This window comes from Eucalyptus grandis, chromosome 6 (assembly GCF_016545825.1).
Source record: "Eucalyptus grandis isolate ANBG69807.140 chromosome 6, ASM1654582v1, whole genome shotgun sequence".
In the NCBI taxonomy this organism is placed as follows: domain Eukaryota; kingdom Viridiplantae; phylum Streptophyta; class Magnoliopsida; order Myrtales; family Myrtaceae; genus Eucalyptus; species Eucalyptus grandis.
This window is the reverse complement of record NC_052617.1, coordinates 56,865,164-56,922,202: the sequence shown is the minus strand read 5'-3', so window position 1 is coordinate 56,922,202 and position 57,039 is coordinate 56,865,164. Positions and strand designations below refer to the sequence as shown.

Below are 57,039 nucleotides of genomic sequence, written 5' to 3'. Positions count from 1 at the left end.
AACCTTGATTGTCTTCCTCATTCGTTTTCAGTTACCAGATCAAGTAAAGCATCAATGAGATCTTGTCGAAGAGTGCTGGAGGAGAGATGCGCATGATGGTCCTCCTCAGCATTTTTCAACAAATCATCCTTATACAATTTGGCTCTCACTGCTAGCACATGTTATGAGCCTGGCTCAGCTTTCTCCTCTGGCCGACTTGCCTGCTAGCCGACTCTTAAGACATGCCTCGAGGCAACAAGGAGAAAGCACAAGAAATCCCGGTGATCACCTGATGAGCCTCCTACAGGCATTTTGGGCCTCTTCCTTCTCCTCTACCTCAGTGGTACCAACATTGTCACGGCTTACTCCTTGGAAGACAATGACCTATGGCTGAGCTTACCAGGTTGGTATCGCTGGTTACATGCTCTATCCGTCCTAAAAAGCCAATGCTCTTGCGTCTGCTTGCCTCCAGTGTTTAGAGCAAGACTTTTTAAGTAAGGAGAAAGGACATGGGTTCTCAAGTCCTCTAACTCAAGAAAATCTATGAGGGCCTCACTCTCGCTCTATGATCCATCCCGCCATTACAATAAATTCATCTAAGAAAGGACCCCAGGACAAATTGAATGTGGTGCTCATTTCAGTTCTGAGGCAAGCGACGTCCGTGAAGCTTATTACTTGTTCATGTTCACATACTTTTCAGCTGGTGGGAACGTGAACTTCTCAGAAATGCAAGATGGGTTCTCAATCATATGCAATAAGGTAGGGGCCGCAGCCATTAAGCCAGTTGAAACAGAGCTAGGCTTCTCGTGCATCCTCCAAACAGAAGCAACTTCAGTACACTCGATTAAAGGTTTCTTTCTCCATTTCGTTAGTTTCCTGTTCCCTGTTTTCGTTTTAGTTTCCTCGACATTCCTTGACGACAAGCTCAGTTACTCAAGTGTTGATAGAGGCATAACTCTCTCACTTCTAGTTGAGGCTATTGTTCTGGAGATCTATGGTGCAGTACTACTGACATTTTCTGATTCGACATTGTCTCAGTTGGCCGATCAATACCGTTCACGACCTAATATGATTACTCTAGCCATTTTTGTATCTTAGACCAGCATTTCCCGATAGTAATATACAGAGATGGTCAGGATCCATGTCACAGCTAGGTCTAGTAAGTCTCTGTCTCAAGGCAGGTGCAGGAAAGTCTCTAGATGTTGATCTCTTCAGTATAGCTGCATTGTCAAGAGAGAAGCGGTAAATGACTTGTGCTGAGGTGAACAATAGAGCGAAAGAGCTAATCGTTGTCCAGCTCTTGGACAAACACGGGGGACTTGTCTTAAGGGGAATATGACAATTTTAGCAAATGATGGATGGCCATGGCAATTATGCAGTCCGGACTAAAACTCCAAGGAAATGGCTTGAAGCATAAGGGATTATGAATGTGACGGAAGCATTTTCAGCAGCAACATGGCAACAGATTTGTGCTATCACAATGATTTAAACCTAAACAACAATCAAAAAGCCAGAAACCCAAGATCGCGTTGCCAAAATTAGCAAATGCCTCTCTGATTAGATGCTTCACCTTCTTATGATGTGACCGACTATGCTCCCAAGAGGTAGTGCGGAGAGCAGGTATCTAGTATTCATGGGACAAATTTCCCGTACCTCAGGGAATAATCCAGCTTGCAGGGAATTGCTTCAATTTTTTAGCTCCTCACGGGAGGCTCATGCTATCCTTAAGTCTCTGACGCATCTAAGCTTGTCAAATCATTACGATTCCGTGTATCAAAGAGGAGATAAAGCATGGAAAAATAAATAAATATGGGAGTCCACATGTTGTGTTTGGGTGTAGATATGGGGTTACGTTGCGGGGTGGAACATGTGGAAGCAGGACGCACAGCAGCTTGCTTGAGGACCAGGAGGAGAGTTGACAGCTTATATTTCGTTCCTTATTATGCATCTCAATTTGTATGAGCAATTCGAGATTCTGCGTAAATACCCACAAGAGCCTAAGAAGTCCTTTCTCACCAAGATGTGCCCTGCTCTGTCTGCTCGCCTAAGTAGAAACCTGGTCACCAGGGAATTGAAAATGGTCTGTGCACCTGAGGCTAGCAGATTCTACCTTTTTACACAATCTTTTACCTCTCTTTATGCCAAGGCTACAATGACTGCATTCTCTGTTCAGATAGCAGTTCAATACAACCAATGCTTCAAATGCTAGTTTGCTCGGTGAATCACCATAGGATCACAACATTTTGAACTGACTAAAAATGTATCAAACCTCAGCTGAATTGAGCTACTAGCTTTTCCTTTTTTTATGGGTCAAAATTGAGCTACTAGTTGAGCTGGTCCTGTTCCTTTGTTCATACAACTGACGAGGTACAGCATCAAATAAACTTTTTTCCAGGCAAAACAAAGCTACAATATTTCAATTGCATTATTAAACATGAACAAATGGCTTCCACATTAGCAACAACAAGAAAACACATCCACGACCACAAATGTCATTACACTAGAAAATCAGTCTGAAGCGGATCTTGGCTTTGTTTAGCCAGTTCCACCGAGCACAGCCTTGAGCTTCTTCACTTGGGCATCGTCCAGGAAAGTGGTCTTCTCCACCAATGGAGATGGAAAGTTGTTGGCAAACAATGCGAAATCGAGGATTTGGAGGCCAGGATTTGCGCTGCTGAAGCTGACCACAGCTATGGCCTTGGACCCGCCTGCATTTATTTGGAAATGAAGCAACCCCTGTGGGAAAACCATAATGTCCCCTCTCTTCAGGGTCATCAAGTAGACATCATTGGCTGAAGAAATGAACCCTGCCAATATTTTCCCATGAACCACAAACAGGAGCTCCGATGCACCTGGGTGGGTGTGCAATGGGACGACGCCCGCTGGTGCCAGGTCCAATCGGGCTGCTGAGATGCCGAGCCCATTGACGCCTGGGAATTGGCCTACGAATGCAGGGGTCACAGCTGCTTTGATGATATTGGTGGTGTTACCAGCTACTCCGAGTCCTGAAAAAACAAAGTCTTTGACAGTGACCTTTGCAGGGCTCTTGCAAGTGTAGCCTGCCGGGGTGTCTGGGCCTTTGAGGTTTGCGACGCAGAAGTCCTGGACCGAGGCATGAGAAGAGGAGAAGAGGAGGGAAAAAAGGAAGAGAATGTGAAGCATTTTGGTTGGTGCTTTTTACTTCAGGGCACAAGATATGGTACGTTCCCTAAGTCACATAAGGTTTATATAGGAGTTTTGCACGAATAGGATGCATGTTGCACCGAGAAGACTTGACCCAGCGGGACATAGTGATTATTCAACATTGAAAGAGAGCCACAAGTTTTTTGGACTGTGAAGAGCCAAGGCATCTTCATTGAACCCAAACGATAGGAGAGAGAGAGAGAGAGAGAGAGAGAGAGATGCACAAAGCTTATACCGTGTTGGAGAGATTGGTGGTCCATTGTAGCTAAAGGATAAAAACAGCAAGCCTCTTTTGGTGGTTAGGGATTATACCGTGTTGGAGAGATTGGTGGTCCATTGTAGCTACAGGATGAAAACAGCAAGCCTCTTTTGGTGGTTAGGGATTATACCGTGTTGGAGAGATTGGTGGTCCATTGTAGCTACAGGATGAAAACAGCAAGGCTCTTTTGGTAGTTAGGGATTGCAATGCATCGACGAGCCAATTGATTCTTGAAAGTCCCCTCTCATGTCAAACAAGGAAAAAGCATAATATTGAAGGATAATCATTTTGGTGGGTCTCATTGGATATCTTAGCTGAAATGATACTCCATTTAGGACCTAATGCCTTCCCTAATCTGATGTTGATCCTAGCATGAATGAAAATAAATGAGATGTGCACATAGAAGGAAGAGTACAATTTTGGCCAAAGATTGTGAGAGTTTGTAGAACCTTTGCCAACTTTTCTAAAACCTTAAACTATTCAAACTTCTAAAGGAGATTAACAAAAGAAAGATTGCACATGTCTACATTGGTGTTCATTTGCTAATATCTCCCATTAACAAGTAAAATGTCCGATTGTGCGACACTTTTGAGTCAAGCATAATGAGCTCTATAAGTGTTTGAACATGGCTCATGCCTTTTGTGATTCTTTGTAATTTAGGAGAATAAAATGATCAGAATATGTCGTGGTCAATTAATTGTTAACTAGTTGGGTTAAAGCACAGAGTAGGTTGGACCTTTCGTTGCTAATATATGCTGGGGAAAGAAAGATCAAATAAATCATGAGAAAAAGAGAAGGAATGATAACGATAAGGAGTGCCGCTAAGGGAGACGAACAAAGAACGAACTGGGAGGGGAATTGCATGGGTGGTCCAGTGGAGGCCCGTGAAGAGGGAATGCATGAGCTCGAAACAAGACAATTTGCCAGCTCAAGTCATATTAAAAGAGAGAAGCCAAACACCCCCCGCCCCCACCCCCTCCGGGTCTTCTTCTTCCTCAATGTAACTATCGTTGGAAGCATCTCTTGGCTGTCATTCCTCAATGTGAACCATGGAATTGATGTGTGGTCTTGAGTCATCCCCAATTCCCCTCCCAAGCTGTATCCCAAGAAACCAGATTTTACAGGTCACAGGATACTCTCGCTCTAACCAAACCACCCCAATCCCCCCGAGCCCACTAGACAGTCATGGGCTTATGCTGGCCCTATATATCTCGGCCCGCATTTCCCACTTGTCCAAGTTAAGAAATTAGTTGGACGTAGATGGCCCAATTCTATTATTTATTCTAACCCGCCTTGTCGAACAAAGTAAAGAGTTCGATTTAGGTGTGCTCACATATACTTTAATAGATTGAGAAAATATATACGCGACTATATGTGTTGTTCTATTCAAAAGGGTTCGGGCTTTTAATTAGGACTAGATGAATAGTTCATAGACTTATTTCTTGACCCATATTAGATATGCCGAGTTATTATGTGGGTTAGTTATGTTCAGCAAATGGGTCACAAATGGGTTTAGAATGGTAAAACCCAAAATTATACGAGGGTTAAATGGGTTTACAACTTATTAAGACCCAACTCACTTCTATGACTCTTTCTTCACTTTTTTTTTGCCCTCACTTGATCTTGTATTCATTCACTTTTCACTCTTCCTTAGTTCGAGTATGAGTTTTCTTAAATTGGGTTAAATATATAAGTATTTTAACAATATAAGTTGGGTTGGGTATGGATCACTAGATTTATAATACATACAAATGGGTCAAAATAAGTTAAATGAATTAATTTGAGTTATATCATTTTAGATTCGATTCACCTATTTAATAGGTATAATTAGGAGCACTATCACTATGGACATTTGGTCGAGCACACCATTAATCCTTCCGCTTAGCTAACTATTATTCTTTATTCGGCTTGTTAAGTGGATTGGTGATTGATGACAAAATTTAATGAATGTGGGCTTTAGACCGCAGAAATTCTTGGCAAAACAAAGCCGGCAATGTCATTTCAGATGGACTCCAATCAGACAATTAGGTGGGCCGAAAGCGTTGGCCGGCCCGAGATCAGCCCGTAACATGGGCTATTACACGCCCATGCGGGCTTTCAAGGGTTCGCTGAAGGGTGTGAAACTTGAATTCGTGGAACCAAAAATCTCACGAAAACTTGGTTTATGTAGCATGGGGAAGAAAAATGATTTCTTATCTGGACTTGGTTTATGCAACACAGAAGCATGAAGTGAGGAGAAAGCGGTAGTTTCTTTTTATTATCTAGAGCTACGAGCGCAAAGACTCGATGCTCTCTAAAGGCTCGAGAAACATTATACGAGTATTATCAACCGATTAAATTTATATCTTTTGCCTGTAACCGATGGCCCTGATTCAAAACATGTTGCATGCAATTTGTATCATTCGAACCGATAGACTTCTAATTTCCGAGCTAAAAATCATTCAATGCTTCAGCCGATTGCACTAACCTTGAATTAAGCATTTTTTTAAAAAATAAATCTTTGACCTTTTTAGTTGCATATTAAGCCTTTAAACTAATACAACTTTTGCTAAATCAAAATCCTAACTTCGAGCCTGTTGGAGCTGATCAGGATTTTGGTGTAGAAAGTTCGAGTGCTTGTTCATGTCGACAAATCTCATTATTCAAAATAAAATAAAGGTTTTTGTCTTCGAGATTTTTCGTCTTACGCACCCAAATATGTACCTTTCCAAAAATTGAATTCATCAGTTTTACTGTCCACGAGATCAATAGAACTAACAAAAATGTAGAAATAGTTATTTTCTGGAGGATTAGAAGCCGAGTTCATGCTACTTTTTGAAGAGTAATCAATTTGATTTGATGGCAGGAGCACTTAATCGATTTGTGAATTGCATGCGAGTATAACATGCGGTATCACTCTCTTTCCTTCTTCGTCATAATTAATTGTTAATTAAATGATACTTTTTAGAAAGGTATTTGTTTTTGTCTGCTATATAACTACGTAATTTATGAAATAAGTTTGTACCTACCTAATTCATAAGGTCGTGGCCTTTCTGCCATTTCTAGTCATCAAAGGGGAAAAAATTGAGAAGTTGTTATCTCATATTTCACCTCTTTTGGCTTCTTCTACTTTCAAGAAAAGAGCTTTCACTTGCGAACAAAAAGAAGAAAAGTATATCTAGAACTCTCTTCTAACACACTCCTATCATCTTATTTAGAAAAATGTATAATTTTGCCCGTGCTCAAATTAATGCAGAAAGCTTTAATTTTCAGGGGATTTATCTTTCTTATTGTAAGTGTAATTAATTTATCCTCGATTCTAAGTGATCGGCTTTAAGGGGATCGAATTGACTCGCCCGGTCTTGGAATTGGATGGGAGCCAAGCACAATGATGATATCTTCTTTCATTTTTCTTATTTCCTAGGAGATTGCAAATTTCGTTGCATGGTTTAAACTTTCATTTTTTTAGTATTTTGGATCTTGTTAGGGAAATCCACAAAAGCTTAAATAGATAAGTGGAGAAAAATTACATAAATATAAACAGTATTTAAAACCTGTTGTCAATGATGTGGGATAATATTTCAACGTTAATCACTAAAAATCTCGATGGAAATACGTTGAAGGTGTGGTAACATATGATCAAGTATCATTAACATGCTAATAAAAAAAAATAGTATCGGTTCGGTTTGAGTGGTTTGGTCCACACCTGAAATCGAAAACTGGATGGACAATCATTGATTCCAAATTTTAGAAATCGAAAACCGCCCAAAACCGACCAATTTGGTTTGGTTCCAATCTTTACCCTTGTACTTAACAAAAACTCTTAAAACATTGTAATAATATTAGCAACTCATTAAAAAAATGTGGATGAACATATCTGATACGCTAGATAGGCAATACTATTATAAATACGGTAACTAATATTAGCAATATTGTAATTCAACAGTGGCGAAACTAATTTTACCAGCACAAAGTACAATTATGAACATCCATTTGCTTTTATGATACAATACTTCAACAAGATCATGTTAGCAATTTACTAAGAGTAAGTATAATTAAGATCATCAAGGATTAGTACTTGCTTAATTTACCAATTACAAGGGAAATTACTACTTTAAAGTTGCATTACCTATCTTAAGAGATGTTACTATTTTGAAGCGAATAATTCATTCCACAACATGACATAATACTTGGTAATTCCATTATAATGCCGTGAATTATCCCAAATTATCACCAGCGACAAAAATATACTGTAACTAACTTAAAGCTTTGGTAAATTGCTAAATTCCTCATAATTTGATTGCGTTGATCCTTAGAATTTTTTTTTATAAAAAATAGCAACATGCCTTTACATTTAGTAAGTTAGAGATGTCCTTACAAGTAATTATCGAGTAATATTGTAGTTTTCTACAATTAATCGTGATTGGTAGTTCTATCAGTGTTAATACTCTTTCTATTGTTATTAGAAACTTTTCTTTAAAATTCGTAATTCGATGATAAAATTTTGTTATTACCAAGTAATTATCCTACCATAGCGTAATTTTCCTCGACATGTCATAATTCGGAGTCCATATATATTAGTAATTATACCTTCAACAATTGTAATCTGCTCAGGATTTTTGTGATCTCAATTGCACCTATATTTAGTACTTTCCGTTTTTTTTTTATGTAGCAATTTAGCAATACAATTCATAACAATAAATGCCTATCACCTGCTAATTAATTAATGTAATTTCTGACCAAAAAAATTAAACTTAATGAGTTAGTAAAGTACTTGAAATTGTCGCAAGAAGCACAACTTAAAATCAATAACCGAACTCTATAATCGTAAAATTTGAGGGTGGGTAGTAATCTTCCTTCGGAAATGACAATTTACCTCAAGTTATTAATATATATTGACTTTAAATCCAATCGGTTTATACACTAAAAAGCGCCCAACTTCTGCCGAATACCCAACCGCAACGGATTTATTTATTTTTGAAAATCGTAAATTTACCGTTGCAACCTCCAGCGTGCTATGCACTTTCCTAATTTACGAGGGGTATATTTGGAACGAGGGGGAAAGGGGCTAATTATCCGTTAGGAGGAATTTAGAAATAAAAACAAGAAATCCTCGCCCCACGGTCACATCATCATCTCTCTTCCTCTTCGTCTTCTCCGTCCGCTTATTTCCATTTTTCCCTCTCTCTCTCTCGCGATCGGAGCGGGCGGAAACCGCCGTCTGGCTCCGCGTGCGGCCGATGATCGGCGAACGGACGCCGCAGCGTCGGGGGCGCTTTGGTCGGGGCTCGGCGACGGGGTCGCCCATGGTGGCGGCGAAGGCGAGAGGCTGATCACCGGCGTGCGAGAGGGCTTGTTGGAGTTCGGAGGTGGATCGGTAAATCTTCTCGAATTTTTTCTCCTTCTGGCTAGTTGTGATTGGGTGCTGATGCCGTCGTTAGTGATAAATCCTGTCGTAAGAGCTTAAGAATCATATATACCTTCTGACTTCTGGGTAGCAGTTTTTCCTTGCATCGATTTAGACTGGAATTACTGTTTTTCATCTATCTTTCGGAATTTATGTAGTAAGATCCCGAAAGTTTGTCGAACCTCTCAGTCAATGTCTTGATGAGTAGTGACTAACGGGATTTAAAGTTTAGGTCAAAATCAATTTCAACTGTTGCAAATGATTGCGATTTTCTTTCTCACTCAGTTTTGTCCAGGGCCTGTAATTTTTCAAGCAACATTGCGTGGTTAATTTTGCTTTTAAAGAACGTCATGCATACGATGTTAGGTTATACAACAAGTTTGTTGAATCTGTTCCTCAATAGCTTTACGAGGATCTCTCTTTTGCCAAACAAAGTTAAACTTTCTATATTTCTCTGTTTTTCCAAAGTTCCTTGTTAAAGAGATTACATAATATTCCTCTCTGTTTTAAAGTGCTTTGAGACTTTTCGTTCGTCTTTTCTAAATGTTAACTATTGGGTTTTAAGTTTCTGTCAAAGAGTAACTGGATTTCTGTCAAAGTTGTCTTTTCTGAATGTTAACTACTTGGTTTTTGATTAAGGAGATTTTAATGTTTTGAATAATTGTGAGACTTCTGTTTTATCCTTTCTCAATGTTAGCTTCTTAAAATGCAATTGTTATCCACCTTTTGGTTGGAATTGGAGGGAGCTCAGTAGCTTTAAATGTTGAACCAATTAGAGCTATATTTATATGGTTCATTATTTCTGTCACAGGTGAATAGCTGTGGGGTGATGCCCATTGTATTTTCTACATCTTCATTGCCTCTCCCCAGCACTGTTGCACGCTTCATGGGTTTGGCTGCACTAAAGAAAGCTGCTGTCGCTCTGAACCCCAGGGGTATGTTTATGTTCATATTTAATGAAGATTGTGATTAGTAAGAGAAATAGCTAATAACTGATTTGCTTAAAACGCAAATAATGATATACTCTAAATATTATGAGAATTGTTCCTTCCTATGCTTTGATACATCACCTTCCTGATTTCAATCTTTTTTTGTCAAAGGGTAACTCTATTTATAGTATTCTGTCAAAGTCGTTTTAAATGGTGCGAATGATTGCAATTTTCTACCTTACTCTGATTTTTACAAGACCTAATAATTTTCAAACATCGGGAGTTCACATTTGCTTTGAAAAGATGTCGTGCATTTTATGAGCAGTTTTCCAATATCTTTTTTTTCACCAAAAAAGTTAAAACTTTTATTTATCCTTTTGAATATTTCTCTCTTTTTTAAAAGTTCTAAAAATATCAGAAAATCTATTTGTTTTAAAGAATTGCGAGTCTTTTGTTTTGTCCTTTCTAAATACTAGCTTCTTGATTATAATGTTTTAAATCCCTCATTTGTGCAAAAAAACCTTTCGTTTTCTGTTTTGAGTTTTAATCTTTTTTCTTAAATTTCTTTATTCAAGAGATTCCATAATGTCTCTGTGTTTTGAAGAATTTCAATTCTATTGTTGTCCTTTCTAGACATTAGCTTCTTGATTATATCTTTTTTTTTGGAAGAGTTGTTTCAAAATGATGCAAATGATTGCAATTCTACCTTACTCTGATTTGTATGAGACCTTTTACTTTTCAAACATTGGGATTTCAAATTCGCTTTGAAAAAACGTCGTGCATTTTATGAGCAGTTTTTCAATATCTCTTTTTCGCCAAAAAGTTAAATTTTGTTTCTCCTTTTGAATATTTCTCTATTTCTCCTTTTGGATTTATAGTGATTGAAAAGCAAGCTTTTGATTCTATTTCTGGAAAGCTCTTTGGCAGTAAGTTATAAAATTTCTTTTTGTGCAAAAAAAGTTCAATTTGTTTTCTCCTTTTGAATTTTAATCTTTTTCTTAAAGCTCTTTGTGGAAGAGATTCCATAATATTTCTCTGTTTTAAAGAAAAACATTTTAAATCCCTCCTTTGTGCAAAAAAAAAAAAAACTTTTGTTTTCTCCTTTTGAATTTTAATCTTTTTACTTAAAGTTTTTTGTTAAAAAGATTCTGCAATTACTCTGTTTTGAAGAATTTCAATTCTGCTGTGCATTTTACAAAACGTTGTGCATTTTACTAGCAGTTTTTTAATATCTCTTTTCCAAAAATGTTAAACATTTATTTCTCCTTTTGAATATTTCTCTATTTTTTAGAAGTTCTACAAATATTGTAAAATCTCTTTGTATTGAAGAATTGCAAGTCTTTGGTTTTGTCCTTTCTAAATATTAGCCTCTTGATTTTAAGTTGTCTGTCAAAGAGAAACTGGATTTATAGTGTTTTAAAAGCAAGTTTTTGATTCTATTTCTGGAAAGTTCTTTGACAGTAATTTATAAACTCTCTTTTTGTGCAAAAAAAGGTTCAATTTCTTTTCTCCTTTTGAATTTTAATCTTTTTCTTAAAGCTCTTTGTGGAAGAGATTCCATAATATTTCTCTGTTTTAAAGAAAAAAACTTTTTAAATCCCTCCTTTGTGCAAAAAAGACTTTTGTTTTCTCCTTTTGAATTTTAATCTTTTTACTTAAAGTTCTTTGTTAAAAAGATTCTGCAATTACTCTGTTTTGAAGAATTTCAATTCTGTTGTGCATTTGAGAAAATGTTGTGCATTTTAGGAGCAGTTTTCTAATATCTCTTTTCCAAAAAAGTTAAACTTTTATTTCTCCTTTTGAATATTTCTCTATTTTGTAGAAGTTATACAAATATTTTAAAATCTCTTTGTGCTGAAGAATGGCAAGTCTTTTGTTTTGTCCTTTCGAAATATTAGCTTCTTGATTTTAAGTTGTCTGTCATAGAGAAACTGGATTTATAGTGTTTGAAAAGCAAGTTTTTGATTCTATTTCTGGAAAGCTCTTTGGCAGTAAGTTATAAAATTTCTCTTTTATGCAAAAAAAGTTCAATTTTTTTCTCCATTTGAATTTTAATCTTTTTTCTTAAAGCTCTTTGGCAGTAAGTTATAAAATTTCTCTTTGTGCAAAAAAAGTTCAATTTGTTTTCTCCTTTTGAATTTTAATCTCTTTTCTTAGAGCTTTTTGTGGAAGAGATTCCATAATATTTCTCTGTTTTAAAGAAAAAACTTTTTAAATCCCTCCTTTGTGCAAAAAAAAAAAAAAAAAAACTTTTGTTTTCTCCTTTTAAATTTGAATCTTTTTACTTCAAGTTCTTTGTTAAAAAGATTCTGCAAGTACTCTGTTTTGAAGAATTTCAATTCTGCTGTGCATTTTAGAAAACGTTGTGCATTTTACGAGCAACTTTCTAATCTCTCTTTTCCAAAAAAATTAAACTTTTATTTCTCCTTTTGAATATTTCTCTATTTTTTGGAAGTTCTACAAATATTGTAAAATCTCTTTGAATTGAAGAATTGCAAGTCTTTTGTTTTGTCCTTTCTAGATATTAGCTTCTTGATTTTAAGTTGTGTGTCTAAGAGAAACTGGATTTATAGTGTTTTAAAAGCAAGTTTTTGATTCTATTTCTGGAGAGCTCTTTGGTAGTAAGTTATGAAATTTCTTTTTCTGCAAAAAAAAAAAAAAAGTTCAATTTATTTTCTCCGTTTGAATTTTAATCTTTTTTCTTAAAGCTCTTTGGCGGTAAGTTATAAAATTTCTCTTTTGTGCAAAAAAAGTTTAATTTGTTTTCTCCTTTTGAATTTTAATCGTTTTTCTGAAAGCTCTTTGTGGAAGAGATTCCATAATATTTCTCTGTTTTAAAGAAAAAACTTTTTAAATCCCTCCTTTGTGCGAAAAAAAAAAAACTTTTGTTTTCTCCTTTTGAATTTTAATCTTTTACTTAAAGTTTGTTAAAAAGATTCTGGAATTACTCTGTTTTGAAGAATTTCAATTCTGTTGTGCATTTTAGGAGCAGTTTTCTAATATCTCTTTTCCAAAAAAGTTAAACTTTTATTTCTCCTTTTGAATATTTCTCTATTTTTTAGAAGTTCTACAAATATTGTAAAATCTCTTTGTATTGAAGAATTGCAAGTCTTTTGTTTTGTCCTTTCTAAATATTAGCTTCTTGATTTTAAGTTGTGTGTCAAAGAGAAACTGGATTTATAGTGTTTTTAAACGCAAGTTTTTGATTCTATTTCTGGAAAGTTCTTTGACAGTAATTTATTAAACTTTCTCTTTTTGCAAAAAAAGTTCAATTTTTTTCTCCTTTTGAATTTTAATCTTTTTCTTAAAGCTCTTTGTGGAAGAGATTCCATAATATTTCTCTGTTTTAAAGAAAAAGTTTTTAAATCCCTCCTTTGTGCAAAAAAAAAAAAAAAACTTTTGTTTTCTCCTTTTGAATTTTAGTCTTTTTACTTAAAGTTCTTTGTTAAAAAGATTCTGGAATTACTCTGTTTTGAAGAATTTCAATTCTAACACGTTGTGCATTTTACGAGCAGTTTTCTAATCTCTCTTTTCCAAAAAAGTTAAACTTTTATTTCTCCTTTTGAATATTTCTCTATTTTTAAGAAGTTCTACAAATATTGTAAAATCTCTTTGTATTGAAGAATTGCAAGTTTTTTGTTTTGTCCTTTCGAAATATTAGCTTCTTGATTTTAAGTTGTCTGTCAAAGTGAAACTGGATTTATAGTGTTTGAAAAGCAAGTTTTTGATTCTATTTCTGCAAAGCTCTTTGGCAGTAAGTTATAAAATTTCTCTTTTGTGCAAAAAAAGTTCAATTTTTTTCTCCATTTGAATTTAAACTTTTTCTTAAAGCTCTTTGGCAGTAAGTTATAAAATTTCTCTTTGTGCAAAAAAAAAGTTCAATTTGTTTTCTCCTTTTGAATTTTAATCGTTTTTCTTAAAGCTCTTTGTGGAAGAGATTCCATAATATTTCTCTGTTTTAAAGAAAAACTTTTAAATCCCTCCTTTGTGCGAAAAAAAAAACTTTTGTTTTCTCCTTTTGAATTTTAATCTTTTTACTTAAAGTTCTTTGTTAAAAAGATTCTGGAATTACTCTGTTTTGAAGAATTTCAATTCTGTTGTGCATTTTAGGAAACGTTGTGCATTTTAGGAGCAGTTTTCTAATATCTCTTTTCCAAAAAAGTTAAACTTTTATTTCTCCTTTTGAATATTTCTCTATTTTTTAGAAGTTCTACAAGTATTGTAAAATCTCTTTGTATTGAAGAATTGCAAGTCTTTTGTTTTGTCCTTTCTAAATATTAGCTTCTTGATTTTAAGGTCTCTGTCAAAGAGAAACTGGATTTATAGTGTTTTAAAAGCAAGTTTTTGATTCTATTTCTGGAAAGCTCTTTGGCAGTAAGTTATAAAATTTCTGTTTTGTGCAAAAAAAGTTCAATTTTTTTTTTCTTCTTTGAATTTTAATCTTTTTTTCTTGAAGCTCTTTGTGGAAGAGATTCCATATTATTTCTCTGTTTTAATGAATTTTGATTCTATTATTGTCCTTTCTTAATATTTTATCAAAGAGTAACCATATTTAAAATATTCTGTTGAAGTCATTTTCAAATGGTGCAAATGAGGCACAAGCTTTTGAATCTATTTCTCAATAGACTTTTGTTTTTAAATCCCTCGTTTGTGCGAAAAAAAATCTTTCGTTTTCTCCTTTTGAATTTTAATCTTTTTACTTAAAGTTCTTTGTTAAAAAGATTGTATAATTACTCTGTTTTGAAGAATTTCAATTCTGTTGTGCATTTTAGAAAACGTTGTGCATTTTTTGGGCAGTTTTCTAATATCTCTTTTCCAAAAAAGTTAAACTTTTATTTCTCCTTTTGAATATTTCTCTAATTTTTAGAAGTTCTACAAATATTGTAAAATCTCTTTGTATTGAACAATTGCAAGTCTTTTTGTTTTGTCCTTTCTAAATATTAGCTTCTTGATTTTAAGGTCTCTGTCAGAGAAACTGGATTTATAGTGTTTTAAAAGCAAGTTTTCGATTCTATTTCTGGAAAGCTCTTTGGCAGTAAGTTATAAAATTTCTGTTTTGTGCAAAAAAAGTTCAATTTTTTTTCTCCTTTTGAATTTTAATCTTTTTTCTTGAAGCTCTTTGTGGAAGAGATTCCATATTATTTCTCTGTTTTAATGAATTTTGATTCTATTATTGTCCTTTCTTAATATTTGCTTCTTGGTTATATATATATATATATATTATTTTATCAAAGAGTAACCATATTTAAAATATTCTGTTGAAGTCATTTTCAAATGGTGCAAATGAGGCACAAGCTTTTGAATCTATTTCTCAATAGACTTTTGTTTTTAAATCCCTCGTTTGTGCGAAAAAAAAATCTTTCGTTTTCTCCTTTTGAATTTTAATCTTTTTACTTAAAGTTCTTTGTTAAAAAGATTGTGTAATTACTCTGTTTTGAAGAATTTCAATTCTGTTGTGCATTTTAGAAAACGTTGTGCATTTTTTGAGCAGTTTTCTAATATCTCTTTTCCAAAAAAGTTAAACTTTTATTTCTCCTTTTGAATATTTCTCTAATTTTTAGAAGTTCTACAAATATTGTAAAATCTCTTTGTATTGAACAATTGCAAGTCTTTTTTTTTTGTCCTTTCTAAATATTAGCTTCTTGATTTTAAGTTGTCTGTCAAAGTGAAACTGGATTTATAGTGTTTGAAAAGCAAGTTTTGATTCTATTTCTGCAAAGCTCTTTGGCAGTAAGTTATTAAATTTCTCTTTTGTGCAAAAAAGTTCAATTTTTTTCTCCATTTGAATTTGAATTTTTTTTTCTTAAAGCTCTGTGGCAGTAAGTTATAAAATTTCTGTTTTGTGCAAAAAAAGTTCAATTTTTTTCTCCTTTTGAATTTTAATCTTTTTTCTTGAAGCTCTTTGTGGAAGAGATTCCATAATATTTCTCTGTTTTTTAGAATTTTGATTCTATTGTTGTCCTTTCTTAATATTTGCTTGTTGGTTATATATATTATTTTATCAAAGTGTAACCATATTTAAAATATTCTGTTAAAGTCATTTTAAAATGGTGCAAATGAGGCACAAGCTTTCGAATCTATTTCTCAATAGACTTTTGTTTTTAAATCCTCCTTTGTGCAAAAAAAAAAAAACTTTTGTTTTTCTCCTTTTGAATTTTAATCTTTTTACTTAAAGTTCTGTTTTAAAAAGATTGTGTAATTACTCTGTTTTGAAGAATTTCAATTCTGTTGTGCATTTTAGAAAACCTTGTGCATTTTTTGAGCAGTTTCCTAATGTCTCTTTTCCAAAAAAAAGTTAAACTTTTATTTCTCCTTTTGAATATTTCTCTATTTTTTAGAAGTTCTACAAATATTGTAACATCTCTTTTCATTGAAGAATTGCAAGTCTTTTGTTTTGTCCTTTCTAAATATTAGCTTCTTGATTTTAAGTTCTCTGTTAAAGAGGGACTGGATTTACAGTGTTTTAAAAGCAAGTTTTCGATTCTATTTCTTGAAAGCTCTTTAGCAGTAAGTTATAAAATTTCTTTTTGTGCAAAAAAAGTTCAATTTTTTTTCTCCTTTTGAATTTTAATCTTTTTCTTGAAGCTCTTTGTGGAAGAGATTCCATAATATTTCTCTGTTTTAAAGAATTTTGATTCTATTGTTGTCCATTCTTAATATTTGCTTCTTGGTTATATATATATATATATATATATATTATTTTATCAAAGAGTAACCATATTTAAAAGATTCTGTTAAAGTCATTTTAAAATGGTGCAAATGAGGCACAAGTTTTCGAATCTATTTCTCAATAGACTTTTGTTTTTAAATCCCTCCTTTGTGCCAAAAAAGAACTTTCGTTTTCTCCTTTTGAATTTTAATTTTTTTACTTAAAGTTCTTTGTTAAAAAGATTATGTAATTACTCTGTTTTAAAGAATTTTGATTCTATTGTTGTCCTTTTCTTAATATTTGCTTCTTGGTTATATATATATAATTTTATCAAAGAGTAATTATATTTAAAATATTCTGTTAAAGTCATTTTAAAATGGTGCAAATGAGGCACAAGCTTTCGTATCTATTTCTCAATAGACTTTTGTTTTTAAATCCCTCGTTTGTGCGAAAAAAAACTTTCGTTTTCTCCTTTTGAATTTTTTAATCTTTTACTTAAAGTTCTTTGTTAAAAAGATTGTGTGTTTTGAAGAATTTCAATTCTGTTGTGCATTTTAGAAAACGTTGTGCATTTTTTGAGCAGTTTTCTATTGTCTCTTTTCCAAAAAAGTTAAACTTTTATTTCTCCTTTTGAATATTTCTCTATTTTTTAGAAGTTCTACAAATATTGTAAAATCTCTTTGTATTGAAGAAGTGCAAGTCTTTTGTTTTGTCCTTTCTAAATATTAGCTTCTTGATTTTAAGTTCTCTGTCAAAGAGAAACTGGATTTATAGTGTTTTAAAAGCAAGTTTTCGATTCTATTTCTGGAAAGCTCTTTGGCAGTAAGTTATAAAATTTCTGTTTTGTGCAAAAAAGTTCAATTTTTTTCTCCTTTTGAATTTTAATCTTTTTCTTGAAGCTCTTTGTGGAAGAGATTCCATAATATTTCTCTGTTTTATAGAATTTTGATTCTATTGTTGTCCTTTCTTAATATTTGCTTCTTAGGTATATATATATTATTTTTTCAAAGAGTAACCATATTTAAAATATTCTGTTAAAGTCATTTTAAAATGGTGCAAATGAGGCACAAGCTTTTGAATCTATTCCTCAATAGACTTTTGTTTTTAAATCCCTCCTTTGTGCTAAAAAAAACATTTGTTTTCTCCTTTTTGAATTTTAATCTTTTTACTTAAAGTTCTTTGTTAAAAAGATTGTGTAATTACTCTGTTTTGAAGAATTTCAATTCTGTTGTGCATTTTAGAAAACCTTGTGCATTTTTTGAGCAGTTTTCTAATGTCTCTTTTCCCAAAAAGTTAAACTTTTATTTCTCCTTTTGAATATTTCTCTATATTTTAGAAGTTCTACAGATATTGTAAAATCTCTTTGTATTGAAGAATTGCAAGTCTTTTGTTTTGTCCTTTCTAAATATTAGCTTCTTGATTTTAAGTTCTCTGTCAAAGAGAAATTGGATTTATAGCGTTTTAAAAGCAAGTTTTTGATTCTATCTCTGGAAAGCTCTTTGGCAGTAAGTTATAAAATTTCTGTTTTGTGCAAAAAAAGTTCAATTTTTTTTCTCCTTTTAAATTTTAATCTTTTTTCTTAAAGCTCTTTGTGGAAGAGATTCCATAATATTTCTCTGTTTTAAAGAATTTTGATTCTATTGTTGTCGTTTCTAAATATTTGCTTCTTGGTTATATATATATATATATTATTTTATCAAAGAGTAACCATATTTAAAATATTCTGTTAAAGTCATTTTAAAATGGTGCAATTGAGTCACAAGCTTTAGAATCTATTTCTCAGTAGACTTTATGAGCAGTAAGTTTTTAAATCCCTCCTGTGTGCAAAAAAAAACTTTTTTTTTCTCCTTGTGAATTTTAATCGTTTTACTTAAATTTCTTTGTTAAAAGATTCCGTAATTACTCTGTTTTGAAGAATTTCAATTCTGTTGTTGTCGTTTCTAAATATTAGCTTCCTGATTATATCTTTTTCAGTCAAAGAGTAACCGGATTTATGGTATTTATGGCAAAGTCGTTTCAGAATGGTGCAAACGATTGCAATTTCCTACCTTTTTCTGATTTGGAAGACCTATTATTTTTCAAATATCGAGAGTTCAAATTCACTTTAATAAAAGTCATGCATTTTTATGAACTGTTTTCCGATATCTCTGTTGCCAAAAAAGTTGAACTTTTATTTCTCCTTTTGAATATTTCTCTGTTTTTTAAAAGTTCCATAGATATCGTTATATCTCTTTGTTTTAAATAATTTCGAGTCTCTTGTTTTGTCCTTTCTAAATATTAGCTTCTTGATTTTAAGTTTTATGTGAAAGAGTAATTGGATTTAAAGTTTATTGTGAAAGTAAGTTTTTGAATCTATTTCTCGAATGCTCTGAGGTAGTAAATTATCAAATATCTCTTTTTGTGAAAAAAGTTAAAACTTGTTTTTTTCCTCCTTTTGAATTTTAATCTTTTTTCTTAAAGTACTTTGTGAAAGAGATTCCGAATATTTCTCTGTTTTAAAGAATTTTAATTCTATTGTTGTCCTTTCCAAATATTAGCTTCTTGATTATCTTTATATATGTATATATACATATTATGTTGTCAGAGTAACCCGATTTAAAGTGTTCCGTCAAAATCGTTTCAAAATTTCAAATGAGTCACAAGCTTTAGAATCTATTTCTCAATAGACTTTTTGAGCAGTTTTTAAATCCCTCCTTTGTGCAAAAAAACTTTTTTTTTTCCTTTTTTGAATTTTAATGTTTTTTTTTTTTTAAAGTTCTTTGTTATAGGGATTCCATAAATCTCTCTGTTTTAAAGTTTTTCAATTCCATTTATGTCCTTTCTAAATATTTGCTTCCTGATTATCTCTGTTTTTTCAAAGTGAACCAGATTTAAAGTTTTTTATCAAAGTTGTTTCAAAATGGTGCAAATTAATGCAATCATCTGCCTTACTGTGATTTGCACGAGACCTATTAGTTTTGAAATATTGGGAGTTCAAATTTGCTTTGAAAAAACGTCATGCGTTTTGTGAGTAGGTTTTCAATATCTCTTTGTTGCCAAAAAAGTTTTACTTTTGTTTCTCCTTTTTAATATTTCTTTGTTTTTTAAAAGTTCTATAGATATCGTAAAATCTCTGTTTTAAAGAATTGCGAGTCTTTTGTTTTGTCCTTTCTAAATACAAGCTTCTGGACTACAAGTTCTCTGTCAAAGAGAAACTGAATTTAAAGTTTGTTATCAAAGAAGTTTTTTAATCTATTTCTCGAAAGTTCTATGGCAGTAAGTTATCAAATATTTTTTTATTTGGTTTTTTATCTTTTTTTTTTTTTTAAGTTCATTGTGAAAGAGATTCTGTAGTATTTCTCTGTTTTAAAGAATTTTAATTCCATTGCTGTCCTTTTCTAAATATTAGCTTCTTGATTAAATATATTCTGTCAAAGTCGTTTCAAAATGGTGCAAATGAGTCACAAGCTTTGTAATCTATTTCTCAATAGACTTTATGAGCAGTAATTTTTTGAGTCCCTCCTTTATGCGAAAAAAACTTTTGTTTTCTCCTTTTGAATTTCAATTTTTTCTTAATGTTCCTTGTTCAAGAGTTTCCGTAATATTTCTCTGTTTTAAAGACATTCAATTCTATTGTTGTCCTTTGTAAATATTAGCTTCCTGATTTTATCTTCTTTTGTCAAAGAGTAACCGGATTTAAAGTATTCAGTCAAAGTCATTTCAAAATGGTGCAAATGATTGCAATTGTCTACCTTACTCTGATTTATACAATGCCTATTATTTTTCAAACATCGGGAGTTCAAACTTGCTTTGATGCATTTCTCCTTTTGAATATTTCTCTCTTTTTTTAAAGTTCTACAGGTATGGTAAAATCTCTCTGTTTTAAAGAATTACAAGTCCTTTGTTTTGCCCTTGTTAAATATTAGCCTTTTGATTTAAAGTTCTCTGTCAAAGAGAAACTGGATTTATAGTGTTTTAAAAGCAAGTTTTTGATTCTATTTCTGAAAGCTCTTTGACAGTAATTTATAAAATTTCTGTTTTGTGCAAAAAAAGTTAATTTTTTTTTCCTCCTTTTGACTTTTAATCTTTTTTCTTAAAGCTCTTTGTGGAAGAGATTCCGTAATATTTCTCCGTTTTAAAGAATTTTGATTCTATTGTTGTCCTTTCTAAATATTAGTTTCTTGATTATATTTATTTTATTTTGTCAATGCGTAACCAGATTTGAAATATTCTGTCAAAGTTGTTTCAAAATGGTTCAAATCTATTTCTCAATAGACTTTGTAAGCATTAAGTTTTTAAATTCCTCCTTTGTGCCCAAAAAAACAAACTTTTGTTTACTCCTTTTGAATTTTAAGCTATTTTCTTAAAGTTCTTTGTTGAAAAGATTCCGTAATTTCTCTCTGTTTTAAAGAATTTCAATTCTATCATTGTCCTTTATAAATATTAGTTTCCTGATTGTATTTTATTTTGTCAAAGAGTAACCAGATTTAAAGTATTCCGTCAAAGTCGTTTCAAATGGTGCAAATGATTGCGATTTTCTACCTTAGTCTGATTTGTATGAGACCTATTATATTATTCAAACATCGGGAGTTCACATCTGCTTTAAAAACGTCATGTGTTTTATGAACAGTTTTACAATGTCTCTTCTTCACCAAAAAAGTTAAAACTTTTATTTCTCCTTTTGAATATTTCTTTTTTAAAGTTCTGCATATATCATAAAATCTCTGTGTTAAAGAATTGTGAGTCTTTTGCTTTGTCCTTTCTAAATACTAGCTTCTTGATTTTAAGTTCTTTGTCAAAGAGAAACTGGATTTATAGTTTGTTATAATTGCAAGTTTTTGATTCTATTTTTTCAAAGCTCTGTGGCAGTAAGTTATCAAATTTCTCTTTTTTGCGAAAAGAGAGTTAACCGTTTTTTTTTTCTCCTTTTGAATTTTAATCTTTTTTCTTAAAGTTCTTTGTGAAAGAGATTCTGTAATATTTCTCTGTTTTAAAGAATTTTGATTCTATTGTTGTCCTTTCTAAATATTTGCTTCTTCATTATATATATTTTATTTTGTCGATGCGTAACCAGATTTTAAATATTCTGTGAAAGTTTGTTTCAAAATGGTGCAAATGAGTCACAAGCTTTAGAATCTATTTCTCAATAAACTTTATGAGCTGTAACTTTTTAAATCCCTCATTTGTGCCATAAAAACTTTTATTTCCTCATTTCGAATTTTAATCATTTTTCTTAAGGTCCTTTGTTCAGAGATTTCATAATATCTCTTTTTTTAAATAATTTCAATTCTGTTGTTGTCCTTTCTAAATATTAGTTTCATGCGTGTGTATATATATATATATATATATATATATATTTATATTTATATATTTTTGTCAAAGAGTAACCAAATTTCAAAATATTCTGTCAAAGTCATTTCAAAATGGTGCAAATGGTTGCAATTTTCTACCTTACTCTGATATTTATGGGACCTATTATTTTTCAAACATCGGGAGTTCAAATTTGCTATGAAAAACCATCATGCATATTTATGAGCAGTTTTCCAATATCTCTTTTTTGCCAAAAAGGTTAAAATTTTTATTTCTCCTTTTTAAAAGTTCTACAGATATCGTAAAATCTCTCTGTTTTAAAGAATTGCAAGTCTTTTGTTTTGTCCTTTCCAATATCTCTTTTTTGCCAAAAAGGTTAAAATTTTTATTTCTCCTTTTTAAAAGTTCTACAGATATTGTAAAATCTCTCTGTTTTAAAGAATTGCAAGTCTTTTGTTTTGTCCTTTCTGAATATTAGCTTCTTGATTTTAAGTTTTCTGTCAAAGAGTAGCTGGATTGCTATCAAAGGAAGTTTTTGAATCTAATATTTGATAACTTACGGCAGTAAGTTATCAAATATTTTTTTTGAAAAGAGCTAAAAACTTTTGTTTGCTGCTTTTCGGTTCTATTTGTTAAAAGTTCGTTATTGGAGAGATTTCGTAATATCTCCAGCTATTTCAATGAATTGTGAGACTTTTTTTTTCTTTCGAAATACTTATTTCTTGAATTTAAGTGTTCTGTCACAGAGTGCCTGGATTAAAGTTCTACTTCAAATATTTTGTTCCTTACCCTGTTTTGTGCAAGAAGTATTATTTTCAAATAAAAATGGGAGTTGAAAGTTGTTTTCAAATAATGTCATGCATATTCATGACAAGTTTGTCGAACCTATTTCTCAATAGCCTTCAGCAGTAAGTTTTCAAGTATCTTTATTTGTACTTCAAAAGTTCTTTGTTAAAGAGATTTTATAGTATCTCTCTTTGTTTTGAAGTACTGTTAGACTTTTTGTGTTGTCTTTTGGAATTTTAACTTCTTATTTTTAAAATTCTGTCAAAGGCCAGCCAGAATCGAAGTTTTCCACTGAAGTCGTGTCCAAAGGTGGTAAATGATGGCAATCTTCTTCCCGTTTTGTACAGGATGTATTATTATAAAAAGCATACATTGGGAGTTCAACTTTGCTTGAAAAAAACTTATTGCATATTATCACAAGTTTTTCAAATCTATTTTTTAATAGCTTTATGAGCAGCATGTTTCTTAAGTATCTCTTTGTTGGCAAAACAGTCAAAACTTTTGTTTTCTCCTTTTAAATATTATTTCAGAAGTTATTTTTTAAAGAGATAATCTCTCCGTCCTTTCCTTTCTAAATGTTTACTTCTTGATTTTAAGTTTCTGTTATAGAGTCACTAGATTAAGAGTTTTCCTCTAAAGACATTTCAAAATGTAGCAATTAAGAGTTTTCCTTTAAAGATATTTATTACCTTTTACCAAAAAAAAAAAAAAAAAATGTTGCAAATGATGTCAATTTTCTTCCTTCCTCGGTTTTTTTACAAGGCCTTTTATTTTCAAACAACACTGAGGGTTTTAAATTGCTTTTAAGGAATGTCATGCATATTGTTATTAGAAAATTGTGAGATTACTGTGGTTTTGTCCTTTCTAAACATTAACTTCTTGATTTCAAGATTTTTGTCAAAGAGTAACTGGATTTAAGGTTCTACGTTAAAGTCAGTTTCAAATGTCATCATCCCAATTTTGTTCCGTTTTCAAACATCGAGAGTTCAAGCTTTTGAAAGCCATCATGTATATTTATCCCAAGTTTGTCTAATCTATTACTCAATAGCTTTATGAGCAGCAATTTTCAAATCTCTTTTTTGACATTAAAAAAAAAAAGTTAAATACTCTTGTTTATCCTTTTCATATTTATCTGTTCCTCAAAAGTTATCTGTTAAAGAGAATACATAAATATCTCTCCGTTTTAAAGTACTGTGAAGCTTTGGTTTTGTCCTCTCTAAACATTGACTCCTTGATTTTAAGAATTCTGTCAAGAGTGATCAGCTCAAACGTTGCAAAGGATGGCAATTTTCTTCCTTATTCTATGTTGTACTAGTCCCTACTATTTTCAAAAGACATTGGGAATTGTACTTTGCTTTCAAAGAACCTCATGCATATTGATAGATACTTTCCCAAGATTGTTAAATCTATTTCTCAATAGCTTTGTGAGCAGTAAGTTGTCATATGTCTCTTTTCACCTTTTTTTCTCCTTTTCAATATTATCCCTTTTGTGAATGTTCTTTGTTAAAGAGATTTGAGAAAATCTCTCTCTGATTTAAAGGATTATGAGACTTTTGTTTTGTCATTTTTAATGCTAGCTTCTTGATGTTAAGTTTTCTTTCAAAGAACTACCCAAATTATAAGTTCTCTGTCAAAGCCATTTCCACATGTTGCAACTGATAGGTAATTTTCCATTTTGAATCTTTTTTGTACAAGACCTACTATTTTTAAAGAACTTTGGGAGTTTAGATTTGCTTTTAAACAACGTCACGCATAATATTTTAGAGGATATTACGAGTTTCTGAATGTATTACAGTGAGTTTTCAAATATCTGTGTTTTTGCCAAAAAAGTTGATCTTTAGTTTTCCCCTTTGAATATTTGTAGATATATTTTTTAATTTGTGTTAAAGGGATTTTGTAACATCTGTCTCCGTGTTAAAGAATGGTGAGACTTTTCTTTTGTCCTTTCTAAATATTAGCTTCTTGGTTTTATGTCCTGTGAAAGAGTAACTGGATTTAAATTTTAACATTAAAGTTGTTTCCAAATGAAGCAAATGATGACAATTTCCTATCTTACTCTCTTCTGTAAAAAATTATTGCTTTGATACAACATTGGGAGTTTGAGGGTGCTTTTAAAGAACATCATGCATATTATGCAAGAATTTATCAATAGGTTTTCACATGTAATGCTCAATAGTTTTGTAGGATTTTATCACTAGTGGTCATTTTTCAAATCAATGATAAATTGAGTCCAGTCATTGCTTCCTGTTTCAGAAAAGTCGTCATAGTCAAGTTCTTTAGTTTAGTTTGTCCCTTAATTACTCGTCAGGTTTGAGGGCGCAGTTTTTGATTCTTTGGGAATAGATTCACATCATTCCTCTGTGCTGAACTCCACATGGGAAATTTCTCTAGGTTTGTTTTCTCCAATACCTGTTTTCTCCAATACTTGAGAGCTCCTTGAGCACAAGAAGGGAAAAAGACATCGTCTCATGGCGGGGAGTGGCAGGGTCAAACTTCTTACATTGCTTGTCGTTCATTGTTTGGCTGTCATTAGCTCAGATAGCCAATTGGCTAACAAACTCCCTTTCTGCGGCAGCTGCAATTGAGGATAGTTATATTGGTTTTGGATATTTCTTTAGAGGGCCATTGCCTTGGAAATTCCTGAAGTTGTTGGGATATTTCGCCCTATCCCGACTAGGCATATATGGTCCCCCAGGAGGTGTAAATCGGAATGCTTGGCTGGGAATTTGGATCAGTGTAGTCTGCTGAGCACTTTGGATTCTTTTTCTGGGGAGGTTTTGGTAGACTTGGGATTTGCTCCCTTGGTATGGTTCCCTTTGTGAATGCGCAAATTGTGTTTCAGCTTTTGGCACAAATATATTGGAAGTTGCAAGACCTGAAAGAAGGAGAAGGTGGAGCAGGAAGGAAGTTCTCCAGTATACTTGCTATGCTTCAGTCCGGTTTGCCATGGTACAGGCAAGCACTTAATTAACTGGCACACAAAATTATGCTAACCATTGCGAAAGTAGAATCACAGCATGCGAAGAAGATTTGTAGCTTCTTTGTTTTCTGATTTTTGTTCCAGTCTATACTGCATGTCTGGATTTACACTCACATTTCTCTTCTTTCTCAAATTTCTAAAAATGTGTCAGATATTGTGTGACCAGTTTTTTAAAAAGCAACTATAAATGAACTGAGTGGAAGTATTTCTGTTTGATATGTTCCTGAGAGCCCTAACAGTGTGCCAACAATGGGATCTAGGCTTAATGGGGTTCCATACATAACATAGCCATAAAACTTGGGAAAAGTCTTTTAAATGATCTTCTAGTTGATTGCCTACTGGTTTACTTGATGGGAATTCACTTCAGATGAAAATGCTTCTTCTTGGTAATGAGTTTTCCTGGTAACCCATATGTCCATCTTATCTATATATATGCCAGGCTATAGGCCAAGTACTCTACCTTTGTCCCTCTGTTGAGGACTTAAGCACAGGGTGGACTCTTTCTTCTGTTACAACATTGGTGCTTGGCTCAGTATTTACAACATGCAATGGAGAAAGGATCTCTGACCTGAATATTGGTAATGGCATCGCTGTTAATAATTACAAGCACAATATCCTTCTTACTGGTATCCTTTGGTTGAACAACCACATGTTAATCCGGATGACAATTATGTGGGGGCATGTTGCCATCATTTGATCATCTGTCCTGTTAGTCCTTGATATTGTATATGTTCGGCTAAGTGATCATCATAAATTCTAGGATGTTTTCATATTATGATAGGATTAAGAGAAAGAAATGTACCGATCGTGTTCCATAACAAAAATTTTCAGGAAGCAGAAAGGAAAATTCTTCTCAACTATGCCTCAAGATACACCAGCAGAAGTGGGGGCCTTCAAAAATCTGCCAGGCTATTGGCAAAGTACTCTACCTTGGAAGGTGGATGTGTGGGTTATGTTGCCATCATTTTATCCTCTGTCCTCTTAGTCCTTGGTATCGTATATGTTCAGCTAGGTGATCATCATAAATTCTAGGGTGTTACCATATTATGATAGGATTAAGGGAAGAAATGTACTTGACATGCTCCGTAACAAAAATTTTCAGGAAGCCGGAAGGAAAATTCCCCTCAATTATGCCTCAAGATATACCAGCAGAAGTTGATGCCTTCAAAAATCTGCTAATTTACCCTTCAGGGTCATTATCTGGAGATGCTATTCATTTCCGGGTGTAGTAAGACTGTAGCAGACTGGAGTAATAAGGTTCTAAACATGATTGCAAACTACCTTTTTCCATAAGGCTTCATAGTCTGTCTTAGTAATTCATGGATCTCTTATACATGTGCTAGTTGTGATCTGGCTGAGTTCCTTGTTTCTTTATTTTCTTCTGTTTTGCGCCTAACTTTATGTGAAGTGCGGTGGTCTATTTGATGTATTGATGAGCCTATGCAGTTTTCAGTTTTCTCCTTTTCCATTTCCTGTCTATGAAATGGATGGATTTTATGAAAAATCTTACACTTGTCAGTAGACCATGGGTGAACATACGTTGCTCTTACCCATCTTTATGCATCCTCCTCTTGTTGCCTCTTCTTCTGAGTTATGTTCAGTGCCGCTTGCAAGTGACTTTTAATGAGCTAAGTACCTGGGGGGATAATCTAAATGCAATTTAAGTACCTCATTTTGTCCGTCTATCCTGGAATAGCATGAAGGGATAATTTAGGCTTCCTGGCCAATTATATCAGCACTTCTCTTTTTTTTTTTTTTTGGTAAGGTAAGAATATATTGAGCTTTAACCAAAACTTTACAAGACAGCCGGTACCAGAAACTTGCACTCAGAGTGACAGGGTCAGACCGAGTGGAAGGGTGCCGACAAAACAGTGGCCCTGATTAACATAGTTTGTGATCTGTAGATCCAAAATATTTTATAGAATGATATTGCATTGTGAGGAGCACAGCAAGAGCTCGAACATAGACAATTATTTTGAAAGATACCAGATATCGTAGCTCATGTATATGGTTCAAAGACTGTTTGCCAACCCAGGAAACTACTTTTTGATGTCAACATTTATGTGCTATAGGTAGTACATTGTACAAAGTTGTACCTACATCGGTGTACTGCTTGCAGATATGCAATTGTTGTCCACCTTTTGGTTGGAATTGGAGTGAGCTTGCTAGCTTTAAATGTTGAACCAATTAGAGCTATATTTATCTGGTTCATTATTTCTGTCACAGGTGAATAGCTCTGGGGTGATGCCCATTGTATTTTCTACATCTTCATTGCCCCTCCCCAGGACTGTTGCACGCTTCATGGGCTTGGCTGCACTGAAGAAAGCTGCTGTCACTCTGAACCCCTGTGGTATGTTTATGTTCATATTTAATGAAGATTGTGATTAGTAAGAGAAATAGCAGATAACTGATTTCTTGAAACGCAAATAATAATATACTCTAAATATCATGAGAATTGTTCCTTCCTATGCTTTGATACATCACCTTCCATGTAGAAATGGTGGTCATGATCTCAGAGACCCATAATTTCATCAATCATGGGAACAGAAAACATCTAAGATGGAGATGTTCTAATAGAATTATTATTGCCTTTTTTACAGAAGGATGTGATGAAACACCTGATTATTTATTTGAATTGAAGTATCTTTTGAATTTATTTACCTAGTATGGTTCTGCTTTCAGACATGCATATAATTTAGAAGCGGCTGTGGGAAGTTTGATTTGTCAAATCAATTTTAGCATATTTTGTGGCATCACAAGTTATTTGTTACTAAAGTAAAATTTATGAAATAGGTTTTGGGTGTGTCACCTCATTAAGACTTCAACATTTAAAAGGTAGTATACCTCGAGAGTGAACTTCTTTTGGTATCATCTTGTTTGTAAATGTTTATTGCCCTCTGTTTATTGCCCTTGGACTTTGCATGGCTTACCTGTATTGAATTTAAAACCACATGTAAATTCACTTGCAGTTGCAATGAACTGCCATTCTTCACTAATGCATTAAAGTTGAGCTTTGCACGTGGCAATATCTCATTGAGATCGGTGTCAAATCCTGCACTGTAGATGCGTGTAAGTTTTGATTGACAATTTTTATACTTGGGTTCCACTCAATGCAATTTTTGCTTCAGATTAAATGCTCGCGTTTTTCATTTTACATGTGAGAGATCTTGGCAATCATCTTTTTCTTTTCAATCATAGTCTGCTTTTTTAATCTGAGTATCCATTGCATTAGCAAATTGATGTTTGTATATCGTGTTTGTTTCACCTCAAGAAAATCTGCCTCTGCTACCAGGTTCCAAAGTAACATATGTTGAAACTTCTATTCGTGCGTGATACTTTATAATCATGCTTGAGTGGAAACTTCTCTGCTCTTAGTGTAGGAAAGTAGATAATTTGTTTAGCTCAAGGCATATGCTGATGGTGGACTGTTCAGTTTTTTCTCATTTTGGACATGTGATGTGGTCTAATAGTGATAAATAACTATTGTAGGTTCTCTATACCTTCCAACCAACATACTATTAATATCCCGTCTCACCTCAAGAAAATCTCTCTCTGCTACCAGGTTCCAAAGTAACATATGTTGAAACTTCTATTTGTGCGTGATACTTTCTAGTCATGCTTGAGTGGAAACTTCTCTGCTCTACTGTAGGAAAGTGAAAACTTTGTTTAGCTCAAGGCATATGCTGATGGTGGACTGTTATTGTAGGTTCTCTATACCTTCCAACCAACATACTATTAATATCCCGTCTCGCCTCAAGAAAATCTCTCTCTGCTACCAGGTTCCAAAGTAACATATGTTGAAACTTCTATTTGTGCGTGATACTTTCTAATCATGCTTGAGTGGAAACTTCTCTGCTCTACTGTAGGAAAGTGAGAACTTTGTTTAGCTCAAGGCATATGCTGATGGTGGACTGTTATGTTTTTTCTTATTTTGGACATGTGATGTGGTCTAATAGTGATAAATAACTATTGTAGGTTCTCTATACCTTCTGACCAACATACTATTAATAGCCTTCCTCAACTACTACTACACTTTCCTACACTTGGGCCCTGATGATATGAGTGAACAGCTGAAACGCCAAGGAGTATCAATACCCCTTGTTCAACTGGGTAAAACTACAGCGGCATTCATGAAAACGGTATTTTTCCCGTAATTAAAAATTGCTATATTTTTTTATTCCGGTGTTTTGGTAGGAATTCCTCTTGTTTATATGCCATTTATTTCATATCTGAGGAGAAGGCATTTCATTTGGTGTTTTCTTGAATGTGTCCTGGCTAGTGGGACAAGGGCATTGTGGTTTTCTTGCCTTGAATTTGTCAATACTTGACCTTTTCCCTGAGGTTAAACGTAATGACCTGTATATTTCTTGAGAAATAATCTTTTAAGAAGTTGAACCACCTTTTTACCAAATTTGTTAGCAAACCAATGCCTCTTTATTTCATGGGTATTTTCACTTCTGTTACTTTCAGATCCTACTCTCTCTCTCTCTCTCTCTCTGAGTTATTACACTCTACTAAGCCCAAGATTTCCCAGCCTCTTTGGTCTTCACCTGATCTGTTCTATCGTTCCATGTTGAGAAATTTGCACATATTTTAGCAGAGATCTGCACATATTTTCTTGCCTGGAATTTGTCAATGCTTGACTTTTCCCTTAAGGGTTAAGCATAATTACCTGTATATGTCTTGAGAGTTAATTTTTTAAGTAGTTGAACCGCCTTTTTACCAAATTTGTTAGCAAACCAATGCCTCTTTATTTCGTGGATATTTTCACTTCTGTTACTTTCGGATCCTACTCTCTATCTCTCTCTGAGTCATTACACTCTACTAAGTCCAAGATTTCCCAGCTTCTTTGGTCTTCACATGATCTGTTCTATCGTTTCATGTTGAGAAATCTGCACATATTTTAGCAGAAATCTCTCTGTTTTAAAGAATTGCGAGTCTTTTGTGTTGTCCTTTTCAAAAACTAGCTTCTGGATTATAACTTCTCTGTTTAGGAGAAACTGGATTTAAAGTTTGTTATTGAAGCAAGTTTTTTAATCTCTTTCTCAAATGCTCTATGGCAATAAGTTATCAAACATCTCTCTCTCTTTTGAAAAAAAGTTAAAAACTTTTTTTCTCCATTTGAATTTTAATCTTTTTTCTTAAAGTTCTTTGTGAAAGAGATTCCCTAATATTTCTCTGTTTTAAAGAATTTTAATTCTATTGTTGTCCTTCTCTAAATATTGGCTTTTTGATTATATATATATATATATATATATATATATATATATATTATTTTGTCGAAGATTAACCAGATTTGAAGTATTCCAGCCAAGTGGTTTCAAAATGGTGCAAATGAGTCACAGCCTTTGGAATTTATTTCTCAATAGACTTTGAGTTGTAAGTTTTTAAATCCCTCCTTTGTGCAAAAATAACTTTTGTTTTCTCCTTTTGAAATTTAATTTTTTTCTTAAAGTTCTTTGTTCAAGAGGTTCCATAATCTCTCTCTGTTTTAAAGACTTTCAATTCTCTTGTTGTCCTTTGTAAATATTAGCTTTCTGATTATATCTGATTCTGTCAAAGAGTAACTGGATTTAAAGTATTGCATCAAAGTCATTTCAAAATGGTGCAAATGATTGCAATTTTCTACCTTACTCTGATTTGTACGATACCTATTATTTTTCAAACATCGGGAGTTCAAATTTGCCTTGTAAAAACGTCATGCATTTTATGAGCACTTTTGGAATATCCCTGTCATAAAAAAAGTTGACTTTTATTTCTCCTTTTGAATATATCTCTCTTTTTTTAAAGTTCTACTGATATGGTAAATCTCTCCGTTTTAAAGAATTGCGAGTCCTTTGTTTGCTCCTTTCTAAATATTAGCTTCTTGATTTTAAGTTCTTTGTAGTGTTTTAAAAGCAAGTTTTTGAATCTATTTCTGGAAAGCTCTATGGCATTAAGTTATAAGATATCTCTGTTTTGCAAAAACAAAAGTAATTTTTTCCCCTCTTGAATTTTAATCTTTTTTCTTAAAGATCTTTGTGGAAGAGATTCTGTAAAATTTCTCCGTTTTAAAGATTCTATTGTTGTCCTTTCTAAATATTAGCTTCTTGATTATATATATTTTATTCTGTCAAAGGGTAATTAAATTTAAAATATTTTGTGAAAGTCGTTTCAGATTGGTGCAAATGAGTCACAAGTTTTATAATCTATTTCTCAATAGACTTTATAAGCATTATGTTTTTAAATCCCTCCTTTGTGCCAAAAAAAAAAAAAAAAATTGTTTTTTGCTTTTGAATTTTAATCTTTTTCCTAAAAGGTTGTTTGTTAAAAAGATTCCGCAATATCTCTGTTTTAAAGAATTTCAGTTCTACTGTTGTCCTTTCTAAATATTAGCTTCTTGATTGTATCTATTTTTGTCAAAGAGTAACTGTATTTAAAGTTTTCTGTCAAAGACGTTTTAAATGGTGCAAATGATTGCAATTTTCTACCTTACTCTGATTTGTACGAGACCCATTATTTTTCAAACATCGGGAGTTCACATTTTCTTTCAAAAAATGTCATGCATTTTATGAGCAGTTTTCCAGTATCTCTTTTTCGCCAAAAAAGTCAGAACTTTTATTTCTCCTTTTGAAAATTTCTCTCTTTTAAAAAGTTCTACACATATCGTAAAATCTCTTTGTTTTAAAGAATTGTGAGTCTTTTGTTTGTCCTTTCTAAATACTAGCTTCTTGATTATAAGTTCTCTGTCAAAGAGAAAACTGGATTTAAAGTTTGTTAGCAAAGCAAGTTTTTGAATCTATTTCTCGAATGCTCTGTGGCAGTAAGTTATCAAATATCTCTATTTTCGCGAAATAAGTTAAGACTTTTTTTTCTCCTTTTGAATTTTAATCTTTTTTCTTAAAGTTCTTTGTGAAAAAGATTCCGTAATATTTCTCTGTTTTAAAGAATTTTAATTCTATTGTCCTTTCTAAATATGAGCTTCTTGATTATATATGTATGTATATTACTTTGTCAAAGAGTAGCCATATTTAAAATATTCTGTCAAAGTTGTTTTAAATGGTGCAAATGAGCTGCAACCTTTAGAATCTATTTCTCAATAGAATTTATGAGTAGTAAGTTTTTAAATCACTCCTTTGTGCCAAAAAAACTTTTGTTTTCTCCTTTTGAATTTTAATCTTTTCTTCTTGAAGTTCTTTGTTCAAGAGATTCTGTAATATCTCTCTGTTTTAAAGAATTTCAATTTTATTGGTGTCCTTTCTAAATATTAGCCTCCTGATTATATGTATATATCTATATATATATATATTTTTTTTTTTTTGAGTCAAAGAGTAACCAGATTTAGAGTCTTCCTTCAAGGTTGTTTCAAAGTGGCGCAAATGATTGCAATTTTCTACCTTACTCTGATTTTTGTGAGACCTATTATTTTTCAAACATCGGGAGTTCAAATTTGCTATGAAAAACCGTCATGCATATTTGTGGGTAGTTTTCCAATATTTCTTTTTTGCCAACAAGTTCTCCTTTTTAAAAGTTCTACAAATATAGTATAATCTGTCTGTTTTAAAGAATTGCGAGTCTTTTGTTTTGCCCTTTCTGAATATTAGCTTCTTGATTCTAAGTTTTCCATCAAAGAGTAACTGGATTTAAAGTTTGTTATCAAAGCAAGTTTTTGAATCTATTTCTCAAAAGCTCTATGGCAGTAAGTTATCAAATATCTGTTTTTTTTTGTGAAAAACTTAAAACTTGTGTTTTCTCCTTTTCAGTTCTATTTCTTAAAAGTTTGATATTGAAGAGATTTCATAATATCTCCAGCTATTTCAATGAATTGTGAGACTTGTTTTTTCTTTTTCCGAAATATTAATTTCTTGAATTTAAGTTTTATGTCGGAGAGTACCCGGATTAAAGTTCTACGTCAAACATTTTGTTCCTTACTCTGTTTTGTACAAGAAGTATTATTTTGAAATGATAACGGGAGTTGAAAGTTCTGCAGATATCTATGAGTAGTTTTCCAATATTTCTTTTTCACCAAAAAAGTTGAAACTTTTACTTCTCCTTTTAAAAAGTTCTATAGATATCGTAAAATCTCTCTGTTTTAAAGAATTGCGAGTTTTTTGCTTTGTCCCTTCTGAATCTTAGCTTCTTGATTTTAAGTTTTCTATCGAAGAGTGACTGGATTTAAAGTTTGTTATCAAAGCAAGTTTTTGAATCTATCTCAAAAGCTCTATAGCAGTGAGTTATCAAATATCTCTTTTTGTGAAAAAGTTAAACTTTTGTTTTCTCCTTTTCAGTTCTATTTCTTAAAATTTCGTTATTGAAGACATTTCATAATATCTCGAGCTATTTCAATGAATTGTGAGGCTTTTTTCTTTTCTTTTCCTTTTGAAATATTAATTCCTTGAAGTTAAGTTTTCTGTCACAGAGTACATGGATTAAAGTTCTACGTCAAACATTTTGTTCCTTACTCTGTTTTGTACAAGAAGTATTATTTTGAAATAATAAAGGGAGTTGAAAGTTGATTTTAAATAATGTCATGCATTTTTATGACAAGTTTGTCAAATCTATTTCTCAATAGCCTTTCAGCAGTAAGTTTTCAAGTATCGCCTTTTTGCCTAAACAGTTAAACTTTTGTTTTCACCTTTTGAATATTTATTTGTAATTCAAAAATTTTTGTTAAAGAGATTTTATAGTATTTCTCTTTGTTTTCAAGTACTGTTAGACTTTTTTGTGTTGTCTTTTTAATTTTAACTTCTTGATTTTAAAATTTTGTCAAGGACTAGCCAGATTCAATGTTTTCTGAAAGTCACGTCCAAAGATCGTAAATGATGGCAATTTTCTTCCTGTTTTGTACAGGACGTATTATTATAGAAAACATACATTGGGAGTTCAACTTTGCTTAAAAAATAACTTATTGCGAATTTATCACAAGTTTTTCAAATCTATTTTTTAATAGCTTTATCAGCAGTATGTTCTTAAGTATCTCTTTTTTGCCAAAACAGTCAAAACTTTTGTTTTCTTCTTTTGAATTTTATTTCAGAAGTTCTTTGTTAAAGAGATAATCTCTCTGTTCCTTTCTAAATGTTAACTTCTTGTTTTTAAGTTTCTGTTAAAGAGTCACTAGATTTAAAGTTTTCCTTTTGAGACATTTCAAAATGTTGCAAAAGATGTCAATTTTCTTCCTTCCTCTTTTTTATACAAGACCTTTTATTTTTAAATAACATTGAGAGTTTTAAATTACTTTTAAGGAATGTCATGCATATTGTTATTGGAGAATCATGAGACTACTGTGGTTTTGTCCTTTCTAAACATTAACTTCTTCTTGCTTTCAAGATTTTTGTCAAAGAGAAACTGGATTTATGTTGAAGTCAGTTTCCAAATGTCATGATAGTAATTTTGTTCCTTTTTCAAACAACATCGAGAGTTCAAACAAGCTGCTGTCATATATATTTATCACAATTTTGTCTAATCTATTATGCAATAGCTTTATGAGCAGCAGTCTTACAAATATCTCTTTTTTGACAAAAAAAATTCAATACTTTTGTTTGTCTTTTTTCATATTTATCTGTTCTGCAAAAGTTCTCTGTTAAAGAGGATACATAAATATCTCTCCATTTTAAATGTACTGTGAAGCTTTTGTTTTGTCCTCTCTAAATATTGACTTCTTGATTTTTAAGTATTCTGTCAAAGAGTGATCGACTCAAATGTTGCAAATGGTGGCAATTTTCTTCCTTACTCTATTTCGTACTAGTCCTACTATTTTCAAATAACATTGGCGATTGTGCTTAGCTTTCGAGGAACCTCATGCATATTGATAGATACTTTCACAAGATTGTTAAATGAATTTCTGAATAGCTTTGTGAGCAATAAGTTGTCATAGATCTCTTTTTTACCAAAAAAGGTGAACTTTTGTTTTCTCCTTTTCAATATTATCTCTTTTGTGAATGTTCTTTGTTAAAGAGATTTGATAAAATCTCTCTGATTTAAAGAATTGGGAGACTTTTGTTTTGTCATTTCCTTCTTGATTTTAAGTAATCTTTCAAAGAACTACCCAAATTTGAAGTTCTCCGTCAAAGCCATTTCCATATGTTGCAAATGATGGTAATATATTTTTTTGAATCTTTTTTGTACGAGACCTACTATTTTTAAAGAACATTGGGAGTTTAGATTTGCTTTTAAAGAACGTCATGCATAATATTTTAGACCATATCACAAGTTTCTGAATGTATTACTGTGAGTTTTCAAATATGTGTGTTTTTTGCCGAAAAAGTTAAATCTTTAGTTTTCACCTTTTGAATATTTGTTTGTATATATATATATATATATTAATTTGTGTTAAAGGGATTTTGTAACATCTCTCTGTTTTAAAGAATAGTGAGATTTTTGTTTTGTGCTTTCTAAATATTAGCTTCTTGATTTTATGTTCTATGGAAAAGTAACCGGATTTAAATTTTAACATTAAAGCCGTTTCCAAATGATGCAAATGATGACAATTTCCTACCTTTGTCTCTTTTGTTGCAGAATTATTTCCTTGATACAACATTGGGAGTTTGAGGGTGCTTTTAAAGAATGTCATGCATATTATGCAAGTAATTATCAATAGGTCTTAAGATGTGATTCTCAATAGTTTTGTAGGATTTTATCACTGGTGGTCATTTTTGAAATTATTGATAAATTGAGTCCAGTCATTGCTTCCTGTTTCAGAAAAGTCATCATGGTCAAGTTCCTTATTTTACTTTGTCCCTTAAATACTCCTCAGCTTTGAGGGCGCAGTTTTTGATTCTTTTGGAATAGATTCACATCATTTCTCTGCGCTGAACTCCAAATGGGAAAGTTCTTTAGGTTTGTTTTCTCCAATATCTGAGAGCTCCTTGAGCACAAGGAGGGAAAAAGACATCGTCTCATGGCGGGGAGTGGCTGGGTGAAACTTCTTACATTGCTTGTTGTTCATAGTTTGGCTGTCATTAGCTCAGATAACCAATTGACTAACAAACTCCCTTTCTGCAGCCACTGCAATTGAGGATGGTTACATTGTTTTTGGTTATTTCTTTAAAGGGCCATTGCCTTGGAAATTCCTGAAGTTGTTGGGATATTTGGCCCTATACCGACTAGGCATATATGGTCCCGTGGGAGGGTTAAATCGGGATGCTTTGCTGGAATTTGGATCAGTGTAGTCTGCTGAGCACTTTGGATTCTTTTTCTGGGGGAGGTATTGGTAGACTTAAGATTTGCTTCTTTGGTATGGTTCCCTTTGTGAATGCGCAAATTGTGTTTCAGCTTTTGGCACAAATATATTGGAAGTTGCAAGACCTGAAAGAAGGAGAAGGTGGAGCCGGAAGGAAGTTCTCCGGTATACTTGCTATGCTTCAGTCCAGTTTGCCATAGTACAGGCAAGCACTTAATTAACTGGCACACAAAATTATATTAACCATTGTCAAAGTGAAATTACAGCATGCAAAGAAGATTTGTGGCTTCTTTGGTTTTTGATTTTTGTTCCAGTCTATACTGCATGTTTGGATTTTCACTCACATTTCTCTTCTTTCTCAAATTTCTACAATTGTGTCAGATATAGTACATACTTGTGTGACCAGTTTTTTAAAAAGCGACTATAAATGAACTGAATGGAAGTATTTCTATTTGATATGTTTCCTGAGAGCCCTAATGGCGTGCCAACAATGATCTGGGCTTAGTGGGGTTTCATACATAACATAGCCATATACTTGGGAAAAGTCATTTAAAATGATCTTCTAGTTGATTGCCTACTAGTTTACTTGATGCAAATTCACTTCAGATGAAAATACTTTTTCTTGGTGATGAGTTTTCCTGGTAACACCTATCCCCATCTTATCTATATATGCCCGGCTATAGGCCAAGTACTCTACCTTTGTCCCTATGTTGAGGACTTAAGCACAGAGTGGACTCTTTCTTCTGTTTCAACATTAATGCTTGGCTTAGTATTTACAACATACAGTGGAGAGAGGATCTCTGACCTGAGTATTGGAAATGGCATTGCTGTTAATATTTGCAAGCACAATCTCCTACTTACCAGTATTCTTTGGTTGAACAAGCCCAAGCTAATCAGGATGACAACTATGTGAGGCATGTTGCCGTCATTTTATCCTCTGTTCTTCCAGTCCTTGGTGTTGTATATGTTTGGCTAAGTGATCATCATAAATTTCTAGGATTAAGAGAAAGAAATGCACTTAACATGTTCTGTAACAAAAATTTTCAGGAAGCAGAAAGGAAAATTCCCCTCAACTATGCCTCAAGATACACCTGCAGAAGCGGAGGCCTTCAAAAATCTGCCAGGCTATAGGCCAAGTACTCTACCTTGGAAGGTGGATGTGTGGGGCATGTTGCCATCATTTTATCCTCTGTCCCCTTAGTGCTTGGCATCGTATATGTTCGGCTAGGTGATCATTATAAATTCTAGGATTTTATCATATTATGATAGGATTAAGAGAGAGAAATATAACATGCTCCGTAACAAAAAATTTCATGAAGCAGAAAGGAAAATTCCCCTCAACTATGCCTCAAGATATGGAGGCCTTCAAAAATCTGCTTACTAACCCTTCAAGCTTGGTATCCGGGGATGCTATCCATTTCCAAGCATAATAAGACTGCAGCAGACTGGAGTAATAAGGTTCTAAATGTGATCGCAAAGTACCCTTTTCCATAAGGCTACATAGTCTGTCGTAGTAATTTAAGGATCCGTCTTACATGTGCTAGTCGTGATCTGGCTGAGTTCCTTGTTTCTCTATTTTCTTCTGTTTTGCGCCTAACTTTATGTGAAGTGCGGTGGTCTATTCTATGTATTGAGTCTAGTTTTCTGTTTCCTCGTTTCCATTTCCTTGTGGAGATTTGCTTTACTTCAATGAAATGGATGGATTGTATGACACATCTTACACTTTTCAGTAGACCATGGGTGAACATATATTGCTTTTACCCATCTTTATCCATTCTCCTCTTGTTGCCTCTTCTTGTAAGTTAGGTTAAAGTGTTGCTTGCAAGTGACTTTTAATGAGATAAGTACCTGGGGAGATAATCTAAATGCAATTTAAGTACCTCGTTTTGTCCATCTATCCTGGAGTAGCATGAGTGGATAATTTAGGCTTCTGGGCCAATCATTTCTGCACTTCTCTCTACGAGTTTAATATGCTGATTAACTTTGTCTGTAATCTGTAGAGCCAAAATATCCTACAGAATGATAGTGCATTGTGAGGAGCGCGGCAAGAGTTCAAACATAGCCAACCATTTTGAAGGATACCAGATACCATAGCTTGTGTATACATTTCAATAACTGTTTGCCAACCCAGGAAACTACTTTTTGATGTCAACTTTTATGTGCTATAGGTAGTACATTGTACAAAGTTGTACCTACATGAGTGTACTGCTTGCGGATATCGATTGTTATCCACCTTTTGGTTGGAATTGGAACGAGCTCACTCGCTTTAAATGTGGAACCAATTAGAGCTATATTTGTATGGTTCATTATTTCTGTCACAGGTGAATAGCTCTGGAGTGATGCCCATTTTATTTTCTACATCTTCATTGCCTCTCCCCAGAGCTGTTGCATGCTTCACGGTTTTAGCTGCACTGAAGAAAGCTGCTGTCGCTCTGAACCCAGGGGGTATGATTATGTTCATATTTAATGAAGATTATGATCAGTAAGAGAAATGGCTAATAACTGATTTGCTTAAAGCGCAAATAATAATATATTCTAAATATCATGAGAAGATTGTTGCTTCCTATGCTTGGATACATCAGCTTCCATGTAGAAATGTGGTCATGATCTCAGACCCATAATTTCATCAAACATGGGAACAGAAAACATCTATGATGATGGAGCTGTTGCTAATAGAATTATTATCACCTTTTTTAGTGAAGGATGTGATGAAACACCTGATTGTTATTTGAGCTGAAGTATCTTTTGAATTTGTTTACCTAGTATGGTTCTGCTTTCAGACATGCATAATAATTTAGAAACGGCTGTGGGAAGTTTGATTTGTCAAATCAATTTCAGCGTATTTTATGGCATCACAAGTTATTTGTTACTAAAATAAAATTTATGAAATTGGTTTTGGGTGTGTCACCTCATTAAGACTTCAACATTCAATAGGTGGTATACCTCGAGAGTGAACTTTTGTTGGTATCATCTTGTTTGTACCATCTAATGTTTATTGCCCTCAGTCATCCATGTTGACTTTACATGGCTTACCTGTATTGAATCTAAAGCCACATGTAAATTCTCTTGCAGTTGCAGTGAACTGCTATTCTTCACTAATGCATTAAAGTTAAGCTTTGCACATGGAATATCTCAATGAGATCAGTGCCAACTCCTGCACTATAGATGCATGTAAGGTTTGATTGACAATTTTTATACTTGGGGTCCACTCAATGCAATTTTTCCTGCAGATTAAATGCTCACGTTTTTCAATTTATATGTGAGAGATCTTGGCAATAATCCTTTTTCCTTTTTTTAATTACAGTCTGCTTTTGCTATCTAAGTATCCATCACATTAGCTAATTGATGTTTGTATATCCTGTTTGTTTCACCTCAAGAAAATCTCTCTGCTACCAGGTTCCAAAGTAACCTATGTTGAAACTTCTATTCATGGGTGATGCTTTCTAATCATGCTTGAGTGGAAACTTCTTTGCTCTTACTGTAGGAAAGTGGAAACTTTGTTTAGCTCGAGGCATATGCTGGTGGTGGGCTGTTCAGTTTTTTCTCATTTTGGACATGTGATGTGGTCTAATAGTGATAAATAACTATTGTAGGTTCTCTAGACCTTCCAACCAACATACTATTAATATCCTCTTTGTTTCACCTCAAGAAGATCTCTCTCTGCTACCAGGTTCCAAAGTAACATATGTTGAAACTTCTATTCGTATGTGATACTTTCTAATCATGCTTGAGTGGAAACTCCTCTGCTCGTACTGTAGGAAAGTGGAAACGTTGTTTAGCTCGAGGCATATGCTGATGGTGGGCTGTTCTATTTTTTCTCATTTTAGACATGTAACGTGGTTTGATAGTGATAAATAACTATTGTAGATTCTCTAGACCTTCCAACCAACATGCTATTGATAGCCTTCTTCAACTACTTCTACACTTCACTACAGTTGGGCCTTGATGATATGAGTGAACAGCTGAAATGCCAAGGAGTATCAATACCCCTTTTCAATTGGGTAAAATTACGGTCGCATTCATCAGAACGGTATTTTTCCCGTGATTGAAAATGGCAACATTTTTTTTATTCAGGTGTTTTGGTAGGAATTCCTCTGGTTTATATGCCACTTATTTATATTTGAGGAGAAAGGCATCTTTGGTGTTTCCTTGAACGTATCCTGCCTAGTGGGACAAGGGCATTGTGGTTTTCTTGCCTGGCATTTGTCAATGCTTAACCTTTTCCCTTAGGTCAAGCATAATTATCTGTATATGTCTTGAGAAATAATCTTTTAAGAAGTTGAACCACCTTTTTACCAAATTTGTTAGCAAACCAATGTCTCTTTATTTCATGGATATTTTCACTTCTGTTACTTTCGGATCCTAATCTCTCTCTCTCTCTCTCTCTCTCTGAGTTATTACACTCTACTAAGGTCAAGATTACCCAGCGTCATTTCATGTTGAGAAATCTGCACAGATTTTAGCAGTAGTCTTTTAATGTATCTCCATGCAATATCCTCTACTATTTGTTCGTTTAGAGTGTAGTATATTTATCTGGATTGGGTTTGAGTACCTTGCAATTTGTTCTTTCTCTCCTTTCTTAAAGTACTGGGAGACTCTTGTTTTTTCCTTTCTGGATGTTTAGTTCTTGATCAAATTTTCTGAGAAAGAGTCACTGGATATCTAGTGTTTCTATAAAGTGATTCAAAATGTTGCAAATGATGTCAATTTCCTTCCTTACTCTGTTAGTGCAAGACCTTTTATCTTAAATACAACATCAAGAGTTTTAAACTGCTTTGAATGTCATGCATATTGTTATTTAAGAATTCTGAGACTCTTGTTTTGTCCTTTCTAAACATTAACTTCTTGAATTTAAGTCTTCTGTCAAAGAGTAACCGGATTTAAAGTTATACATCAAAGTCAGTTTCCAAATGTTGCAGATCTTTGCAATTTTGCTCCCTTTCAAACAATATTGAGAGTTTAAATGTGCTTTTAAAAGATGTCATGTATATTTATCACAAGTTTGTCTAATCTATTACTCAATAGCTTTATGAGCAGCGAGTTTTCCAATATTTTTTTTTTGTCCCTGTAAAAGAAGTGTTGAACGTTTTTTTTATCCTTTTCCATATTTATCTGTTCTTTGAAAGTTCTTTGTTAAAGAGAATTATCTCTTATTGTTTAAAAGTGCTGTGAGGCTTTCCTCTCTAAATATTAGTTTCTTAATTTTAAGTTTTCCGTGAAAGAGTAATAGATTAAGAGTTTTCCACCAAAGCTGTTTTCAAACGTTGCAAATGGTGGCAATTTTCTTTTTTCCTCTATATTGTACTAAACCTATTGTTTTAAAACAGCATTGGGAGTTCTACTTAGCTTTTATAGAATCTTATGCATATTGTTAGATTATGTCACAAGATTGTCGAATCTATTTTTCAATAAATTTGTGCACAGTAAGTAATCATATATCTCCTAGTTTTCAATATGTCTGTTTTTTTCTTCTTCTTTTTTTTTTTTTCCTGATTTAAAGGATTGTATGACTTTTGTTTTGTCATTTCTAAATACGCTTCTTGATTTTAAGTGACTACCCAGATTTTAAGTTCTCCATCACAGTCGTTTCCATGTGGTACAAGTGAAGGTAATTCTCCTTTATGAATTTGTACAACACCTACTATTTAAAACAACATTGGGAGTTTAGATTTGCTTTAAAAGAAAGTCAGGCATATTATTCTAATTTGTGTTAAGGAGATTTTGTAACATCTCACTCTGTTTTAAAGAATCGTTAGACTTTTGTTTTGTCCTTTTTAAGTATTAGCTTCTTGATTTTGTGTTTGTGGAAGAGTAACTGGATTTAAAGATTTTCGTTGAAGTTGTAATGATGCGAATGATGGGAATTTTCGAGAATTATATCTCTGAAACCGCATTGGGAGTTTTAATTTCCTTTTAAAGTATGTCATGCATATTTTTATATTATATCACAGGTTTGTCATATCTATCTCTCAATAGCTTTGAGTAACAAGGTTTCAAACATCTCTATTTTGCCAAAAAAAGTTTAAACTTTTGTTTTCTCTGTTTGAATCTTTTTTTTCAAAATTTCTTTGTTGAAGAGATCTCGTAATATCACTTTGTTTTAAAGTACTGTGGAGACTTTTGTCTTTTCATTTGTAAATTTTTAATTATTAATTTTAATTGTTTTATGAAAGAGTCGCTGAATTTAAAGTTTTTTTTTTCTAAATTCATTTTAAAATGTTGTAAATGATGGCAACTTTCTTCATTACTCATTTTTACAAGACCTATTTTCTTCAAATAACATTGGGAATTTTAAATTGCTTTTAAGTAACGTCATGCATATCATATCGATGTTTGTGGAACCTATTTTCAATAGCTTCATGAGCAGCAAATCTTGGATGATCATGATCATTATTTGTTCCAAAAGTTGTAACTTTTGTTTTCTCTTGTTCAATATTAATCTTGTTTTTTCAAAAGTTTGTTATCAAAGAGTTTTAGTAATATCTCCCTCTGTTTTAAATAATTATGAAGCTTTTGTTTTGTCCTATTTAAATTTTAACTTCTTGATTTAAAATTTTCTGTCAAAGAGTAACTCGATTTAAAGATTGATGTGTCAAAGTCAATTTTCAAATGTTGCAAATCATAGCTATTCTGTATATACTTCTTTACGTACAAGAACTTTTATTTTCAAACAAAATCGGGAGTTTATTTATTTTTTTTTTAAAGATGTCATGCATATTTTATCACCAGTTAGTCGAATCTATTACTCAATAGCTCTATGAGCAGTAAGTTTTAAAATACGTTTTTTTTGTCAAATGTTGAACTTTATTTGATCCTTTTCAATGTTTTTTACGAGTTCTTTGTTGGAGAGACTTGTTCAATATTAATCTTGCTTTTTCAAAAGTTTGTTATCAAAGAGTTTTAGTAATATCTCCCTTTGTTTTAAATAATTATGAAGCTTTTGTGTTGTCCTATTTAAATTTTAACTTCTTGATTTAAAATTTTTGTCAAAGAGTAACCCGATTTAAAGTTTGATACGTCAAAGTCAATTATCAAATGTTGCAAATCATAGCTATTCTGTATATACTCTTTTACGTACAAGAACTTTTATTTTCAAACAAAATCGGGAGTTTAAATTTGCTTTTTAAAAGATGTCATGCATATTTATCACTAGTTAGTCAAATCTATTACTCAATAGCTCTATGAGCAGTAAGTTTTCAAATACGTTTTTGTCAAAATGTTGAACTTTATTTGATCCTTCTCAATATTTTTCACTGAGTTCTTTGTTGGAGAGACTAGATAATATCTCTCTATTTTAAAATACTGTGAGACTTTGGCTTTGTTCTCTCTAAATTTAACTTCTTGATTATAGGTTTTCAGGCAAAGAGCAATCGAATTTAGAGTTTTCCATCAAAGTTGTTTTCAAATGTTGCAAAGATGGCAGTTTTCTTCCTTAGTCTATTTTGTACAAGTGCTATTATTTTGAAACAACACTAGGATGTTAACTTAGCTTTTAAAGAATGTTATGCAGATTGTTATGCAAATTATTTGTTAAATGTTGCAAAGGTGAACTTCTGTTTTCTCCTTTTCAATATTTATCTCTTTTTTAAAAGTTCTGCACCAAGGATATTTCACAAAACCTCTTTTTGTTTTAAAGATATGTGAAACTTTGTTTTGTCCTTTCTAAATACTAACTTCCTGATCTTAAGTTTTCTGTCAAAGGACTACCTAGATTTAAAGTTTTCTTGATTTATGTTTTGTGGAAGAGCAACTGGATTTAAAGTTTTTCATGAAAGTCGTTTCTAAATGATGCAAATGATGGCAATTTTTTCTACCTTACTCTGTTTTGTACAAGAATTATTGCTTAAGATGCGTTTTTAAAAAAGTCGAGCATATTATGTAAGATTTATCAATAGTTTTTGGTAGTAATTCTCATTAGTTTTGTGAGCAGTATGTTTCAAATATACATATATATATATATATATATATATATATATATATTTTCCTTTTTGTCACGAAATTTAACTTTTGTTTTATCCTTTTGGATGTTTATCTCTTTTTTAAAAGTTCTTTGTTTAAGAGATTTCTTAGTCTCCTTTTTCCAAATAATTGTGCGACTTTTGTCAAAGATTAACTAGATTTAAAGTTTTCTTTAAAAGTCAGTTTCCAAATATAGCAAAATGATGGCAATATCCTTTACTGCACTGTTTTGTGCAAGACCTATAATTTTCAAGAAATATTGGGAGGTTTAATTTGCTTTCAAAGAATGTCATTTATATTGTTTGATCATATTACAGGTTTGTTGAATCTATTTCTCAATAATTTTACGAGCAGTATGTTTTCAAATGTCTATTTTTTTGCCATAGAATTGGCACTTCTATTTTCTTCATTTGAATATTATCTATTTTTTTTTTTTTGTTAGAGAGATTTTATAGTGTCTCTCTCTGTTTTAAGGTATTGTGCGACGTTTGTTTTGTCCTTTCTAAATATTTACTTCTTGATTTTATCTGAAAGGATCACCGGATTTAAAGTTTTCCTTCAAAGTCATTCGAAAATGTTGCAAATGATAACAAGTTTGTTTCTGACTCTAGTTTGGACAAGACTATTTTTTCAAGAAAGGATTGGGAGTTCAAATTTGCCTCTAAAGAACCATGCATATTTATCATAAGTTTGTCAAATAAGCAGTAAGTTTACAAGTATCTCTGTTTTACCAAAACAGTTAAAACTTTTGATTTCTCCTTTTGAATATATATATCTGCATGTCAAAAGTTCTTTGTTAAAGAGATTGCATAATCTCTCTTTGCAAAGAGTAACCTTATTTAAAGTTTTCCATCGAAGTTGTGTCCAAATGTTGCAAATGATGGTTATTTTCTTCCTTAAGCTGTTTTGTACAAGGCCTATTATATTCAAACAATATTGGGAATTTTAACTTTCTTTTATAGAGCATCATGCTTATTGTTGACAATCGGTTTAGAGCAGGAAGTTTTCGAAAATCTCTTTTGTGCCATAAAACTTGGAACTTTTGTTTTTTCAGTTTGAATGTTTCTCTTTTCTAGAAGTTCTTTCTTAAACATATTTCATAAAATTTGTCTATTTATGGCGAGACTTTTGTTTTGTTCGTGCTAAGTATTTGCTTCTTGATTTTAAGTTTTCCGTAATAGAATAACAGGATTTTTAGTTTTCCGTTGCAAATGATGGCAATTTTTTCCGTACTTTGTTTTATCACAACTGTGTTGAATCTATTTTCCATTAACTTTATGAGCAGTATATTTTCAAATGTCTCTTTTTTCGTCAAAAAGGGTTAGATCTTTGTTGTTTTGAATATTATATGTTTTTGAGTTATTTGTTAAAGAGTTTTCATAATATCTCTCTTTCTGATGGTACCTTGAGACTTTTGTTTTGTCCTCTTATAAAGTCCTAGACCTTTTTGCCAATTTGCCTATTTGGTCCGAAATCCAATACACAGGTTAAATTACTATACAAAAGCATTCTCGGATAATTTCTGCTATGCACCTCAAGTGTCAATATGTCCTTGAATTTATTGCATGCTAGAATGCTGAATCCAGAAGCTACACATCCTTATTTGACCCACCGGAGCAACGGTATTGCATGTAGCTACTGAACATAGTTTTAGGAACTGAGATTAATTCCTGACATTGGCTTATCTAGTCAACCTAAAAAAATCTAGCAACAAATCATTCCTAGTCAATCTGCAAAAAAGAAGCTTTCCTTTAAATGAGACTCCAATAGACTAGTTGATTGCAATTTATCTTAATAAGCATGATACTAAAGAAATGAAAAAAAAAAAAAAGCATGGAAATTTATTTTGAATTCATTTTAAAGTCGTATGGCACCATAATAGAGTTTATGTAAACCAACAGTACTCGAACGTGTTGCACCACAGGCCTTCTGCTAGTTTAAATATGTCAAGATACACATGGGAAATAATTATTAACTATCATCTTTAAGGAAAAAAGAATGATTTATTCTCTCTTTAATTTATATTTTTTACCTATCTGCTTTTGATCGCAAAAACAATCCTGAATGTATGGCAGCTAAATGTAAACTGTTAATAGTTCATCTTGTCCATGTAAACCCAGTGCAAAGAGTTTCTCGCTAATTTGATGCAACAAACTCACAACTGCATTGATGCTCATCCGTCTTGTGGGCACTTTGTTCGAAAAAGCAACTCTAATATTATATACCATAACTAAAAACTCTTGAACTATGCAGTCTCTTTCGGAAAGCCAATGCTAATGATTATTGGAGCTTGGATGACACTCTCTCTCAAAGCAAAACGCTATTTGTAATTTTGAGCACTCATTTAGGTAAAACTTCTATGACAAAACTATGAAGAGTCAAATTGTCTTTGAATGCATCATCGGTGGGATTCAATCCTGTGAACATTTCCAATAAAAGAATGACATAACTTTAGATATCACCTTCTCTTGAAACCTCTCATCCGATTGCATATTCTGCGACACATTTAGATCATAATGCATATCAAATTGAAGTACGTATCATCATAATGTGATATGTATAAGACTGAGAGTTATCATTAGCTAACAAAGTTCACAAGTAGACCCATCAATAAATTTTAGGAAAATAAACTTTCTTGGGAGGGATGGGGAGAGAGTACCTGGTGAAGCATACCCAATTGTTACTCTAAGACTAGTTGACCTCTTTAGATTAGCTACAATATCAAAGGATGATCCAAGAAGGAATTTGGCCAATCCTAAGTCCCCAACATGTGCAACCATCTCTATATCTAAGAAGATATTACTTGGCTTTAGATCACAATGAACGATGGGGATGTGGTAGTGGTGATGAAGATAATCAAGCGCAAAAGCAACACCAATAGCAATATAGATTCTCTGAATGAAATTCAACTTTTTTGGAAGCTCATTCCCTCTAGATGATGTTGCATTTGGATGTAGCCATCGTTCCAAGCTTCCGTTGTCCATGAATTCGTAAACTACCACCTTAAATCCATTTCCTTCATAATCATTATATGAGCAAACTGTCAATATTTTCAAAAGATTTCGATGCTTGATATTCTTTAATGCCTTGCACTCAATTATGAATCTCTTAAGGGCACTATGATGGAATAAATGAAATACCTTCACGGCAACAATGGTACCATGGTCGTTGAGAACCCCCCAGTTAATAGAACCAGAGGTTCCAACACCAATTAAATTTGTTGAAGAAAAACCATTGATCGCTTTTAGGAGTGTTCCATAAGATATGTCCCGACATTAATCATCCATCAAACTTGAAACCGATTCATTTACTTTCTTCTTCAACCAATGAAGATATATAAAAGATACAATAAGAGCTATTCTAAGTACTCCGAAAGCAACAAAAGTGAATATTGCCCATATATTGATCTTTCGACTCTTGGGCCTTTTGGATATGCAGTTGGGGAGATGAAATTCTGGCAGTCCACCACAAAGCTCATTGTTCCCAATAATAGAAGTACCAGTAGAATTCTTAAAAATTCCTTCACATGGTAACATACCTTCAAAATTATTGTATGATAAATTGAGAAGTTTCAAGGAATGAAATATTGCTAAGAATTCTGGAATCTGACTGGACAATTTGTTGCATGAAAGATCTAGTTCTTCAATACCTCCCAATGATCTGATTGATTGAGGAATGGACCCATGGAAGAAGTTACCCCCCATTCTTAGTGTTGTCAATTTAGTGCACTCATCTAAACTACTTGGGACTTCACCTAGTAACAAATTGTTCGAGATATCTGAGAGTGCTAGTATGGACAAAATAAAGGAGTTAGGGAAGAGAATAAGAACACAAGATTTATAGTGGTTCGGCTTAATCCAAGCCTACGTCCACTCTCCCACGCTAACAGCCTTCTTGGCTGGATTCCACTATGCAATCAACAAGAGATTACAACTTGAGTGCAAACACTTAGTAGTAGATCACACTATCTCACTAAGTCACTCTTTTGGTATTTTTCTCACGATTACAAACGTTTAAGCTCTCAAGAGACAAGTATATGATCAAAAGTCGCTCAGACTTTGGAATTATAAATTCTACGCTCCGTCTCTTACTTGCTAATCGGTCCATGATCTCCTTGAATACTCCTCCACTTCCAAACTACCGTTGGACAATCCGGAGAATCGTCTTCCAATATACCCATTGGACAGCTACGTATTTAGAAGATTTGGTAGCCGTTGAGTGACAAAGGTAAAATCCCAAATTGATTCCGATCGCCCATACAAACGAAATCTTGGTTTCCATAAGTAAAGCTTCTTCGTATAGAAAGTTCTTGTCTTCAACATCCAATTGCCAATCAAATAGATTGAGTCAATCAAATCAATCTTGATGTGGAATCCAAACCAGATCACTAGCCGTTATATGATTGGGCTTGAATTACGTTCTGTCGAATCTGGATGTAAAGTTTGATAGCCATAGACTTTACAATCTGAGTCTGAGTCTAGCAGTCTTTAGACTTTGAGTCTTGAGTCTAGCAGTCTTCAGACTTTGACACAGAAGTCTGGAAATCTTCGAATATACTTTGGACATGTGTTTCGTTCGGTCTTCGGTCGTCTTCGACTTTGATAATATCCTTTACATGTTCTATTATCTGCATAGTCTATTACTCAACCATTAAACATGTTAGTAGCCTTTGATTTATTTTGTCATATTCAAAACATCATAAGGGATTTCCCTAACAATATCCAATGCGGTCAAAGCTCTCAAGTTGCCAACTTCTGTGGGTAAAACCCCAGTTAGATGGTTATGACACAAGTTCAAAATGATCGCTACTGATGAGAGACCTATAAGTTGAGGGGGTATGGCACCACTGAGATTGTTATTGGATAGATCGAGCAAGTCAAGAGACCAACAGTTTGAAAGATGTGAAAGAATTTGCCCATGAAAGTTGTTCCCACCAAGATGTAGTTCAACCAACTTGGTTAGATTTCCTAAAGAAGATGGTATAATCCCTCTCAAGTTGTTATCATTTAATTGCAGCTTCACTAGACTTCGTAGATGCCCTAAATTTAAGGGGATTACATTTGAAAGCTGGTTGTGATTCATAAACAATACTTCCAAGTTGACCAAATTCCCAACTTCTTATGGAATCTTACCAGATATTTGATTCTCACTCACAAGAAATTGTGTGAGAGTTATGGATAAATTACCTATGCATTTAGGTAACACCCCACCAAACTTGTTTCGATGAATACCCACATATTGTAATTCGGTGCTATTAGTTAGCGAGCAAAGGAAGCTCAAGTCTTCGGGTTTTCCGCTTCCAAGCTTATTACCATAGATAGTAAGCCGCCTAAGCTTGCACAATTTTTCCAAATATGGTACTTTACCAGAAAATCTATTATCACTAAGTTGAAGAGCATGTAATTTCATGCAATTTGATATTGACGGAGGAACCAGCCCCTCCAATTGGTTCTTGCAAATGCTGAGAAATTCAAGATTTGGGAGTTTGAGGCCTATGCCTACAGGAAGAGTCCCTTGTAACCGGTTGTATCCAGCATCAAACACAATTAGCGAAGAGAGGTTGAGTAATGAAAATGGAATTGTACCCGATAATTTGTTTCCTCCAAAGCTAATGTACCGCAGGTTTGTCAGATGGCCAAGAACTTGAGAAATGCTCCCGCTTAAGTTGTTCAAGGTTAAGAATAGCTGCCTTAGTGAAGATAAGTTCCCAATGGAGGAAGGCACACTCCCAACGAGATTATTTCCATATACAGAAAAAATCCGTAGCTTTGATAATGAACCAACTTCCGTAGGAATTTCTCCAGTTAATTGGTTGAATCCAAGGCCGAGGTGAACAAGGTTAGAGCAAGCTGATATGTTTTTGGGAATTTCACCAACCAACAAATTGTTGTCTAGTTGTAAGACGTCAAGGCGATGCAGCCGGTTGAGTTGTGGAGGAATTTCTTGATTGAAACTATTGTTTTGGAGCAACATTTCCCTTAGGAATCTAAGGTTTCCAATATGAGGAGAGATTGATCCGAGAGAGTCCCTGTGAATGCAAGTCGAGGATTGTGACCCTATGGCGTCTCTTGTTGCGAGTAACACCATACCATTGGCAAAACTCGATGCTGTTGTTCCATGAGTTGAGCATGCAGAAAGGATCTCCAGTTATGCTGGCTTTAAATGCAAGGAGCACATATTTGTCTGTTTCATTGGTGGTGGAGAAGACTTGGTTAAAGGACAATGCAAAAGTGATGCAAAGAAGCAAGTGGCATGATTGAAACTCTGCAAAACTAATGTTTACGAGTTTCATGATTCGAGCCCAAGGAAGCGGGTAGATATGAAAGCAAGGCAAGAAGAAACAAGAGGGGGATCAATGCTAATGGAAACTGTCAAGAGAATTTTGGCTTTTTTAAGCGCTTTCCTTGTTCTTTTTCCTTTATTATTATTATTATTATTATTTTGACTTGGTAGTCATTGAAGCGCTTTTCTGCCTCCGGAGAAAAACTTTGTCTCGTCACATGCGCATGATAGTCAATTCATCGCGTTTATTGGGGGTTGGAATTCTTGCTTTTACACGATCCGATCTGGGCCCACATGGATAATGTGACATCCCGATTTTCCAATTCTATTTTCAATAAATTGAGACGGGCATTTTGTTGGCACGCATATAGTTCCTTTCCTTGAGTCGGCCACTCATGTGAAAACTAGTCTCCGGGTGAAGCTGTTAAGAGTTTCTAATGCATCGACTCGAGAATTTGATCGGGAAGTGACTTTTCGGCCGAGCTAGTCCGCAAGGGTCATTACGGCACAATTTAAAATTGATTAGAGATCGGAGATAGGTCGACTCGACGAGGCATGTGATCGGTGTGGGTGATTCCACCGGATCACATAATCCTTGTCGATCGACACTTTGGACCGACTTTTCTATCGATTGGGTACCCCGTGTTTCGTATTTGAAACCTTGAGATTTCCCCGACAACCGAAAGTCGCCAATGTTTCAAAGATGTACATTGTGGCTTGAGATGATCAACCATAGGTCAAATGCATGAAAATTTCTAAAGGTTACCCGATAGGTTGGGCGCGCTAATATCGTGCCAAAGTGAAATTAACCGTGGAATTGAGATCGAATTCGAAAATTGGAAGTCAGGTGTGTCATAAATCATTTCAAGATCATTGAATCATCTTTGGAAGATTTTTCATGCAAGCCGAGCTTTTTAGCAAAATAATCAAGAAATGGCTAATTTGGCTCGAGAAATTAGTATGTCGTTTTTGATTGCGCTTTTGGGACTTAAGTTGGTTCTATGATCAAGTGAAGATGTGAATTAAAGTGTGGTAGCATTGAATTAATTTTATGGGCTTTAATTTAATTCAATTGGAAGAGAATTGATGAGAATTGAAGAAATGGGACGTACAAGAATTGGACCCCGGCGGAAAAATAAAATGGACCCATTGGAGGAGGTTGTGGAGGATTGGGTGAGTGGAGTGTGATGTCACCCATGATGTCATGGTGGTGGGCCATTTTGTGGATTAAAGAAAGAAAAAAGAAAAGAAAAAGCCCCCATCTCTCTCTCTCTTCTTCTCTCTCCTCCCTCTCTTCTTCCTCCCCAACCGTGCGACTCCATCTCCATCTCCTTCTTCTTCTTCGCACGCCACCAGCAGCAAGGGAGATCGTCGAGCAGCCCGCCCGGAGCCACCCGTCACCGCCTCACGCCGCCGCACGCCGTCCTCGCCGGTCCGCTCGCGTCCTCGCTCCGCCCGCGCTCGCCCGCGCTTGGCCGGCATCCCGAGCTGCTGTTCAGCTCGTGCAAAAGCTACCGGAGCTCGTCCCCGCCGCCGTGAACCGCCGTTCGTCGCCGCCGGAGCTTCGCCTTGCCTCCGTCGCCCTTGGCCGCCCGAACCGGCGCCGGATCCGCCCCATCTTGGCCCCGATCAGCAACCCAGAAAATGGGTATGGCAGCCCCTTCGTGGCCCGTTTTGGCCGCCTTCCCGAGCCCGGATGCTCGGCCCGCTTTGAGGAAAGTTGTTCTCCTCGGCGTCCTCGTCGTTTTGGTCCGCTCGGCTCGCTAATCCGGTGAGTTTAACTCACTAAACCTCGCTTAGAGGGTTAATGATGCTTTAGATGTGTTTAGTTTATGTTAAGTGTTATTAGGTGGTTAGTTTAATTTATTTAAGTGTAGATTATATTAATGTGCTTGATTAACTTAAATTGTGTTTAATTTAAAGTTAAGTGGGTGTTTATATTAATATAAACATTGATGTGACATAAAGGAATTTACTTTTGATTTATTTAAATATTCCGAAATCATTAAATAATTTAATAATATATTATTATTCGAAATTATTAAAATATTATTATTTAATTATTTTCGGAATAAATTTAATTATTTATTAAATTCCGAAAATTTTGTCGGGACCCTAAATTCTCGGAATTTCGTGCCGGTCGCTTCTTGTATAGTCGGATTTTGAAATTGATAATTAGATATTATGAATTGAGTGTGGATCGTGAAAGATATGCATATTATTATTTAATTAATTTTCGGAATAAATTTAATTATTTAATAATTCGAAAAATTATTTTGGGACCCTAAATTCTCAGAATTTCGTGCTGATCATTTTGTGCATTTAGAATTTGGATTTGATGAATTGATGTGGCAAATTGAGTGTTGATTGTGATAAATATGGATTTCATTCATAAAAACCCAAGTGTCGGGTTTTGTTGCAAAAATTGGATTTTAATGATTATATTAAATAGTGGGGTTTGAAAAAGTGAGATATTGGCTTGTTGATTCGAAATTAGCGTGTCCCCACACACGTGAGTAATTTCTGGAATATTTTTAATATGAAGAAAAATGGCCGGGATCACTATTTTAAGTTGAAGCATTGATTTAAATATAAAGTGTCCTAGGGCCGAGTATGCTTTGGCTGTGTGATAACTATGAGAGAGCGTCTGGGTGTTGAGCTTGCCCCTATATGGGATGCCCACGTGGTGGTTGCGGGTCGCCAGGGATTACAGGCCCATGCTCCTTCGGGAATGCCGTCGGCGTGCTTGTGAAGCCGCGCTCCATGGGGGAGCGTGCCTGGCATTAGTGTCGTAGATAGCCGAACAGGCCAGTAGGCTATGCCCTTGTGTGGCAGTGAATAATAACTGGAATGCATGTTGAGCGTTGTTGATGTGTCGGATTATGGGACGGAATTGTGTGGCATGGAATGGGACGTGTCATAACGATTTAGTCTTATAATCAGGACCCCCGCGGTTGTTGGATATATGAAAGGGAATACATTACGGTTGTTTAAGTTCTTCTTACTATCGTGATTGAGTGATTTGAATTGCGCTAACTGCGGGGGGAAGGAACGAGGCGAGGTAAGTCTTACGTGTGATGTGGCTAGGCCACCCTTGGGCGTATTTTCTTTCTAATAGGGGTTTAGGGGTTGAACTTGCTGAGACGTTGTCTCGGTGGTTATTGAATAACCATTTCGGTCCACACAGTGGATGGAGCGGCCGGATAGCTTTGGTTGGCCTTGAGGAGTTGGAGGGTGAAGTCATAAGGATTGGAGATCGTGTACGACTTGTAGGTCGTAGGATAACCTCTTTTAAAGGGCCGGTCTTTTGTAGGCTGTTGGCCGTAAATCCTCTTTGTTTGTAATCTGTTGAATTATGTTTAAGTGTTATGTTGTGATTTTGCTTTCTGCTTTTCTATCCCGTATTTTATTGTCGGGGTTTTATAATACGTTCCGCTTGCGCTATAATAAATGAATGGGGTCGGCGACACTATCACAGGATGTCGCATTTGATCGACCATGGTGGGATGTTGCGCGCTCGGGGTTCGGGCGTGACATCTATGTTTAAGTGGTATCGAGCATGGTCGCGTATGGAGTGATAAGGTGCGATGAGTCATGGGATAGTTAGTAGGAAAGGCTTTTAATATGTTGATGCATGTGGTTGATAGGCGTTTGATAGCTTGTTTGTGGGGTCACTCAAATTTCAACTTGATGTTGGAATCGGAAAACAGTGTCTATAAAGAGCTGTAGGATGAGTGACCGGGAGTGGAGAACTCCTTGGAGAAGGTCGGTAGGACCTATGCCTCGGGGTAGGATGCTTGACAAGAGTCGGTACCGAGGTAGAGTGCGAGCTTAGTCCGGCGTGTGCGGGAGAGTACCGCCATAGGCTGGTATTGAGGGTGTAGAAGTACCGAATGATCCTAGGTTTGTCGGGATCGTTCGGGTGCTAGTGTTCCTTGGAAGTTCGTTGGGTCGGTAAGTTCGAGAATCGAGCCGCCGTTGCCGTTGTTTCTACCGCTGCCGGTGTTGTGACCGCTATTGTTGTTGCGCTTGTTAAGGCTAATGGAGTTGTGATCGAGGATCAAGCCGGGCTGTATCTAAGTCAAGGTTCGGTTTAGACGAGAGATGGAAATCGATTGGGGAGAAAGGCCGATGCCAGAAGAAAGGTACCCTGTTTCACCCAACCAGAAGAGTAGAATTGAAAAGTCAGTGCTCAACTTGATTGATGGATGTCGTGTCCGTAAGAAAGGACATGGATCTGTCCCCGTCTTTGTAAAGGGAAAGGACTTGCTACAAGGGACGCCCGATGTACAGCCATTTGATCAAAGATTGTCTATATAGACGAGATGGAATCACAGGCTGTTCACGACACACCTTGTCGATAGAAAAAACGAGAGAATCATGCTTCGGGACATTTAGTGGGGTACTTGGAATGGACTTCAGTGCAAGGAAAGGTCCATGATGTTCCTTGATGAGAGATAGAGGACTCTCTGATTGCGTGTCGAGTTTATGGAAATGAGGCTTGAGTTAGTCCGGTGTCGAGAGAAAAAGGGAGCATGCTTTGAATGTGGCCGCATGGCCGCGGGTTAAGGCTGTCCGTATAAGTTCGGGAGAGTGTAAGCACCGTCATTTGCTGAGATGAAACGCCACTAGGATGGCGAAAGGAGTACGAATGGATTGACTATGCATTAATCAAGGGATGAATGTTTTGAGGTGTTTTATGCGAGTAATGCAGCAGAATTTTCAGTGGAGGTTATAGGGTTTTCGTTGTGGTAATAAAGTAATAGGAAGATGAATCTCTAACTATAGTTGTATCTGACGGGTTTGCTTATGTATGACTTGGAAGTCATTTATGAAAGGGTCTGGCTCGAGGAGCTCTCTGCTGTTATGAATCGTGGCAGTGATATAATTCGATTCGTTCGGTTAGCATATGAAAGTTTTGAATTCGAAAGTTAGAAAGGACCTTCGATCCACGTTATTCGTCATGAAGATGACTTGGTTCGGGTTGTTGGTTATCGAATCTACATGGCGGTTGTAATGGATGAGTCGGTTGAGGAGCCGAATATGGAGATCATAACCGTGGTACGAAGCTTTCGAGGTATTTTCTAAGAATTGTCAAGTTTGCGGTCGAAGAGAAATGGAGTTCGTGATTGAATTAGCACCGGAACAGAGCCGGTCCCCTAAGACTCCTTACCGGATGGTGTCATTCGAGTTAAAAGAACGAAGGTGTAGATGCAAGAAGTGTTGGATAGGGGATTCATACTTTCCAGTGTATCACCTTGGGGAGCACTGTTCCATTCGTGAGGAAGAAAGTTGGTTCATTGTGTTTGTATATCGATATTCCTCAAGATCGGCGGAGGTCAAGGTATCATCAATTGAGGATTAGGAAGAAAGACACACCGAAGTTAGCATCTCGTACTCGATATGACAGTTATGAGTTCGCTTGTAATACCGTATGGTTTGATGGACACCATAGCTATTTGTTTGGGTCTAATGAGCAGAATGTTTAAGGGTACTTGAATCGGTCTTGATCGCGTTCATTGAAGTTATCCTAGTATGTTCGAGAGTCTTTGAGGAGCACGAGAGACATTAGAAGATGATACTTCGGACCTTGAGGACTCTTCAATTTTTGCTAAGTTTAGCAAGTATGAGTTTTGAATGACTCGTGTTGCGCTCCTAGGTCACGTGATTTCGGGCGAATAAATCTCCGTAGACCCCGTCTAAGATTGAAGCAAAAGTGAATGGTTGGCCGAGATTGACTACGGTGACGAGAGATTAGAAGTTTAGGGGATTAGTAGGATATTACGAAGTTTTATGGAAGGGTTTTCAGCGTCGGCATTGCGGTTGATTCGACTGCGAGGAAGTGAGAAAAGTTTGTGTGGACGGATGAGTGCGAGCATAGTTTTCAAGAGCTTAGCGAGGTTGACTACCGCTTTGTGCGACTATTCCATCTAGTCTCGAAAGTTATAAGATCTACAATGATGCGTCGTTTAAAGGATTGAGTTATGTGTTGATACAAACATGATAGAGTTGTTGCATATGCGCCCGTCGTGGAGACCTCGGGAGTTGAATACGAGACAACGTCGCTGGATAGAACTCATTAAGGATTATGATTATGATATTTTGTATCACTCTGGAAAGGTGAGCAAAGTTGCAGATGCACTAAGTCGAGAGTCCTTAGTTGCATAGTTGGTACTCAAGGATTTGATCTTAATTGAGAA

The 57,039-nt window shown here is 34.2% G+C and overlaps 3 protein-coding genes across 12 annotated transcripts; 2 read left to right on the top strand and 1 right to left on the bottom strand.

Annotated features, from left to right (window-relative positions):
- Positions 1-2,325: 2,325 nt before the first annotated feature.
- On the bottom strand, positions 2,326-3,206 carry LOC104450993 (auxin-binding protein ABP19a). Its single transcript, XM_010065733.3, has one exon. The coding sequence runs from the start codon at positions 3,139-3,141 to the stop codon at positions 2,515-2,517; it is 627 nt and encodes a 208-aa protein (XP_010064035.1). The 5' UTR covers positions 3,142-3,206; the 3' UTR covers positions 2,326-2,514.
- Positions 3,207-8,544: 5,338 nt separating this feature from the next.
- LOC120286404 (preprotein translocase subunit SECY, chloroplastic-like) lies at positions 8,545-26,013 on the top strand. Its single transcript, XM_039315941.1, has 3 exons — positions 8,545-8,777; positions 9,619-9,742; positions 25,036-26,013. The coding sequence occupies exons 2-3, from the start codon at positions 9,637-9,639 to the stop codon at positions 25,206-25,208; spliced, it is 279 nt and encodes a 92-aa protein (XP_039171875.1). The 5' UTR covers positions 8,545-8,777; positions 9,619-9,636; the 3' UTR covers positions 25,209-26,013.
- Positions 26,014-26,271: 258 nt separating this feature from the next.
- LOC120286382 (preprotein translocase subunit SECY, chloroplastic-like) lies at positions 26,272-39,896 on the top strand. 10 transcript variants are annotated; one of them, XR_005552276.1, is made up of 10 exons: positions 26,272-26,377; positions 26,543-26,697; positions 27,667-27,790; positions 28,930-29,010; positions 29,147-29,227; positions 29,416-29,579; positions 36,691-36,803; positions 37,646-37,751; positions 38,920-39,043; positions 39,671-39,688. XR_005552276.1 is itself a non-coding variant. In XM_039315937.1 (8 exons), the coding sequence occupies exons 2-8, from the start codon at positions 26,647-26,649 to the stop codon at positions 39,703-39,705; spliced, it is 660 nt and encodes a 219-aa protein (XP_039171871.1). In that variant the 5' UTR covers positions 26,272-26,377; positions 26,543-26,646; the 3' UTR covers positions 39,706-39,896. The 10 variants fall into 10 exon arrangements, 4 of the variants coding, with proteins under 4 accessions (XP_039171871.1, XP_039171872.1, XP_039171874.1 ...); XR_005552274.1 differs by lacking the exons at positions 38,920-39,043; positions 39,671-39,688 and adding exons at positions 37,921-38,056; positions 38,599-38,853 and having other exon boundaries at positions 37,646-37,826; XR_005552277.1 differs by lacking the exons at positions 38,920-39,043; positions 39,671-39,688 and adding an exon at positions 38,599-38,853.
- Positions 39,897-57,039: the final 17,143 nt, after the last annotated feature.

What these genes read in the sequence shown, in the direction of transcription:
- LOC104450993 (XM_010065733.3), bottom strand. Translation starts at nt 3,141, where the DNA reads ATGCTTCACATTCTCTTCCTTTTTTCCCTCCTCTTCTCCTCTTCTCAT.
- LOC120286404 (XM_039315941.1), top strand. Translation starts at nt 9,637, where the DNA reads ATGCCCATTGTATTTTCTACATCTTCATTGCCTCTCCCCAGCACTGTT. An exon ending in TGTCGCTCTGAACCCCAGGG is followed by an intron (nt 9,743 to 25,035) that starts GTATGTTTATGT and finishes TTTCTGCGGCAG; the next exon opens with CTGCAATTGAGGATAGTTAT.
- LOC120286382 (XM_039315937.1), top strand. Translation starts at nt 26,647, where the DNA reads ATGCTATTCATTTCCGGGTGTAGTAAGACTGTAGCAGACTGGAGTAAT. An exon ending in TAGCAGACTGGAGTAATAAG is followed by an intron (nt 26,698 to 27,666) that starts GTTCTAAACATG and finishes TTTCTGTCACAG; the next exon opens with GTGAATAGCTCTGGGGTGAT. An exon ending in CTCTGCTACCAGGTTCCAAA is followed by an intron (nt 29,228 to 29,415) that starts GTAACATATGTT and finishes TAACTATTGTAG; the next exon opens with GTTCTCTATACCTTCTGACC.